At 49.9% G+C, this 64,771-nt stretch overlaps 2 protein-coding genes across 7 annotated transcripts; both read left to right on the forward strand.

The window, feature by feature from the left end:
* Window positions 1-6,284: 6,284 nt before the first annotated feature.
* PPARD (peroxisome proliferator activated receptor delta) lies at window positions 6,285-53,844 on the forward strand. 6 transcript variants are annotated; one of them, XR_004374843.2, is made up of 8 exons: window positions 6,285-6,354; window positions 32,368-32,598; window positions 33,646-33,797; window positions 35,484-35,622; window positions 37,170-37,372; window positions 40,602-41,052; window positions 41,542-43,283; window positions 53,622-53,844. XR_004374843.2 is itself a non-coding variant. In XM_032789083.2 (8 exons), the coding sequence occupies exons 3-8, from the start codon at window positions 32,469-32,471 to the stop codon at window positions 41,787-41,789; spliced, it is 1,323 nt and encodes a 440-aa protein (XP_032644974.1). In that variant the 5' UTR covers window positions 6,293-6,354; window positions 11,030-11,143; window positions 32,368-32,468; the 3' UTR covers window positions 41,790-45,040. The 6 variants fall into 6 exon arrangements, 5 of the variants coding, with proteins under 5 accessions (XP_032644970.1, XP_032644974.1, XP_032644972.1 ...); XM_032789083.2 differs by lacking the exon at window positions 53,622-53,844 and adding an exon at window positions 11,030-11,143 and having other exon boundaries at window positions 6,293-6,354; window positions 41,542-45,040; XM_032789081.2 differs by lacking the exon at window positions 53,622-53,844 and adding an exon at window positions 13,457-13,545 and having other exon boundaries at window positions 6,299-6,354; window positions 41,542-45,040.
* A 50-nt stretch (window positions 53,845-53,894) lies between these two features.
* LOC116829951 (uncharacterized) lies at window positions 53,895-60,730 on the forward strand. The gene is made up of 8 exons (XM_032789087.2): window positions 53,895-54,136; window positions 56,157-56,276; window positions 57,223-57,527; window positions 57,834-57,928; window positions 58,561-58,769; window positions 59,436-59,546; window positions 59,747-59,879; window positions 60,509-60,730. The coding sequence occupies exons 1-8, from the start codon at window positions 54,063-54,065 to the stop codon at window positions 60,662-60,664; spliced, it is 1,203 nt and encodes a 400-aa protein (XP_032644978.1). The 5' UTR covers window positions 53,895-54,062; the 3' UTR covers window positions 60,665-60,730.
* The last annotated feature ends 4,041 nt before the right edge of the window (window positions 60,731-64,771 follow it).

A 64,771-nucleotide genomic window follows, 5' to 3' on the forward strand; every position in this document is an offset into this window, starting at 1 on the left:
AGTCCCCCAGTGATTTTTGTCCCTCTGGGTTTCATTCTGAGATGTGGTTCATAGCCAGGGTAGCTAAGCTGGGCCTCCTAAAACGCATCTCCTTCAGGGCAGCTTTTAGAAATAAACCCCCTTTAAAATGAATATTAAATAGAAAAGTTCTGCCCATTTAAGAAAAGTCTTGTTGTTGGGAATTCCTGGGCATCTGCAGTGTATTGGTCCGTCTTCTGCTTCTTGCATAGAGCCCTGGCTTCTCCTGGTGTGATCCTTTCCGGGGTGTCTTCCTTCCACAAGGGCCTTAACTGTGCTCAGAACAGAGTCAAGAAACTGTAACCAGCCCACATCGCCTCTGGCATTCCCAGCCATCAGCTACTTAGCATACCATGGCTTGTGATACTGACCTCCTTTTGTAAAGCGCTTGGAGATGTAAAGCTATATAAGAGCTGGGTATCATTATTCCACAACCACTGTGCTTTGAAAATACCGACCCCTCTCTTTCGAGCTCAAGGAGAACCCCCATTCACTGCAGCAGGAGGGTTTATGGCCTCTAGACAAGAAGCTCTTAGAGCGTGCAGAGAAAGACACGCAAGTCTACCAGTCCATCTGGAGCAGGGTAACAGCCACATGTACTGAATGGGTCATGGGGGCTGAATTCCCCTCTCTGCCCTGTGGGGGAATTCCCCTCTGGGTTTGGATGGCGGGCATGGTGGTGGGCCCCGCTCAGGGAAGCCTGACCTGCCACTGCCTGTGGTGTACCTGATTTAAAGATAGAGGCGGGAAGGATAGCCCAGTGGTTTGGATGTTAGCCAGAGACCTGGCTTCAAGTCCCTATCGTGACCCATACTGTGTGATCATGGAGGGTAAGTCTCTTAGTCCCAGATCCAATTAGGCTCTTGACTGAAAACAATGAAAGTTAGGAGCCAAAATACCTTTGTGGATCTGGGCCTTAGCTTCTCTGTGCTTTAGTGCCCTATCTGTACCATGGGGCTAACTGCCCTGCCTGCCTCTCAGGAGTGCCACGCGAATAAACACATTAATGATTGAGGTGCTCAGATACTACAGTAATGGAGGCATCTACATAGCTTCAATATCTGCCTAGCTTTATAGGTCCTCAGTCTCCAGGACTGTCCAGCCATCCTCATTTCAGGGCTGGGCTCTGTCTATTTAGGGGGCGAGTCAATGCTCACTGAAGGCAAGGAAAAGCCTCCCATTGACTTCAGTGGGTGTCTGTGTTGCAAGCTCAGGAGCAGGTGCACCTGCTGACTCTTTGAAAGCTTTTGCCCACATGTCTATATCATCTCATTTCCTCCCTGGAAGATTAAGAACACAAGCCAAAGTAATGAAAGTGCCAATGCCAGCATTACTTTTTCCAAGCACCTCTGTTTAAATATAGTTCTACTAGCCTGTGGCTTGGGGCACTTTATTGCATTGGGCACAGGGCGTCCGCTCCAATAAAGAACATTTTGAAAGCTGGTGCGGATAGAAAATCATGCTGTAAAAGGCTAGGTTGGAGTGAGCGCTGAGGAGCTCTGCACAGCTTGGCAATAAAACTCCAATCTCTTTCCAACCTTGAGCTGCTGTGGGCAGCTCCCCACAGAACTATGTATTTTAATGCTGTTCCTTTACTATGATGTTTTAATTAAACCGAGCGCGAGGGAAGCCATTGGCTGCGGCAGGTTTGTTTATGCTAGTTTGGGGCCGCACAGCTGTTCTTGAATAAAGAGACTGTGTGTGTCAGCGTCAGTGCTGATTTTTGCTGAGTGGCCCCTCTGTAAAAACACCACAGACCCACACTTGATACAAAAGCACCACAGATGGAAGAGGGTTTGTCTGCCCTGCATTTCTCCTGACCGCACAAAATAACCACGCTCATGTGATGTCAAGGGGCTGTCCACCTTTTCCAAACCTGGAGTCCTCTCCCATCCAGCAGCCCAGAGCCCACCTGCTCCTGTTTAGAAAGGACAGGGTGGTCATGACCCACCCCCTGGCTCATGACTACCAGCTTGAGAACCCCAAGGAGGATGAGAACTGACCACCAACGGGCTGTGGAGTAGTGGATGTACATCAGCTGATAAGCCAGAGACACTGAAGCAGGCCATGCTGAATCCCTTGAGTCTTTCACACAGAAGGTGCGGAGGAGAGAAGAATGCTCTGTAAAGAAACATCCCTGTCACAGAGGAGCACTGGGGCCTGGTGATTGGACTTGGCTCGCTGACAGGAGACTGGATTTTGTTCAAATGCCTTCTGGAGACAAGAGGCAACCGCTCTTTGTGGTGGCTGGTCTCTTGCAAAGGGAAATGCCCAGCAGTGCCGTAATGGGAGGTTACTTTTTCTGACCTGGCCGATGAGCTGATGGCCTCAGTTAGGAGGCCAGTGGGAGTGAATGGTTCTCAAGCAGGGACTTATCTTTGCACCCAGGGAGGATCTCCTCTGTTGGAGGATGGGTTTCTTAACCCTGGAAAGTGACAGGCCATTGACTCTGGGAAATCTTTACACAAAGGGCTTTCCTGGATAAGCCGCACTCTGACTGAAAACAACAGGGAAGGACACAGGTTTCAACCTCAACTGGAAATTCAGCCACTGGAGCCACAAGCCTTCTCCATCAGCCGCATTACGCGCTATCTATGCACTGATCTGCATTTTCCAGGCCTCCATCATCGGGGTAAGTAGGGGCCGTACCCCACCACACCCGTGCTCTAAATTCCTGGGAGTCCTCCCCAGTGCAGGAGGAAAAGGTAGCTGTCAGCCCACATAGGGATTCACCTCCCTATTAGTTGGGAGCAGTAGCCATGATGCAACTGACTAGCTCGTGATTTACACCCTCCAAAAGCGAGCCCTAAAAACCCGGGTGGAATATCCGCCTCAAACCCCTTTTCTTTCCCCAGCAGAGGGGCTGCCCCCTGGATAATTTTAAAATAGGTGTCATTTTTCACTTAATTCCTCTCCCATGCAGCACAAGAGGTTGGCATGTTAATTACTTCAAGTGAGAACAGGCATTGAGTAAATAGACAGCTCTTGTGTCAGCACTTTCCTTTGATCAGTGGCTGACTTCAGATGCGTCTTGGTTGTGCTGCCTCCAACACAGAGCGGAAAGAACTTTGACTGCTGGCCGAGTCAGCAATTTTGGGGCCCTGATCAGCTACTGCAGAGACTTGAACTAAGAATAGTGTAGAATGCAAGGATCACAAGTGAGAAATCAGGTGAAAAACCATGGGTCTTCTGCATTTAAACATACCCTGCTGTTTCAACACACACACAGATCAGTTATTTTGCTGGGTCTTATCCTGTCTTAGTTGGATCCAAGTGTCCCAAGCTGTGGTCCCTAGTCCACTTTCTGGTGGGTTGCAGAATGCTGGCGGCCAGCCACGTGGGTGCTCGCCCCACTCCTTGCTTCTACCTGCTTGGATTGCATCACTGATAGTATTGTCCTAATGTTATTTTGCCAAGTCAGCAGTTACTGTCGCTGCTATGAGGCAGATCATCCTGTTGTCCCCACTGGGAGAGGCAGCATTCAGAGGCTCATCGCAGTATGGAGACATGGGCTACGCTGTGGGAAAATACAAGAGCTGCTGAAGTCAGCCCTGATCCTGGAAGCTCTTAGGGATCTGAGTAACTTTATGCCCATGTGGGCTCCTGTGTGAAACACCCTTTGTGTTCAAAGGAGGGGAAGTTGCTTCTGTGCATAAGGGTTTGCAGACTCAGAGCCTTAGGACAGTGTTGAATTTGAAATCTGTGGAAGGGGTGAGCGCACAGCTGAGTAGCTCCTAGGATCCAGCCCAGAGTCAGGAATGGGCCTAGGAGTCAAAGGGGCGTGCTCGGGAGAGGAGGAGTGTCAGGAGAGAGAGGGAGGCACGGGGTGACAGAGGTAGAGGCAGGAGCAATGCAGAGGCTCTGGAGTGGAGGCGGAGAAGCTGGAATTACAGAAGCAGGGAAATGAATGCAGTGATCTGAGACCACACTGAGGTAAGGACAGAAGAGGCATCTGCATTGCATGCTAAGGCTCCATCTTTCATTGTCTTGGGCAGGTAATTGTCTCACTATTAAGTATATTCCAAGTGCCAGCACAGAGGGGCATGGAGCATGTATCTGACTGGTCAGAGCAGGGACTTGGTAACCAGGACTCCCAGCTTCTATTTCTTCTTCTGGTGGGAATGTGGTCCAGGGATTAGAGCAGGAGATGGGATGCCAGGACCCCTGGCTTCAGTTCCTGGTTCTGCCACTGATGCACTGCATGACCTTCGACAAGTCACTTTCTTTTCTCCCTCATTAGAGGGGGAAAATACCTGTCTTATGGGGCTTATATAGACACTGGTTGAAAAGTGGTTTGAGATCCTCCACTGCAAGCTGCTGGCCAGGCACGAAGTAGTAGTTTTAACAATACAATCAGCACAGCCCAAAAGCAAATTCACAAAGCAGGAGTCCTGCTGCAGGATCCTATAAAGATAGATAAGAAGCAGTACACAGCAGGGTCAGTTCAGAAGCAAGGGGCTACCCTTAGGACTAAGCAGTTCAGGAGCCTTTGTAACACTTATCGGGGTTAGTGCTGATTGTTGAGCCTGTAAATTTCTTGAGACAAGGTCTGTTTGTCCTCTTTGTTCTACCTAATCTACAGCGTATTTACAGGGCTCCCAGCACCACAGTCCATCAGCACTAAACCTTCCAGTGCCCAGAATGCTGCTACTGCTCAGTAAATAATTTGTCGCCATTAATAATTTCATGGCCTAAGATCAGCAGTAGCTTGTATCATTTGGTCATATTCTTATCCTCATTCTCAGACCAGCGCTGGTTGTGAGTGTGACCAACTCGCCCAGTAACCCCACTGGCCAGTCGCCAGTCTGTTGTGAGTGAACCCAGTAGTGCCAGAATTTCTTAATCACAGTGACTTTACAGGTCAAATGCTCGCCGTTACAGATCTCGGAACAAACAACGAAAGTCCAGAGCTGCCCCATGCCCTCATCTGAGCTCGCCTTGTCTGGAGGCCGCGGTTTCTCAGCGTTTCAGGCTGGTCTGAGTCCCTCCTGCCCCCTCTGCCCTGCACATCCTCCTTACATGTCTGAGGGCTGGCTCCCCTCCACACAGCAATCCCTGACTCTGAGGAGCTCTAGCCCTTACTGGTCTTGTGGGTCTCCCCCTGTGTAGAGACTAGGTTCAGGTGGCTGGGCCAGCAGCTGAGACCATATCAAAGTGGCTGGCCCCAGATCACTCTGTGAAGGCACAGGGACCGTCCATTTCTGAACTCCCTGCAATGCTCTTGGGCAGGTCCAGGCTTATGCATCACAGCACCCTGCATTTCCCCATTTAGTATAAGAACAAGACAGCGTTCGGAGCTTGACACAGCCCCATCCCATGCTGTCACCATGGGCTCAGGCCCTGATCCTGCATTGCTCACTGTCCCACAAACCCCTCTGCCTGCTCAGCCAGCACTCCCTGCAGAAGCTGGGGCATAGACTTCCCTCAGAGAACCCACAGCGCACACGCTCTCTTTAGTCACCCACACTAGCCCTTTTAAAGAGCCAGTCTGCCCATGTGCGGCTGGCTCAAGCAAGAAATTCACAGGTTAGCACACAATGGACTAGATCCCTCACTTGAGCCACTGCTGCAGACTCAGGTTTGCCAGACATCCAGGGGGCGGGGCTGTCATCTGCTTAAAAGCATCGAAAGCTCATGCTCCAATATGTTTGTTAGTCTATAAGGTGCCATGGGACTCTTTGCCACTTTGACTTTCTCATGTTTCCCATATAATTATAAAATAAATCGATTGGAATATAAGTATTGTACTTATATTTCAGTGTGTGGTACACAGAGCAGTATAAACAAGTCACCGTCTGTACGACGTTAGTCTGTACTGACTTTGTGAGTGCTTTTTCTGTAGCCTGTTGTAAAACTAGGTAACTACCTCAATGAGCTGGGGTCCCCCCTGGAAGATCTCTGCACACCCCAGGGGTACACGTACCCTGGCTGAGAGTGAGAACTGCTGCTCTAACAGACTCATTGCACACCCACCCCAGCAGGCCTTGCTAACAGCCTACAAGTCCCGTGATCCTCCTGGCAGAGTTTCCCCGCCCTCTCCCTCCCGCTGGCTTTTCTGGTTTCGCATTGTCCTGAGCGCCCGCCAGGGGGCGCCGGACCCTGCTGAGGGCTGTGCCTTCTCCTGCGAGGGGGAGGGAGGGAATGGGCTTGGGCCGTTGCTGTAGAGATATGCTAATATAGTCCGGGAGCTGCTGATTGGCGAGTTGGGAATGGGCACGCGGTGGCGTCAGGGCGGATGCGTATGACGTATTGGCGGGGGGGGTGTGGTTAGGGGGAAAAGTTCTGGGCTGAGCTGGAGCTTGAGGGGGGGGTTGGAGCCTCCGCGTCCGGCAGCAGGTGAGGGGGGAAGGGCCCCCAGCCCCCCCGGGACTCCTCTCTCCTGAGCCCCACTTCGGGGAGGGGTACCCCTCTGCCCGGCACCCCCACACCCCTCTCCGCATCCCCCAGCCCCTTCCGGGGGGGGACCCCTCTGCCCGACACCCCCACACCCCTCTCCGCATCCCCCAGCCCCTTCCGGGGGGGGACCCCTCTGCCCGGCACCCCCACACCCCTCTCCGCATCCCCCAGCCCCTTCCGGGGGGGGACCCCTCTGCCCGGCACCCCCACACCCCTCTCCGCATCCCCCAGCCCCTTCCGGGGGGGGACCCCTCTGCCCGGCACCCCCACACCCCTCTCCGCATCCCCCAGCCCCTTCCGGGGGGGGACCCCTCTGCCCGACACCCCCACACCCCTCTCCGCATCCCCCAGCCCCTTCCGGGGGGGGACCCCTCTGCCCGGCACCCCCACACCCCTCTCCGCATCCCCCAGCCCCTTCAGGGGGGGGACCCCTCTGCCCAAACCCCAGCCCTGTCTGCAGGGGATCCCTTCCCGGCAGGGGACCCCTCTGCCTGACACCCCCAAACCCCTTTCCACATCCCCCAGCCTCTTCCAGGGGAGGACTCCTCTGCCCAAACCCCAGCCCTGTCTGCAGGGAACGCCTTCCCGGCGGGGGACTCCTCTGCCCAAACCCCAGCCCTTCTGCGGGGGACCCCTTCCCGGTGGGGGACCCCTCTGCCTGACACCCCCAAACCCCCTCCGCATCCCCTAGCCCCTCTGCCCAAACCCAGCCCTGTCTGCGGGGGACCCCTCTGCCCGTCACCCCAAATCCCTCTCTGCATCCCCTAGCCTCTTCCGGGGGGGGGACCCCTCTGCCCAAACCCCAGCCCTGTCGGCGGGGGACCTCTCTGCCTGACACCCCCAAATCCCCCTCCGCATTCCCTAGCCCTTCTGCCCAAACCCCAGCCCTGTCTGCGGGGAACCCCTCTGCCTGACACCCCCAAACCTCCCTCTGCATCCCCCAGCCCCTTCTGGGGGGACCCCTCTGCCCAACCCCCCAGCCCTGTCTGTGGGGGGGGGCTCTTCTCAGCGGGGGACCCCTCTGCCTGACACCCCAAACCCCCTCTGCATCCCCTAGACCCTCTGCCTGGCACCCCAAACCCCTCTCCGCATCCCCCAGCCCCTTCCGGGCGGGGGACCCCTCTGCCTGGCACCCCAAACCCCTCTTTGCATCCCCCAGCCCTTTCCGGGGGGACTCCTCTGCCCAAACCCCCAGCCCTGTCTGCGAGGGACCCCTCTGCCTGACACCCTCAAACCTTCCTCCGCATCCCCCAGCCCCTTCCGGGGGGACCCCGCTGCCCAAACCCCCAGTGCTGTCTGTGGGGGGCCCCTTCCCGGCGGGGGACACCTCTGCCTGACACCCTCAAACCTCCCTCCTCATCCCCCAGCCCCTTCTAGGGGGATCCCTCTGCCCAGCCTGTCTGCGGGGGGGGGGGGGGGCTCTTCCCGGTGGGGACCTCTCTGCCTGACACCCCCAACCCTCCTCCGCATCCCCTTGCCCCTCTGCCCAAACCCCTAGCCCTCTCTGCGGGGGGGCTCTTCCCAGCGGGGGACACCTCTGCCTAACACCCCCAAATCCCCTAGTCCCTCTGCCCAAACCGCCAGCTCTCTCTGCGGGGGGACCCTTCCTGCCGGGGGACACCTGCCTGACACCCCCAAACCCTCTCTGCATCCCCTAGCCTTTCTGCCCAAGCCTTCAGCCCCATCTGTGGGGGAGGGGCCCTTCCCGGCGGGGGATCCCTCTGCCTGACACCCCCAAACCCCCCTCTGCATTCCCCAACCCCTTCCCGGTGGGGGGGGCACCCTTCTGCCAGCTGCCCCCAGTCCTCTCTCCTGGGGGGACCCTTCTGCCACTAGCCCTCTCTCTGGGAGATCCCTCAGCCCAACCCCCTCTGTGGGGGGACTCCTCTGTCACCAGCCCCTATCTGGGGGGGACCCCTCTGCCTGACACCCCCAGCCCTCTCTGTGGGGGGACTCTTCTGCCAGCTGCCCCCAGTCCTCTCTCCTGGGGGGACCCTTCTGTCCCTTGCCCTCTCTCTGGGGAATCCCTCAGCCCAAGCCCCTCTGCCCCCAACTCTCTCTGTGGGAGGACCCCTCTGCCCCCAGCCTCTACCGGGGGGGGACCCCTCTGCTTACACCCCCAGCTCTCTCTAGGGGGACACTTCCTGGCAGGGGACCCCTGTGCCTGACACCCTCAGCCCTCTCTGTGGCGGAACCCAGCTGCCCACAGTCCTATCTCCCAGGGGGACCCTTCTGCCCGTAGCCCTCTTTCTGGGGGATCTTTCAGCCCAAGCCCCTCTGCCCCCAGCTCTCTCTGTGGGGGGACCCCTCTATCCCCAGCCCTCTCTCTGAGGGGGGGACCCCTGTTCCAGCTGCCTCAAGTCCTCCTTCTGGGAAGACCCCTGTGCCAGCGGCCCCCAGTTTCCTCTGGGGGGAACCCCTGTGCCTGCAACCGTCTCCCCTGGAGTAGTGGGAGAGGGGGAACCCCTCTGCCTGCAGCTGACCTCCCCCTGCGAGTATGGGGGAGGGGGAACCCCTCTGCCTGCAGCTGCCCACCCCAGAGTAGGGGGGAGGGGGAACCTCTCTGCCCACAGCTCCCAGCATTCTCCTCCTGCTCTGTCTGAAGGAGGAGTGTGAGAGAAGTGGGACTGGCTCTGGTAATGGGGTGTTGAAAGGCAGGTGGGGGGTCTGAAGCAAGTGTCATCAGGTGCAAGATTCTAGGAGGAGAGGTGTAACCATGGAGGGATTAGTGGCCAGAGCAGGGCATGAGAGAGAGAGGGTGCCTGAGTTCTATCCCAGCTCTGGGGCAAGGGTGTGATCTTGTGGCTTGAGCAGTCGACTGTGGACATAGGACCGGTAGGTTCCCCTGTCTCTCTCAGTGACCTACCATGAATCTTATTTCCTCTCTGTGCCTTGGTTTTCCTGTCTATAATATGACGGTGACTCTTCCTTGTCTCTCTAGTGTAGTCTCAACACCCTTTAGAACTATATATAGAGATCACACCGCCCACCTAGGAAGTACAGCCATGTCTGGCGTGGGATCCAGTAGAAATAGAACAACCGTGCATCAGTGCTACACAGATGTTTAGGACAGCAAGTAAAGAAACTGGTATCTAGACAAAACTGCTTGTAGGTGAGGGCAGAAAAACAGCTCTTGGTTACTTCACAGTTAGGCTGCAAGTTTTAATTAATTGATTAATTATATGTATAAGTTGGAGATTCTTGGATGGAAGGCAAAGGAATGTAAAGACACAAGACAGCCACCCAGTGTCCTAGGTTAGAGACTAGTTGCTTTCACCCCTCACCTCCTTACTCATGTATTGACTTAGTCTTGTTGCGTCTTTTTTATTCCACACTGATCAGCTCCCGACTCCTTGCTGCAACAGCTGAGGCCAGGTCTACACTACGAGATCAAATCGATTTTAGATACGCAATTTCAGCTACGAGAATAGCGTAGCTGAAATCGAATATCTAAAATCGATTTACTCACCCGTCTTCACCGCGCGGGATCGATCCGCGCGGCTCGCTGTGTCGAATCCGGAAGTCCGGTCGTCTAGCTGGAGTTCCGGAATCGATCTAAGCACGCTCTGGGATCGAGATATCGCGTCCAGACCAGACGCGATATTTCGATCCCCGAGCAATCGATTTTAATGCGCCGATCTGGCATGTAGTCTAGACGTGGCCTCACTCCTTTGTATTACAGTGTTTGGCTCTACCTCAGAACTAGAGAGCTTTCCCCATCCAAGTGTACTGTAATAGCCACTTTCCCTAGCAGGATTCCTCCTGCCTATCTGCAGTGGAAAGGGGTGGTCAGTCTGCCTTCCTGACCTTGCTGCTCTTTCGATAGCTGGTGCTGAGTGATTGTGCCTCAGATCATACAAAACTGCCCTCCTCACTTTCAATGTGAGGATCTCAAAGCACTTCAGACAGTAGAGAATTAAGCCTTGTAACCTTGATGTAGGTGTGTGGTACCATCTATTTTATAGATGGAGAAACTGGGACATAGAGAGGTGAAACGGTCGGCGTCACTGTTAGTAGTAGAGCAGGGGCTAAAACCTGCATCTCTTGATTCCAATCCTGTGCTTTAAGTGCACAACTGTTTTTCCTTATTTTTATTATTAATAAAGCCTGTCTTATTATTTTGTACGACTGTAGTTTAGTAGCTGAATTGCCTGCATTGACTTAGTCTACCATGGCAGACTAAAAGAACGTAGAGTGACCCTTTAACAGCCCATGCTGTCTGATCAGACAGGCACATATCTTCCCCTCCAACTGCCGTGTCATGGGCAGAGCCCTTGTGAAAGGGGCTAGCTAGATAGCCATGGATGCTGAAGAGCTCTACTGTACTATAGAGTAGGTACAGGAGGGGCAGTGGCACAGCAGACTCTCCCCCCACTCCCAGGTTACTGTCAACGTACATCAGCACTGACCTGGAGGGATTGTCTTAGCATGGAAAGGGAATTCAAGTGTATCTTAGTCCCTTGTTGGTAGGGAGGCCACTGGTGATGGTTCTTGTCACCAGACCCCTGTCCTTTAGAGGCTGATCTGAGACCAGCCAGTTTCATTTCCCATTGGCCTCTGGACAACTGTCAGATAGGAATGATTTCTGGCCATTCCCCACCTGGATTTTGAACAGGTGACCCTAATGCGACCCTCCATATCCTGTTTCCAATTGCTGGAACCGACTCATCCTCATCCTCCTCTCAACATCTGGTTGAAGGCCTCCAGATGCAAATGTACTGAAAGCTAGGTGAGTTTCTTCCTTAACAGAGCCTGTCAACCTGGAAGAATAGAGGAAGCTTTAGGGAGGAGCTGGGATGTTTGTTGGGCTTTCTTTCATGGTCTGTTGAGTTGGTGCAAGTATCGCCTTGTACCAAGTGCCAACGAGGCATGTCTTGACATTTGGCTGAGAGCAGAGCAAGGTGAATTAATGACTTAATATTGGTTTTCACATTTGTCTGTCTCTGTTGGCAGTTGGAGCTTGGACGGTGTCATAAGGTGTGTGCAGTCAGAGTGTGACTTGCATTCTGATTGGCACTGTCTGTGCTGGGTTTCCTGTAGAGCTTTGTGTTACAGGGTCTGGGAAGGTTTTTACTGGTAGTGGAGATGAAGGAAGTGTGCTTGGGTTCAAGGCACCTGGGTGTGTGTTATTTATCTGACTACCCAGGAATAATAAAATGTGCAGACTTGGACTTATGGTACAATAGTTTTCTCTTTTAGGAGGAAGCAGGAGGAATATTCTGCAACCCTAACGTCCTGTTTACAAAGGCAATTCATTTTACTTAATTTTTAGAATACTTGCTACAGCAGAGGATTGAGAATCAAGAATCCTGGATTCTCTTCATTGTTCTGCCACTGACTCACTCAGCGACCAAAGGGCAAATGATAAGACTACAGAAATGTAGATCTGGCAGGGACCTTGAGGTCACCTTGAAAAGTGAAATGATTCACAGAACGTTCATTTCACCTCTGTGCCTCAGTTTCCCCACCTGTAAAATGGGGATAATACTTACAGGGAGACTTTGAGTCTTAATTACTAAGTGTGAAGTACCTTGAGATCCTTGCCTGGAGTCAGAACTACTGAACTGCCTATTTAATGCCCTGTGCTGCTAATACTTAATAGCGATTCTCCTTTAGGAGTCTATACTTTAGGAAGACCTGAGGATTGTCCCTGCTGTTGTTATGCAGTTTCAAGTGGTCATAAACTGCAGCATAGTGACAGCCATGAAGCTGTAGGTGGCTACAGATTCGTGACCGTATTAGGTATCATTCAAAGGTCTTTCAGACCTGACTAAGCAATTGCTACTTTTCCTCTGAAAGCCAGGTCTCTCTCTAGGGCCTAGTCTACCCTGGGGGGGCGGGGGGGGTATCGATCTAAGATATGCAACTTCAGCTATGATAATAGCATAGCTGCAGGTGACATATCTTAGATCGACTTACCTCCCGTCCTCAAGGTGCGGGATCAACAGCCACAGCTCCTCCTTTGACTCTGCTTCCGCCTCTCGCCCTGGTGGAGTTCCAGAGTCAATCGGGAGCGCGTTCGGGGATCAATTTATTGTGTCTAGACAAGATGCGATAAATCGATCCCTGATAGATCGATCATTACCCACCAATTCGGCGGGTAGTGTGGACGTACCCTTGATAACTGAACTGGTTTATTTGCAGGTACTCAGCTAACTTGCGACTCTTCTAATACTGAAAGATGTATTACTCTGAAATGGAGGCTTTCTTATTGGCGCAGAGGAGCAGCTGAGCCCATATAATACTGGGAAGGGAACAAAGGTTCAAGATGCATCTGTGTTCTCAGCATCTTTGTTTAATCTCAGTGTTGGTTATGAAACCCAGTTATTCTGGTGTGTTTAAAAATACGCCCTATTTTCTCTAAGTCCCCTAGTTCTGAATTGTTTATTAGCTGTTTTCTCCAGAACCTGGTAGCTTGTTGCTCCACTCTGCTATGCTTGGAGTGGTTTCCCTATGTTATGATGCTATTTTCGTGGTCATCAGAGAAGCCCCTAGGTGCTGTTTCTCTATTGAATCTGTGAGTTTTAGCAACTTGGTTGCTCCAAATCGTCACTGGTAAGTGTAAATAGTCACCTGAAGAGTAAGATTAAGTATCGGTCTAATGCCTAACATTTCTAAAAAGCATCAGTATCTTTAATACCAACTCTCTGTTTTTGTCAAGTTCCAGTGTATTCAGCCTGTAGTTTCTTATGGTGTAAGTCAGTGATGAGGATCTTCTAACATTACACTTGATCTCGGACCAATGACCTGTTGATATTTCAGCTATGATCTATGACTTCCGTTGATGGCAGCTATAGTACGGTCCATAAAAACCATGAAAGAGTCTTTAATAAACATCTGCAACTGCTGAACAGTTCTGTTCCTCTCAGGCTTTTGCCTTCCACAAGACCGGGGGCATTACCCTAGAGTACAGTCTGAGCATGCAATAAGGGTCAATATAAACTTCAGAGTTGTAGTTCGTTCTGCTCCTGTTTTTCCTGTAGCACAGAAATATCTGGACTTCATGCACGTCAATGGTGATTTGTGTTGTGTTCTCTTGCAGTTTTCTTCAATTTGCAGCTCTTTGTGCTGGTATGGTAACTACATGGTAGCTTTCACCAACAGGCAAACAGGGACAGCTGTTCCAAAGAGGTAACCCTTCCCTTTGTGTGCATGTGGTTTACAAAAACTTTTGCCCTATCATGTTTTTAAGAAAACTCAGTGTGGGGTAAGTGTGTGAATTATCTTTAAGATCTGTTCCATGCTTTTTGGAGGTGGTCTTAGTGTCCGCAGAATTTAAGCTTTCCCTGTTTCTTGAAGTCAGCTTCCATCCTTATGTTTATATAATTTTCTGACTGTTAACTTTATGGAACTGCATAGACAGAATGACGTGCTCTGAGTGACATAGCCTGTTCCCATTCATCTCTGATATATAATGAAGACAGACTGAAAATCATTGTTAGCTGTTTCCAGTGACTGGAAGTTAAAACTAGACAAATTCAGACTGGAAATGAGATGAACATTTTAAACATGAGAGTAATTAACCATTGGAACTGTTTGCCTAGGCTTGTGTTAAGTTCTCCATCATTTGCCATTTTTAAATAAAGGTTGGATGCTTTTCTAAAAGATGTGCTCTAGTTAAGCAGTAATTATTTAGAGGAAGTTCTCTGGCCTGTATTATGCAGAAGAGTAGACTCGCTAATCACAATGGGCCTGTTTGTCCTTAGAATCTATGAATTTCACTGCATTTTAACAGAAACATCAGCTGCTCTGAGATTGTGGGTGGGGCCTGGGGTTGTAGAAAGAGCTTAGATAAACTGCTGTGACTATTTTTCCACCACTCTGACTACTGCATCTACAGCATGTGTTCTTATGTAACTGCCTCCTTTACATGAGACAAAAACAACTGAGTTAACTGCAGAGATGAAATGAGGTTTGTTAGGACATCATGGGGCATGTGCTCTGAGAACTGTTGTTTTTCCCCCCCCAGGCTTTTGAGTTGGCTCACAAGGTACAATGCAGTCACATGGCAACCAAAACATTGTGTGTAGGCTTGATTTCTTTCTGCCACAGCACACATCATGGTAACTTTGTTGAACGGGCCGCACTTTGCTCGTGTAAAACAAAATGTGAGTTTTCCTAAAGCATGTGCATCTGTTTCTGCTGGTTTTTTTTTAAGTATTCAAGACATGAGCCTCTAAAAATGTTTATAGCACGTGGAAAGGATTTTGTAATGATCCTGTATGAGGCTTTGATCATAAAACCATTGTTATACAAAATAGCTTACTGCTGTTCACTGGTATCCTTTTTCTAGGATGCTGCTTGGGATTTCTTGTTGACAAAACTGTGTTTATACAGTACATCTGTTGTGCTATGGGAAGTGTATATTCTGTGGCTTTTGAATTATGGATTGGAAATCTGCATTCTTAGAAACCAAGTGACTAGCAGTAAAGGAGATAAGGGGAGGCCTTTACTCAGTAGATCCAATTCCAGTTAGCTTCTCTATGAAATCCTTTAAATTAGGAAGGAGGAGGTCCCCACATTCAGGACTGAGAGATCATTCTGCTGCCGGTGAAACTCTGCCTTGCTCTGAATGCAGAGCTGTGGGGCTTGGTTTGATTTGTGATTTGGATTGTTGTCTACCCAGGTCACAGCAGAGACAAGCTTGCTAAAATTCAAGCCGCAGGTTGGAGAGATTCTTGACTAGGTATATAGCCAATTCATTGTAAGGTACTTAGCAGCAGTGTGCTTTTCTACAAATTAAATGTTCAAAAATTACTTGCCCTTCTTGCAATAAGCTCTTAAAATCTTTAAAGTCATGGAAGAGCAGTAACGACTTCCAGAGTTAAGGATTTATTTATTTATTTATTTTCCCAAAAAAAGCTCTAAAATGCACGGTAGATTACTTTGAAAATCCCTGTGCCACATCAGGATTCTGGGTAGAGTTAGTGATGCAAATTTGGAGTCTTTTGGGTCAAGGGACTATGAAATACACCTCCCTCAATGACTTGATTGTAATGTGGGTCTGTGCAGCACTGCTGAGGGCATGAAACAGATTGAGGCAGAGATGGGGGAGGCTGGAAGAGCATGTCAGTTTCAAGACCACTTTTCAAGATGCTGTAAAACTTATAGGTGCATGAAAAGTGGCTGGGAATGTGGTATCCCACTTGAGGGCCTGTAGAACAGTTTGTGGGATGAACTTGAGGCTGTTTGGTCAGGCATGTTCTTGAGGTACAGCATCTCCCAACCCCCTCCAAATCGTTTCGTCAGTGAGATACTGAACCACATGCTGTACCAGTAACAGATATCTGGAAGTTAATTGCTGGTGGCACAGTAAGGGAAGGGCAAGAGGCCTGCCGTGTATCATAATGTGTCTTTAGATACCGCGTTGTGCCCGTGTGTCACGTTTCCTGGGTGGTGATAACTGAGTGGGGTGGCTGTATTATGTGGAAAGTATCACCTCAGTTCTGTGTGTTCTCGCTTGCCAATGTTTGTGTTTTGGCAACTCTCACATTCTTGAGGAGACCAGGGCAATGCTGGAACTCCATGTTAACAAAGCTTTTCTAGGTGTGATGGGGATGGTTTGTGGAGATTTTCGCCTCTTGTCTGTTCTGTGCATTTGGCTCAGGTTGTGAGAGCATGAAAGCTGTTACCATGTGGTGACTGACATGTGATGCAAGTCAGATGAGTATGTGGATTTACTGTCGTTCTAGTGGATGCCGACAGAACAGTTGGCATTAATTGATATCCTTGTTGGCATTAGCGTCTTTGAGGGAGATTTATTGTCTGATCGTTTGAACTCTGAGCCATGCCACTGAATCACTGTATGACCTTGGGCAGGGCACTTAACAGCTCTGTGCCTCCATTTCCCCATCTCCAGAATGGGAATAATACCTAAATTGCAAGGATGTTGTGTGAGGTTTTACCAAGTGTTCTGTGCTTCTGGAAGGTGTTATAGAAATCCAAACTGTCAGGAATGTACACAGCTGTGAGAATGATGTTATGCGACTGTTCTGATTGCCAAAGCTGCTTTCACAGGAACAAGTTAACAGAAGAGTCTGAAACTGGTCAAACGAAACTTCCTTCCCTGTTTGAAAACAGGGGAAGATCCCACTCCCCCAGACAGTGTTTGGAGAGAGACAGCAAGAAAACTGCCTTACCTTCAAGCTCCCTGAGAGGGGTTTTACACTAGTGCATATAACAAAGTAGTTAAAAACCCTCTCAGGAAGTTTTGTAATTGACTATGTCCATATCCTTATGGCAAACATTAATGTGCTTTTTCTCTCCTGTGGTTTGAATGGAGACTAAGTGAACACTGTGGTTTTGTTCTAACAATTTCAGTCTGTACATTCCCTGGCCCCACTAAATCATCTTTCTTTGAGTACAGGCATAATCAATCCCCGTCAGCAGAGCCCTGAGAATGGGGTTTAACTGCTGCTGCACAGAATATTTTGGTAGGATCTACAAAATCAGCAGCCTTTTTTTTGGTGAGATGTGTAATCTCAATAAAATCTACAGTCTTATTTCCTCATTTGCTAATGAGTGCCTTGGACCTAAAATGGGGACTGTTAGGTTAGCTGCTGCAGCAGAGGCCATGAGGGAGGGGCATATATGGAGGAAGAGAAAAGAAGTCGCCTTACGTTACAGGATTTTGTTGGGTCACACAACAATGGTGACTGTTAGGGCAAATGTCTTTGGGACTTGCTGACGAGTGAATAAAATTGCCTGGTTTGCTCGTGTACCTGATGGAACCAGTTCAACAAGGTCAAAAATATACAGTCTCAAAGCTCTTAAAATGGTGACTGTCTTGGGCTTGTGAACTAGTTTTTATTGGGCTGTTATGGGGCCTGATCCTGAGAGTCACTGTCCGTCTACAGGCCTAGAGAAATGCCAGTACTCAACCCCCTCAGGATGAAGCGTATGTTTAGAGAGGAAGAATGAGAGTCAGGACTCCTACTGTGTTCTATTCCCAGCTCTGCTGCTTTGGCCTAGTCTCTTGTCTGCAGCGCAGTTTCCCCATCTGCAAAATGGGGATAATGTGGAGCTAAGACTTAAGAGGCTCTTTGAGATGCTTGGATGAGAGGGTCCGGAAATGCAGTGTGTGATTGCTATTGCCCAGCACTTGCTGTGGATGAGTTAGCAAGGGCAGTGCTCTAAGTCCGACCCTAACTGTGGTATCTCGCATGGCAGTTTTTCACTCGTCATTCCCCAGCTTTTCCATTCAACTTTCTGCGCTCGTCATGCTCTGAATCCCCTGTTTGCCTCAAGAAATGTTGCGGCTTTGCTTACTAACGCCTTTCTGTCTTGTTCTGTAATTACTGATCTTGAAACCAGATCCTTCCGCGGGGTCCGTTCAGCTCTGTGAGGACAAGAGGATTGTAAGCAAGCCAGTGCCTCGGAATAACACATGAGGGGCGTGCAGGAACTTCAGAAAGTTTGTGTGGTTCAAAATACCAGTTTTGTTGAATCCCGGGGGGCCCCTTAGCACCCCCTCTTCCTTTCACCTCTCCCAAGACTTTAGGAAGAGGCAGGCATATGGTCCTCAACAGGTCTCATTGTTGCCCTCTCAAAGAGGACTATATCTTAAAATATGGCTGCTAAAATTTGTAAAGCACTTCAAATACGTGAAACACACCATAAATGTGAAATATGATTATAATTGGGGCTGGTGGGTTATGTGGATAGGTGAGGGAGAGGCAGAGGGTTGCCTTTGTCTAGTGGTCTAAGCAGAGGGCTGGGAACCAGGAACCCGTGAATTCAATCCCATTGCTCACACTAACATCTTCTGTAGCCTCTACAGGCAAATCACTGAAGGTTTGTGTCATGCTCCCCCTCGCCCCCTCTTAGAAGTGAGGGGAGGGCTCATTTACGTTTGCAAAGTGCTACGTATAAAGTTGTGAATGTCTTATTCTTGAGGGTGTTGTAAAACTCCTGTCACTGGGAGCTCTGTGGGATGCTAGCCCTGTGAGAGTGAGCTCAGTTCCGTATTGCCTAAGTCGTCATCGAGTCCAGGGGGGAGGGCATGTTGCTTTTTCTGACTCGCTGACTAACACTGTTGGTCATAGGCAGTGTGGGGTGTACGTCAGTTTGTCAACAGAGGCTGTAGAGAAGTTCTCTGCCTCGCTGCTAGCGCTGTAGTTGGTCGAACGAATAGGAAGCACTGGAGAGACTGTGCAACCGGCTGGATCACTTGGCTGCCTATGCATTCCGGCACCTCTGACTAGACAGGAGCTGCCTGACCATGCCATGGAATTACTAGGGGACTGTGCCATCAGCACAGTTAATTAAGATCTTCTACAATGTTGATATTTCTCTTTATTTTCAAACACTGTTAAGAACCTTGGTGCCGCTAGTCCAGGGGTTCTCGACCCTTTTCTCTCTGATGCCCCCCTCAACATGCTGTAAAAACCCCAGGGCCCAGTGGGGCCTCGGGGTAGGGGCCTTGGACGTAGGCGTAGTTTGACTTCTATTGGGGTGGGGGGGTGAGGACAGGGGCCAGCGGGGCTTGAGCCACCTCTGGGTGGCGGGGTCCAGGGAGGGAGTGCCACCTCCACCCCGGCTCACCTCAGCAAGCCACCCAGTCTGTCTGTCTTGGGGCGGGGAGGAGAGGAGGCGCACAACCAAAAACTATAACTCAAAGGTGCTTAGCTCAGAGAGTTTGAAAACAGTTTAGGGTGCAGGGAATGGGTAGTTAGGGGCTGTGCGCAGTCACGGGGGTAGCTCAGGGTGTAGGGAGAGGGTTATTAAGGGCTGTGCACTGGGAGGATTCCCCTGTGGTCCCCGTTCCCAGAGGGGCCTGCCAGCCACAGAGCTGGATCTCCCAACCCAAAGGGATTCTTACCGGTTGCCTCTGTGGGAGCACAGGGGGCCGGGAGCTGAGGAGCAGCTTTAACCTTGAGCACCAGCAGGGGAGGAGGCCACACTGCTGCTGTCTGCTCCATGACACCAGCCAGAGCAACAGCTTCCCCGTGCTGCCCAGCTCCTGCTTCAACCTCCGACCTGGCCAGGGGACGGGGAGATGGCGGGGTGGAGCTCTCCCTGGGACTACCGTGATCTTGCGCTGGCATTTTGGTAGGAGGAGAGGGATGCCCTCCATGTCCCCGACACTGCCCATGGGCTCAGGGCTTCTGCCCCACAAGGTGTACCAGGTCTTGGGGCTTCAGCCCTGTGGGGGGCGCCGGAGATTACGATTTCAGTGGCGGGGCCCTGTGGCCCCCTTGAAAGGGCCATGGGTCCCCAGTTGAGAACCGCTGCTCTAGTCAAACACCTCTACTTGGCAATGCCTCTCTTATTCTGGATATTCAGTCTCTGTTCCACCAAGACAGAACTGCCCAAACTTTCGCTCCCACCCCTTTCGCGCTGACTGCTCATGTGGTCACGCTCCTCATTGTGAGCAATGTTGTCGAGCACAAATACAAGAAGCAGCGAGGCTACTATTGAAACTGTATAACTGGTAACAGTGGCCCAAGAAACACTCTACTCTGTGTTTATAAAGAGGGAGGAGACTGTGTTGCTGGCGTTGCTGTCTAGAACGATTTGGAAATGATTTACCTGCTTGCACTTTCAAAACTATGCCACTATTAACTAACCCTCCCCTCTCCACAGCGGAGCAGCATTATCCTCACTCTTCACACACACAAGTGAAGTGAATTGACTTGCTTTTGAGCCCAGGCAGCAAGAAGTTGGATAAGAATTTGGAAGTGCTGGATTTCTCACTTTTTGCTTGCTTCGTTCACCCACAATGCCCCTCTGATACCACTCTTTGTAACAGGGGTGTTGTGAAGCTCAGTTTGTTATTGACTGGAAAGGGTTTAGAGATGGACAAGGGGAAATAGTAGACTTTTCTAGTAACCGCTGCCTCAGGCTGTCACAGTACTTTATACTCCTACATTACCTCCCTAGGGTTAATTTATTATGATTTCACAATTGCAGTGGGGACTTCTAGCCTTGGCTGTACCGAGGGAATGCTTGGACTGCCAAGGCTCTTCTAACCACAAGGCAAAAAAGTAATTTCTGGCAAGCAGTGCAGTGGAATGTGTTTCTCGTGTCTGGGATCGTGGGTCCAAGAAATCTTCTCTGTCCTCCTGCCAGCCCAGGAAACTCATTCAAGAGCAAAGAACCCTTTCAGGAACCTGTCCACTAGCTTCTCTCAGCCTGGAGGGAAATGCGGTGTCAGGGCCTTGGTGCCCACATCAGTACCACTGTGAAGGAGGAGAGGGTCCAGTGTGTTTCACAACTTTTCAAAGTCTTTCAGGAAGTGGGTGAATTTAAATAAAATAAAGCAAAACATACATCAGATCTGTGACTCATTCTGGGTAGTATCTGCTCTGAATGAGTGAGGAAAGCTGCGCCTGCCCCATCGTCAAATGTGTCTGAATAATTGACAGTAACATGAGCATTGCAGTGTAGGCAGCTTCCTGCTTCTTCCTGTCTGGGCTCGTGCTTCACGGCAACCAGATATAAACGTATCATAAAGCTGTACTGGGGAGAAGGTCAAAGAACTCGAGTGCACTTGTGGGTGGAGAAGTGACTTTGCAGTTACTTTGACCCCTCCCCAGTCTGTATGCGCTCTTGGCAGATTGCACCGGTGATCGCCCTCTGCACAGGAACAGATTTGAACACAAACTCACGTGCTCTTCTGAAACCCCTTCAACATCTGGGCGTAAGTGTAGCGAGTTAAGGGCAGAGTGAGAGCTCTGCTGCTGATTCTCCTCATTAGCTGAGCATGTGACAAATGCTGCATGTATTTGGGATTTGTTTGGGGTTTTTTCCTTTTTACAGTAACATTAAAGGGAGATGGGTGTGGAGATTTCTGGCATGAATCTCTCTTGTACACATAGTTGGATATCTGCAGAGGTGGTGTTGTCTGGTAATTGGAACAGGTGACTGAGTGTTGCGGGCTGGGGCTCAAATATCAAATGTTAGCCCATGGTGTAAACTCCAGAAAAAGCTTGGAGCAGGGAGTTGGGAATTTCCTGAGTTCTAGCTCTGCCAACTTACTCAGACTTGTGTGAGTCACGTGCAGGGATTTCTTTGGAAAGGCACTGAGCACCCGTGGCACTCATTGAAATCAGTGAGAGTTATCGATACTTGGGGCTTCTGAACAATAGACCATTAACCTTTCTGTGCACCGATCTGCCCATCTATCAGATGGGGATAATGCTGACCTACTTCCCAGAGGTCTGGTGAAACTCACTTCCGTAATGTTTGTAGCTTGCTTTGAGATTCCCTCAAGAAAAAACACCATATGAATGTAAAGAATTATTTTTCTTGATGGGCTTCATTTGGATGGGGGGAGATGCCAGCAACCTCCTAGTATGTTATGCTGCCATTGGTAGGGTGGAGATGTCAGCAGTTTACAATGTTTGTGCTTGATGTGCAACAAAGTTCATTGCAGATTTTCAGCCGCTTGTCATGTCCGATCCCTTCTTTTTAAATATCAATGGTGTTATGAGCAAGAGAAAACACCCAAAACTAGAATAACGTGGCGCTTACAACTTAAAATGTCCTAACCGATTCTTTTAAGGACTGAAAACTTGTAAAAGCCAAGTAAGCTTCGTCTCTAGAGAGGGCTGTATAATGGAAATGCTGATGGAAGGAACAGTTCTAGTGACTGTTACTCGAGTGCCCTCTGTTGCAATGTACAGCTTGCATGCCAGTGACTTCCAAGCAGGTGAAAGGGGTGACACATGCTAGACTCTGCTGAGAATTCGTTAGATAATGAAGGTGGTGTTCTGGGCTTTCAGGACTGAAAGCCAACATACAGCAGTTTTGTGTTTGCACCTTAGTTACCTCTCCTGAGTCACCCTGTTAGCTTAAGGGAGTTTGTTTGTTTGGCTTTTACAACTCTGTGTGCAGAGAGGCAGGACATGTTAGCATGGTGTAAAGGTTTTATCAGCCTGGGATAGGCACCTTATTCAGTGGACTTCAAATCATTATTAACGAGTGCCAGCCAAACCCTTTTTATTCCACCACACGCCATTATGGACTCAGTACGTGCCATGTGTTGCAGAAACAGCTGTCTTATAGATGTTTCAGAAAAACCAAATGACACACACTACGTGTGTTGTTATTGTCTTATCCTAGCACCTCGGAGCCCCAGTCCTGGACCAAGGCCCCACTGTGCTTGGTTGTGTGCAGACAGAGGTGGCCTCTGCCCCCAGAGAGCTTACGATCTAAGTACACATGAGCTCCTTATGACCCTGTGTGGGATCTTGCTAGCGGGTTTTGTTTGATTCAGATGAACAAAATTGCCCAGCACTGGTTGGCTTCCATTTTAAACACAGATTCATCATATAACTCCTGGGTTGCTCCTTAGTGTCGCGGAAGGAAATCTCTGCTAGAGAAGGGGAGCTTTCCTGCTGGCTCTGCTACCCTGCAGGAGGAGGCTTGGGTCTGACATTGTCACCGGGCTGTGACTGGAGCCCCACATCTGTGGGGAATGGGGATAAGGAGGGACTTGGCTCTGACATGAAAAGGAGCAACAGAGTGACTTGCCAGGCATTGCATCTAACTTAGGTATGCATTCTGTAAATGTCTGAATTTAAAATAAATGCACACACCTTTAGGCTTGTCCTCCTGGATGGAAACTTGGTTGTGTTGGGGTCTGCCTCAGTGAGTGCAGAAAAATTGCCTGTTGGTCGAGTTCAACAGCAACAAAATGGTATTGGGAGGACTTGAGTCATTAATTGTCTTTTAAATTTTCAGATGACGTTGTCATTATTAGTAGCCTTTCCTTGCCCCCATCGCTATGTCCATCGATGCTCTGGCTTCCAACGCTTTGTATGTAGGTGCCTGTATGCATGTACCTTTCTCATGATGACTTGCAGCTGATGTATTGGTTTAATGTTGGAAAGAAACTTGGACGTCACTCAATTCTTCCTCCTACACTAGGACACAAGTGACAGGGACACTTCCTCATTGAACTTCCAGTTACTGTGAACCTAGCCACAAGATCTGGATGCTAGTGAACTGGGACCAGCCTTAAGCCCACGTTTGTGAGCTGCAATTACTAACTACCAAGGTGAGAGCTTAATCCAGTTTCAAGTCAGTGACAGTTTTGCTGTTCACTACAGCGGGGTCAGGATTTCACTCTGGGTGTTGGAAACTGCTTGCTCTATGTTGGAGCCCCCTCAGACCTTTCTGGATAGCTTATTACTCTTTGGGGGTGGAGCCCCCCTTTGATAAGTGGCCAACTGTGCATCAGCGTCTGTTCCCTGTGTCCCATGCCGTGGGCACAGCTGCGTCAGGCTGTCTTTCTGCACGTTTACTCTCCCATTACCTGGCTCTGTTCCCTGTTCGTATGTTTGTTTCTTTGCTCGGTTTGCCCTCTGATTTACCCTTTTGTCTTGTGCCGCCCTTTCCTTGCCCTGTACTGTTTGCAGTGTCATGGGGGGTCCATGGGTGAGTTTGCATGCGCTATTGCAGCTTAGTTGAGAGCTGCAAGAGCACAGGAGAGACGCGTGGGTCAGCAGGCTTGTACTTGAGCCCGCAGCCTTGTACAAATAGGAGGTGATCCTGTAGCTGACTGCTTCAGGGGCTGCTGTGAAAACAGGGAGAGAGGGTGGGTGGCTTTTGAGGATCCACGTGCTGCTTTAACTACAGCTATAGGAGCATATTTGAATTTGTGGGGTGGGGGAGAAAGGCATGGCAGATCAGGAGTCATGTGACTTTCTCACCCTTTGCTATTTTAACTGTGGGTTTATGCCCCCCCCCCCCCACCTCATCCCACAGGCTAAGAAACAGCTTTAAGAGGAGTCTGATTTCCCAGAGAGGCTCAGGGAAGATTAAGGAGGAGTCTGTGTGACCTTCTCATAACCCCCGCCCCCTTTTTAGTACCGTGCCCTTGTGTAGTTGTTTATGTAAAATGGGTTTGTTCTCATGGAGGGGAATCTTCCCCCGACTATACCATACCCACCTCCCAGGCCTAGAATCCCCATCTGCTGGTCGTGATACTGCAATGGGAGCATATTAGGGCCCCGCCTTGTCACCTCCCACCCCCAAGTTCTTTCTGGTTGTGCTCTGCGTGCTCAGACGCTAGACAGACACTAGCTTGACTGGGTGTCCGTTGTATGTAACTTTCTCCCTGGCTTTAATCCTTCCCCCCTGGGAATAAACAAACCCAAGGGGTCTGGTCAGGGGATGACCGGGCTGTTACAGGTTCCCTACTTAGCCTGGGTGGTGAAAAGCATGATAAAGTATCAGTATTGCAGAAGTGAGCTGTTGATGTGGCACTCGTCTCTATCCAGGCAGGGAAGTGGAAGAGAGCTCCGGTTTCTGTGTTGCACTGAGCCAGGTAAAACTTCCTCAAAGCCTGAACCTAAACTACAGTTCTTGGAGAGAGTAACTTGTGCTGGAAAGAATCTGGAAGATGTGGGGGACTAACTAGACTTTATTTGTCTATAATCTTTGTAATCCTAAACCAACAGTCCTATCAGCCAACACCATCCTTTGTGCTTTGAAGGGATTTGTGGATTAGGATTTCATTCTGATTGTCCTACTGCCTTGGGACCGTCTACATAAAGCATCTTTGGAGATGGAGACAATTGTCATCAGCTTGCTGGGTATTAAGGCTGTAAATTAACTTTTGGTGTGCGGTGGAAGATTCCAGTGCTCTGAGAAATCGAGAAGCTTGCTACTTTTCTCAATTCATTTAAGCAGACTTTGGCATTTTTTGCATGGCACTTCAAACCTTGTGTCTGAACCTTTCAAACATGAGTGCCTAAAGTTAGGCATCTAAATCTGTAGGTAGGTACCTAAATAAAAGTGACCTGAGTCTTCAGAGATGCCAAGCACCTGCATTGGGACTCATGGCTGCTCAGCACCTCTGAAAATTAGGTGACTTATTTGGGTGTTCTATGTAAGGTACCTGCGTCTAGGAAAAAATTGGGCTGTGATTCTGTAAAGCTGGATGGAGAGGCAATTGAAAGGGGATTTGTGGTTTGTGTAGTTATCATAGCTTTCCCACTCAGATTTGAACCTTAGCGTTCATAACCTGAGAAGCTAGCATGAACCCCTCTAAGCTTAATTACCAGCTTAGATTTGATATCGCTGCCACCAGCCAAGAATTTCAGGTCTTGGCTCACTCTGTCTCCCCAAAGACGCGGTCGCTGGGGAACCCAGACTCGATGCCCGAGTCGACGACAAAGGGAGAATAACACACTTCCCCACCTCTCTCACCCTACGAATTTCTCTTGGCTAACATGAGAGTTACTTGATTGCACCTTGTTTAATAGTCCATAAAAACAGTCAACTCTCTTTTACCAAGGACTCTAAATCACAAGCGACAACCAGAATCATCTCCTTCCCCCTCCACCAATCCTGGTGCTGCAAGATCACCACCGTAGATCTACAGAAATTTCCTCCCGTTCATCCTAGCCTGCCAGAGAGAATAACAAACAGAGTCTTAAAAAGAAAACTAATAAAAAAAGAAAAAATAGATAACAGTTTCTCTGTAATCTAGATGGTTAGTAAGGCTGTCCAACTTATAGAAATGAATAAACAATAAAAAGGATATAACCGCTTTACTCAAAACCAATACAATTTAAAGTCTTCATAGCCAAATACACGTAAAATCCAAGCAGATACACAGATGCCAAATACAGCAAACAATTTAAAAAGACTATCCTTTGCTAACTTTGTACTTACAACTGAAACAGGAAGATCTGAGAAGGACTGAAATAGACCTCTCAAGCTGAGAGAGCCAGAACAGACAAAGACCTAAGACCAAGAAACACTCCCAAATCCCTCCCTTAAGCTTTGAAAAATCCGGTTTCCTGATTGGTCCTCTTGTCAGGTGTTTGGTTCCCTTTGTTAACCCTTTACAGGTAAAAGAAACATTAACCCTTAGCTATCTGTTTATGACAGTAGTAGTGCTTAGGGACCTTGATTGGGATTGGGGCCCCATTGTGTTAGGGGCTGTACAAATGTAGAAAATGACTGTCTCTGCTCCAAAGAATTTACCTCAAGTTTTCTGTTGCTCAAATAAGTGAGAACTCTGTGGATTTTACCCCCTCCCTTGGGAGGTTATTCCATGGAAGGAGTAAAAGATTATTAAGATTAGGCCCTGTGTAATCAACACCACATACCGAATGTGAATCGTCTGAGCAGGGCAAGCTCTGGGCACCTGTGCAGTGTGGAGGCAGCTTTTGAAGCATCATCACGTTTGTTTTTTAAGCCACTTGTGACGAACACTCTTAAATATTTTAATGAAGCAACCTCTTCCTTAACGGATTGGATGCTGTGGCTTCTACTTAGTGTTGGGGAATGTATCCCACTGATGGCACTCTGACCATGGGACAGGTACAGTATAGGCAGCAGCACAGCAAGCTGCCCACGCTAACACATGACCTCTGGTTTTTGTTGCACCATCTCTAGAGACGAAAAGGGACTTTCAGCATCTTGATGGTTAGTTAGCCATCTAAGCTGTGTGACGTGGACACAATCCCCTGGGAACTATGTAATCCAAGTCTTTCTTTATCCTCATCACCCCCCTGTGAGGCAGGACAGTGCTATTATCCCTGTCGTACAGATGGGGAACTGAGGCACAAAGACACTAAGGGTATGTCTACACTGCAGCAAAACACCCAGGGCTGGCCAATGTCAGCTGACTTGGGCTCAGGCTGCAGAGGTATAAAATTGCAGCGTAGATGTTTGGGTTGGAGCTTGAGCCCTGGGACCCCACCATGGAGGAGGGTCAGCCTGAGTCAGCTGGCATTGGCCAGCCACAGCTGTGTTGTTGCAGTGTAGATGTATACCCTAAGAGGGACTTGCCCAAGGTCACAAAGGGAATCTGTAGTGGAGCAGAGAACTAAACCAGGGTTCCCGGAGTCCCAGGGTAGCATCCCAACCAGTTGGCCAACCTTCTCTATCACTAGCCTGAGCCTCACCAGCTCATTTCATAGAGGCCACCAAGCAGCCAGTCCCCCACTAACCGCACAGCCATATAGAAGTCGGTTTTTCTACATTGTTGTGCTCTGCGCGCCGATCATTCAAAACGTTTCACAGCTCTCTCTACCTTTGTGCTCCTGCTCCTCTCCACTTCCGTCACTCTGTATTGATTGCTTCTCTGTTAACAGCTGCTTTCCTACTTACTGCGTTAGCTTTCCTTTGGATGCTGTTTGGCTTTACTTTCAGCCAGTGAAATTGCTGAGGTTCTTAAGTGCGTCCTCCTTCCAGTAAGAAATTAATCCCTATTTTTATCTCCCTCGGTAATTGTTTAGAATGCAGGGAAAGGACAACAAGAAAATACAGGAGTATAAATAATTCTGTGGCACTTCCACTGATTAGGTTAAAGAGCTCCTGGCTTTTGCTGATGGGCTATAATAATACCATAATATTACATAACACTCATTTAGGCATTCTCAGTCTATATGAATGTCAAAGCACTCTTCAGGGGTGGGGGCAGGAACGTTGGACCCATTTTACAGATTGAGGACATGAGGCATAGAGAAGAGAAGTGACATCCCAAGGTCACACAGCAGGTTATTGGCAGAGCGGGGCCTAGAAACCAGGTTGTCTTAGATCACTAAACACATTACTGGGAATAATTTACAACTTCCCCATATGTTTCACCTCTAGACTGGGCGTTCATATCCAGCCCTGACTTATAATGACCAAAAATTATTCTCAGCTCATCCGTGGCCTTTATGAAAATAGTTTCATGGGTCTCAGGGCCTGGGTCCGTATTACAAAAACTGCCATTGCAACTGGCATTAATTGGCGGCAGAGAGACCAAGAACAGCATGGGCTGTGGAGCCTGATCTGTCTTCAAACCTAAAGAGATGGTGTCCCTCCCAGATGCAAAGTCCTGTAGAGAAGCAATGTGGGGTGAAGCTTGTAATATCGTTCTCTCTGCGTTTCCTGTGCTATGGTTAAATAGTGGACTTCAGGCTTGTCAGTTCAACCCCTTTCACTATCCTAACATTCACCCCCCAAAACCTCCAGGAACTGAGCCTGGCCTGTGTTGCTCTAGGCAAAACTGGCCCACTTAAAGCAATGGGTGAAGACGATGCTGTCCCTGATTCAGAGTCTGGGCAATGCCTACCCAGAGCAGCCAGCTGTCAGTCATGTACAATATTATTTTACAGCCTGCCAGAAGGTGTGAATTACTGCACGCCTAAAATCCATCTGGAGGAATGTGGCAGTGTTATTCCAATGGCAGTGTACTGTGAAGATGATGAAGCTAATGGGAACTACATAGACACTCGGTTTAAAATAAGTCCTCTATGCTTGCCCTCCCATATGGATCCCAGAGACAAAAGGTAGCTAATCAGAGGCTGAACAATGTGCTTGGGTGTGGGTTCCACTGTACACTATTTGCTTCTCCTACACAGACTTTTCCTCCCAGCCCCTCACCAGATGTTCCAGGCAACAGGATTTTCCTGAAGCTTGTGCATTCATTTATAGATGAATAGATTTTTGGGGGGAGGTGTGTGTGTATATACATATATAATGTGTGTGGAGAGAGAGAGAGAGAGGTATTTTAATAAAAAAAAATTCAGCTCCTTACACACAAACTACGGTGAATAGTTTTCCCTCCGCGTATACCACATCCTACCAGGCGGGTGTGCCAACAATAACACCACATGTGAATGGTCCCTCAGTATTCTTGAGGAGGCACTGAAAGGGAGCTCTCTGCACTTGTTTAAGACTGTACAGTACTCTGCCTCTCTGCCTGGCTCCACTGGAAATGAACACGGGGTAGTTATGTTCACCAGGAGCCTGGAATGTACCTTGCCCAGAGGCTTGAAATGTATCAGTGCATAGTACTAAATCCCTGGGGAGAGAGAGTTCAGACTTTGCAATCAAAGCACTCCTGCCTTCAGCATCTTGCAATTCGTAGATATGGGGAACTCACTGAACAGGCACTGTAGGGTCTGGGACTTGTGCTCCAAGTGCTGGCTCTCTACGTGATTCGGACATAGAGCTTGATGTGCATTTGCCTTCATGCTGTAATTTGACATGTGATCTTTCAACACCATCTTGGGCTTTCTCTGTCTCGCAGAACTTTCTCCTTGCACATGAACTGTGACCTCCCCTGTGCTGCAAGCTCCCATGTAAATAAAAGGACCTGGATGCAATCTAAGTGCTCCAGCAATGGAAGAAGGGTAGTGTTCATGGACATAGGCACATCTCCCAGGAAAGTGGGATGCGGTGAGCTAAGAGGACTAGCAGAAGCGGGGTGAGGACAGGACTGTCTTGTTTCCTTACTCCAAATGAATAATATGCCCAAGGCAATGACAGCATGGACCATATATAGCATAGGCAGCATCAGGGCAAGTTTTGCTTCTACTGCCCTGCCAGTGTGTCTGATTCTGCTCCGGGAGGGTCACCGCTGCAGGGAAGGGGAGGTTCAGGCTCAGTGGTCTGTCTAGTGAAGTGCTTGGCTTCTCTACCAAAGCTCTCGGCAAGAGGGGCTGATTAGTGCCAATTCCAGTGATGGGCCTTTGTGGTATGGCCATCTAGGACTTGGGCTGAGATCCACCAGCTCACTTCCTGCAGGCCACCCTGCTGCCAGCAGATGACAGCCCACTTTCAGGGCTTGTCTGTGCACCAGAGTAGCACTGGTTTACTTGAATGGGTTTAAAAACCAATGTAGTTCAAGTGATGCGAAGCCGCCTGGGGACACTTTAATGGATGTAAATGGTGCTATGGTTTAACTTACGCGTGTAAAGTTACCCATTCAGGCCAACCTGAGGTAAGGTTTCAATTGACTTGGGAGAGCCTACATCCTGAGTCGCACCCGTGTAACAGTCGGTTTGAAAAGGACACCTTAGTTGAACGGTGCAACTTTTCAGGTAGACCAGGCCTTTGTGGGTGCGCCTACGCTGCAATAAGAAAATGGTGACACTGAGTCTCTGAATCTGGGTCCATTGACTCACTGTGTAGCCGCTCGGGCTAGAGCCCGGGCTCTGGGACCCTACCCCCTCATTGGATCTCCAAGCCTGAGCTCCAGCCCCACAGCCCAAGTCAGTCGTTCCAGGCTAGCCATGGCCCTTGCATGGAGCTTTGATTGCAACGTAGACGTACCCTGTCAATGCTGACCTGGGCTGGAGGATGAATGCGTTTGGGATACGGAGCCTATGTCCTGAACCGTCAGGGCTCGAGTCGGTTTTGACTTTGAAATCTAGCACTTGACAAGAGATGGGGAGTGGTGTTTGTGCACAGCTGTTAAAAACCTGCCTAGCCAAGGGGGCAAAGTATCCACACCTTAGCTACTGGGCTGGCGATGGAAGAGGTACCTGACTTTGAGGCATCTCTGTACGGAAGATGGATGACTTACTCTTTGTATAACTTTTGTGACTATGAGGTTCATGTAACTAAAGGAAATCTTAGCCCTTGCCCTTGGGGAGGAGATGGTGGCGTCAGAGGGAAGGGGAGGCAAGAGGCTAGTTTGCTAATCCTCCCAAAGGAAGACTGCGATTAAGACGCTAGCCGGACTTTACAGCAGATTTTGTCACTATTAGACTTTGTGGTGGAATGCGGCTCGGCAGCTGCATGGAGCAATAGGAAACTATTTAAATGACTGATTTTTGGCAGAGCGAGGGGGGCTAGTTACAACATAAAGGAATAAAAAGAAACATGCAGCCATAGCAATGCTGTAACTTCTCGCAGCATGATTGAAACCAATGTGATCCCAGAGGCCCACAGGAGGCTGTCACCCAAGCAAGTAGTCAGCGGAGAGACCTGCGGTATCTAGCCAGCCACTGGGTTTTGTGCTATTGCGTTCAGCCTTTGTCTGGCAGTGTCTGTTGCATGGGGCGCTACATTTGTTTCCCTGTTCCTCTCCTAGTAACATCATTAAAGCTGTCAGTGTAGTGGGTGTGGAAAGATCAGGCCTAATGAGTGGAATATAATATGTTCAGACAGACCTTGTGGTTCAGTGGACAGGGCATGGGATTCCCAGCCCTGCCACAAGCTCCCTGGGCAAGTCGCTGCATTTCTCCATGCCTCAGTTTCACTCTCTGTTAAATGGGATTCGTGAGCCTGACCTTCCCCTGTGAAGTGTTTTGAGAGACTTGGAAGGAATGTGCAATATAATCCAGAGTAGTGGTGACCTATTGTACGCCTTCCTATTCTCCTCCGGCCTCATCTGTGTTTGTGTCTGCCTGTAAATATTAACAAACTAGGCAGTAGCTCCGGTGTAATTCCTCCATCTTGGCTGCTGTCTGTCCCCAGCTTCCACAATGTTGTTCTGGAAAGACCCAACGTGATGATATGCCTAGCTTCAGCCCTACAGCTTTGGATAGGATTCTGCAGAAACGTGGATTGCTCTGGCCTATTCTCATGCCTGATTTGGGCAGATGTACAGACCAACAAATGTATCATTACGCTGAAGGATTCTGGTTTACTTTCCCCTTTCTTCTCTCACTCTCATCACACTATCGTTTTTCCAATGGAAAGTGATTAGCTGCAGCTCCTTAGCCACCAACAGTGGTAGCTTCCTTGTGACATCAGACCCTCCGACTTTGAATTATAGTAGGACATTCCTAGTACCTGCAGCTCTGCAAATGGAGGGACGGGGCCAGCATCTTGGGCTCCGGTTCCCTCTGCTGTATTGCAGTATGAGTTACCTCTGGGTCGGCATGCAGTCTGGATCCATGCATCTATTGGGCTCTAAATGGGGACTGACCTAGATGACTTTGTGTGGATTTTAGAGTGGAAAAAATCAGCGCTTTCTGAATGAACTACATGAAAATGGACTGTTTGCACTGGAAGCTGGTAAAAATCAGGGTATGGAGAGAGAGAGAAGCATCTTTCCAAGGAGGAAGTAGGTGTCTTGGCCACAGCAATAACCTGCCAAAAGCCTTGCTTCCTTTTCTGGATAGACATGGAAGCCAAAGTGGGACTAGCAGGGTTATAGTCCCCCTCTCTCCTTCTCGGCTGCTGTGTGATAAAGTGCCAGTGGTGTACAAGCTCAGCACAAAAGCTGTTCTGCTGATAACCTCTGATATTTCCCCATCTTTCCCATAGGCTAGCAGGAACAGCCCAGTAGGGGTCCATCTCCGGACAGACGCAGATGATGCCAGAGCTATGACAGGGGCTGCAGTCTTGGCACTGAGGGGTGATCAGTTATGGAACAGCTACAGAAGGAAGTACTTGAGGTCAAGACGGAGGAAAAGGAAGAGGCAGTGATAGCAGCAGGTGAAATCTCAGATCCAAGCGAAGGACCAGATTGTTCGCAGCCTTCTAGCAGCTATACAGGTAAGTGGGAAGGGCGCAGCTGGGCATCAAGCAGGTGTATCCAATGAACAATGGATGCTGGCTTAACAGGATGGAAACCATTTTTCCAAAGGAAAATGCCTGCATAAAGAAACCAATTTTGCAGCGTGCAGGGGAGCCAGAGTGGTACAGTCCTGTCAGGAGTAAGTTCCATAGCTCCAGGCTTTCAGCCGAGAGTGCTCAAAGAGGCTGAAAGTGACCAGATGTTTGTATAACTAAGAATAGAATTTCTAGCTTAAAGTGAGAGGAATCTTGCCCTGTGCCACAGCTTGTCTCAGGTAAGGATGGAATTTTCTGCCCCATGGACAGTGATGTGAATGAAGTGCTGCAGGAAGCTTGCCTCCCTCTGAAGCAGCAGCTGTTGGCTCCTGCCAGATGTTCCGGACACTGGTCTGTTCCTATGTGCTGAGCTGCACAGGGACTTACGTGTGAATGGAGTCTGGCTTGTTTTAATCGTTTCTTCTGAACTGATTCATTGGCAGCCAAGCTCCTGAAAGGCTTAATCATTTCACTAAAAGGAAGGTGATTCGCTCTGCTCAGCCATTCACTGAGAGTCAGAAGACAAAAATTAAAGGGACACTCAAGTAATTTTAGGCCCAGAATTTAGTGTGTGGGTTTTAGTGGGGGGAGGGAAAGCTTGCTGTGAAGCAAATATTTTGTTGTTGCTTAAATCTTTCCCCTGCAGTCCTGAGGAGCCCAGCACAACAGGATCGGGCTAGTGCCTAAGAACTGGGAATATGGAATTTACCCATTGGGGTTCATTGTCCAGCCTGAATCCAAATGCCAAAAGGAAGAAAACAATGTAAATAAATGAAATTGTTACAATATGAAAACTCTTGTTTCCCATCAATAATGTGCAGAAGCCAGTAGCTTGACCCGTAGAGTGCTTCTGTCCTGGCTTCTGATGACCTGGAGAAGAGGTGCGATCTTCTCTGTTCGATCACTCTTCTGCAGGACTGTTAAATGCCCACGTGCATGCTGCATCAGCCTAGAAACACCTTTTTCCGTTTCCTCTTTGTATCCCTTTAGACCTCTCCCAGAGCTCTTCTCCATCCCTGTCGGACCAACTCCAGATGGGCTGCGAGGAGACATCCGCTGCAAGCCTAAATGTGGAATGCAGAGTCTGTGGGGATATAGCATCAGGATTTCATTACGGAGTGCATGCATGCGAGGGCTGCAAGGTACGGAGTGCATGCAATAGACGCTGTCCATTGCAAAGGCATCAGAGCCAGGCTTTGGGCCCTTCTCTGATACCCTGGAGAACTAAAACTGAAGCCCACCTAGTTCCTAATAGCCTGGGCATCTGATCTTGCCCTTAACTCTGTGGGTCTGTGGTGTTAATGGATCATGATTGTGGGGAAGTGGAACAACAGACAGTAACAGAAAGGGCAGAGGCTCTGTCTTGGGAGAGGCAGGAGCTGCCAGGGGGCAGGCGGGGTCCTACGTCGTGCAGGAGTTGAGCTCCGCAGGGCAAGTGCTTTCCCCAGCTGTGCAGCAACATAGCTCTGTTCTCCCCTCACTGCGTTTCACATAGCAAAACTCCGGGACCACCGGGCTTCTAAAAAGGCTCCTTGGCTGATCTCTGCCACAGGCCAGCAGTGGACCTGTGTTCTTATCGCCCTGTGAGCATGCGGCCCTTGCTTGAATGAGGCTATAAAATTCCTTCCCCCACAGCAGATGCTGGAGGGGATGCGTTAGCCATCTCCTGGGTCCTGCCAAACATTCCTCAGGGCTAGCAAATGCTGGAGTCGACAGCCAGGGAGTTGGGAAGTTAGAACTTGTTTTTTCGTCTCTCCCTGCTGGCCCAGTGTGGTATTGCAACTGCCTGGTTTCTCAACTTGTATACATAACAGCAAGGCCTTCCCTGGCCCTCAGACAGGGCCCGTGCAAGGATGTTTCATGCCCTAGGCAAAACTTTCACCTTGCGCCCTCCCCTGCCCACACGTCCCTGCCCTGAGGCGCCCCCTCCCCACAGCAGCTCCCCCCCTCCGCCCTGAAGCGCCCCCCTCCCGCGGCAGCTTCCCACCCTCTGCCCTGAGGTGCCCCTCTTGTGGCAGCTTCCCACCCTCTCGCCTGAGGCACTCCCCCTGCCCCAGCTCACCCCTGCTCTGCGCATGATCACCCCGAGCATGCTGTGGCTGCTTCTCTTCTGCCTCTCAGGCTGGCGGCGCATAAGCTAATTGGCGCTGCCAGCCTGGGAGGTGGGAGAAGTGAAGCAGTTCACCCTTGCCCCGCCTCCACCCCGAGCACACTGTGACTGCTTCGCTTCTCCTGCCTCCCAGGCTTGCGGCGCCATTCAGCTTAGGCACCGCAAGCCTGGGAGGCGGGAGAAGTGAAGCAGCCAAGGTATGCTCAGGGAAGAGGTGGGGCAGGGGTGAGCTGGGGCGGGGAGTTCCCCTGCGCGCCGCCCCCACCTCTCACTTGCTGCAGGCGGCCCTCCCCGTGCTCCCCTGCCCCAGCTCTCTCTGCCTAAATGCCAGCAACGACCAGGGCGGCCGAAGATCCGGCTGCTGTGGTCACTGCCGAAGAAAATGGCGCCCCCCAAATCCTAGTGCGATCGCCTAAATCGTTGCACCGCCCGTGCCCTCAGCAATGCCTTCTGCATCATCACCCTTGTGATAGAGGCTCTGTTCATTCCAAGAGGAACGAGTGGAAAGTGGTCTCTTTGTTTGGCAGCTTTTCTGCTTGCTGCCGGTACCTCCTCTCCACCCAGAGTGAATGTTTAAGAGGGTCAGAGCAGCACGAAGCCTGGAGCACCGCAGGCAGTTTTTTTGCAGGCATCAGCTGATGCTGTTCTGAGGCACTGTTAGTAATGCTGTTTTTTTTTCTCTCCTGGCTCCCTCTGCCGCCACCCCCACCGGCCGCAGGGTTTCTTCCGTCGGACGATCCGCATGAAGCTGGAATATGAGAAGTGTGACCGGAACTGTAAAATCCAGAGGAAGAACCGGAACAAGTGCCAGTATTGTCGCTTCCAGAAATGCCTCTTGCTGGGCATGTCGCACAATGGTGAGGGACGTGAGTGGCACTGAGAAGCCTTGGCGATTGTGCATGCGGTACCCCATGTTGTCAGAAAGGATTGGGGGCACCCAATTGAGACACCGCAGGGGGGCCTGGTTTCAAGAGGCCAGGTGCCTGGCACATTCTGACAATTGGTCCCCCTTTAAGACATCTCAAGCTGAGTGCTCAAAATCACTAGACCCTTGTGCAAACAGAAATTGTCCTGCCTGGCCAGACCTCAGCCAGGTCTGCACAGTGGTGCAGGCAGAGGCAGTCTCATTCCTGAATGAAGCCACGCAGCTACGATGGTGCCTTCAAGTGACAACAGAGCAAAAGGGCATCCAGAGGAAAAACAGCAAACAGTATTTTACCTTCCTGAAGCGCCTTTCACCACAAAGGCTGTGTATGCACAGTGCTGCAATGCAGCATCTTCTAGGGGGGAGTAGCAACTGGGTGCACAGAACACTGCACGAGGGGGCAGGGTGTGAGGTAGAAGGAGTCAGGGAAACTTTGAAGGGGGGGGAAAAACCACCAGAGCAAATCCTCTGCTCTCTCAAAGTTCCCTGGGACACAAAGGGCCAGATCCTTGTTTGCCTCAGCGATGCTGGATGTACTGGGAAGGAGCGTGAGTGGGTGTAAGTGCTTTTCTGCCATATTTCTATCCTGAGATGGGCTGCAGGCCAGTTCAGGCCCAGAAGCAAATCAGAGCAGCTTCAAAGTTGCCCCAACCACACCCCTAGCAGGTCCACCATGTCAGAGGGGACCAGGAGTGGGGGGCAAAGAACTGACTCTGCCCCCTTTACACCACTCAGGGTTCTTCACATCTCTGGAGCGGCACAAAGGGAATGGTGCAGAGGCCAGCATGTGGTTCAGAGTTGACTCACAGCAGAGAGGACCCACACAGTGTGCTGTATGCGACTCACTTTATCCTGAGGGCTGAATTGTCTCTGGATTCAGGCCTGTAGCTCTGGGCGTCTAGTTTGTTCCAGACTCAGTGCTTGGCCTCAACTTTCCCATTGGTCTCATTCGTCCATAGCAGAATGGGCTGTGGGCCGAGTGCCAAGCAACTACTTATTGCTGTATGTTCCTGGAATGTGTAGTGTGCATAGGAACGGACAGCGCACGGCTCTTGCGCTTTTATCCAAAACACAGTAGTTTAAAGCCTAACAATCCTCTTATTGAACAAAGAGCGGTGCCTGTCTGAGGAGTGGGTCTCTGTCTCTTGAAGGCCCAAATTACCACAGTGGAGAGCTCACACTGGTGACCTAAACTGAATCTTCATTGGAACATGAGGTTATAATGACCTCACACTGATGCACTAGGGCAGTGCTTAGCCCGGAGGAGCTCTGCACCATGGTGCCTTGGTGGTTCTGTCTCACTGAAGGCTTTAAACCAGAGGTTCCCATGGGAGCCAGAGTTCTGTACGCGCAGAGTGCTTGCTGTCAGGAGCTGGTCATTGATGCCAGTGCAGATGTGTGTGTCTTCTCAGGAGCATCCCTAGCCCCTTGTGGTTTCTCCCAGGACTTGTTGATCATGCCCGCTTTGTTATGTAACAGCAATTCGTTTTGGCCGCATGCCAGAAGCAGAGAAGAGGAAGCTGGTAGCGGGTCTGACAGCGAATGAGATCAGCTGCCAGAATCCACAGGTGGCTGACCTGAAAGCTTTCTCCAAGCACATCTACGACGCCTACCTGAAAAACTTCAACATGACCAAAACGAAGGCAAGAGGCATCCTCACTGGGAAGACCGGCAGCACCCCGGTGAGTGCTCCTCGTAGATGGGCAGACCAGAGGGCTAATAACAGCGCTGAGCACTGGCGTTTATTTCCAGGGCAGGGCATGTTGCTAGGGAAAGAACAGGTTAAAGAATATTTAGATAAGTTACATGTATTCACGTCAGCAGGATCTGAACTTCATACTACGGTACTTGAAGCAATCTCAGAACCATTAGCAATTGTCTTTGAACTCATGAAGGATGGGTGTGGACTGCAGGTGGGCAAATATATCATTAAAAAGGGGAACAGAGAGGACCCTGGAAACTATAGAGCAGTCAGCCTAACTTTGATATTTGGAACAAATTATGAAACAATCAGTTTGTAAGCACTTAGTGGTTATAGGGTTATAAGTAATAGCCAGCAGAGATTTGTCAAGAACGAATCATGCGAAATCAGCTCATTTTCTTCTTTGACGGGGTTTTTGGCCTAGTAGATGGGGGAAATCTGTAAACATGTGATATCTTGATTTTTAGTAAGGCTTTTGATGCAGTCCTGTGTCATTCTCATAAAGGAACAAGAGAAACCTGGTCTAGATCAGTGGTTCTCAACCAAGGGTATGCAGAGGTCTTCCAGAGGGTATGTGTAGCCCAGTGAGCAGCTTACCTGTATTATATTCATTACTTTATCCTCCTGCTTTATTATATTTAGTAGTAATGCAAGGAACCTACAGGCTTTTATCCTGTAAGATTTGGCTTTAGTAGACTATAGACCTCAAGCCTCCTACTACCTTTGGCACAGATGAACTTAACTCATATGTTATAGGGAACTGAAAGTGGTATGCTAGAGGCGGGATTTTGTCTAGAATCCTGACATCAGCCACCCACAGAACATTGCTGACACCAGCATGCGGAAGGTTCCACACAGAGCCTCCAATCACAAAGGTGCCATGACAACAAATACATATACTAACCTATAGAAAACAGACACCTTAAGGGGAGGAAATACAAATAAGGACCTCTGTTGAATAGGCATTGGTCATGGCAGCGTCAGCATAACCGACTATAAAAGTAACATCCCAGGGGCAGCAGATAGGTTGGAGAGATGTAGACCTTGGGAGAGGCCAGAATGATGGTCACTGGGATGACGACAGTGATGAGAAAGAGAGAAGGGTGTAAGTGTGGACGTCCAAATGTACTTTCTGTATTATCTCTATTTGCCTTGTTGCGTTTGTGTGTGTGTATTTGCTAAATTATTAATAAATATATATATTTGTGTGTGTGTGTAGCGAGAGAGAGAGAGAGTTCCTACGGTGTGAGTGTTGCACCTGTGCACATCGGGGGTTCCCAAATTATATGATGATTTTACAATAATCTTACTGGGCTAGATCTTGGGACAAGAACCTGTTAATCCTCAATTTACAATTATATATACCCAGGCTGCATATGTCAACTCATCTAGATATTTGCCTAGTCTTGCAACAGGCTACATGAGAAGCACTAGCAAGTCAGTACAGACTAAAATTTCATACAGACAATGACTTGTTTATACTGCTTTATATACCATATCAGTGTTTCTCAATCGGGGGTTACAATTTGTTTTATAATTATATGGTTAAAAATGAGAAAGTCAGCAATTTTTCAGTACTAGTGGCTGTGACAGTTTCTTGTGTTTGTCTGACTTTGTAAGCTGGTAGTTTTTAAGTGAGGTGAAACCTGGGGGTCCACAAGACACATCAGCCTCCTGAAAGGGGGACAGGAGTCTGGAAAGGTTGAGAGCCACTGGTCTAGATAAAATTGCTAAAAGGGGTCCACACCTGGTTGAAAGACTACTCAGAGTAGTTATCAGTGGTTTATTGACAAGATGGGGTGACTTACTTAGACTGATAAGTCTTCAGATATGTTAAAGGGTGTTATAAAGAGGATGGGGATCAGTTGTTCCCTGTCCACTGAAGGTAAGACAAGCAGTAATCTGCAGCAGTGGAATTTCAGGTTATGTAGTAGGAAAAACTCACTAACAATATGAGTAGTTAAGCTCTGGGACAGGCTTCCAAAGGAGGTTGTGGATCCCTGTCACTGGAGGTTTTTAAGAACAGGTTAACCAGTGGTAAATTAATAACACTGATTATATCAAGTGCATTCACACTAGTGATTTCTAGCACGTCCATTGCTGGCAATTGACGTCTTTCGGCAAATCCGAATTCTGGTGCCAAGGAGTTAATGGTTTGCATGTGCCCAAAAGGAATGTCTTTCTGAAATAGACGGTAACTATCAGGAATCATCTCGCTATACTTCTTCCTGCCTCAGTGCAGGGGCCTGGTCTAGGTGACCTCTCCAGGTCCCTCCCAGCGCCACATTTCTAAGATCCTATCAAGTATTTGACACTGTTGATGGATTTCTTCATTACTTTTTCTTTTTGGGGGGTGGGGGATAGGGGGGTGTATTGGGGAAACGTCTTTCTAGATAGATCCCCCAGCCTTGTTCATTGGGCTGCAGTGGGGTTCCCTGTGGGGAAGCCCCCAGTTTAGAAGTGCTTTGCCATTCAGAGATGTAGTTATATCCCTGCACCAACACTCTCTACCTTCTGTTGCGAAGAACTGCAGCAGTTCCATTTTAAACCAGCTGGGAAATTCACTCTCTTCTCCTCCTTTCCCTGCTGACTTGACTCATGTACAGCACCATGCTCCCACTGTTCAAGGTTCCTGACACGCTGCAAAGGTTTCTCCAACAGCCAGGGCTAAAAGTAACTTAGACAGAGAAGTGATAGTTGCACTCAGTTTCCTGACGTGCTGCAGACCTCCTCTCACTGTTGCAGTTCAACAGGCTTCTGGTGGCAGCAGCCCAGTGCAGCATAAAATGCAAACGTGCCGGGTGGAAGCTTGCCACAGCAGTCAACTGATGTACTGTTAATGTCTCTGATCTGGTGAGCTTTACTGCACTCAGCCTTGCTGCTGATGAAATAGGAGTGGAGGTGGCTTCAGGATCAGAAATGGAGGCCTTGATGCTTCCAGGCTTCCCATGACCTGCTAGTAAGCACACAACCTTGGTTGCTCTCCAGTGCTTGCTGCTGGATTTTCAGGGCATAGTTACAGACTCCTTGCAGTTGGGAGGCCCAGAGCTGCATCCGCCACAAAATGGAAGGGAAGGTTGGGGACACATAGAGGGTTTTGAATGATCTTCTTCCACACCAGGGACAGGTAAAAGCGCAGTCACTCAGTACAGCCAGCAGCTTGAGTCCCCATTGCAGAGATCCTGACTGTTCACTTCTCTTCTATGCAGCCGTTCGTGATCCATGACATGGACACCCTGTGGCAGGCAGAAAAGGGGCTGGTCTGGAAGCAGCTTGTGAACGGGATCCCTCCATACAAGGAGATTGGGGTCCACGTCTTCTACCGCTGTCAGTGCACCACGGTGGAGACAGTGCGGGAGCTCACCGAGTTCGCCAAGAGCATTCCCAGCTTCCTCGGCCTCTACTTGAACGACCAGGTGACTCTGCTGAAGTACGGGGTTCATGAAGCCATCTTCGCCATGCTGGCCTCCATCATGAACAAGGATGGGCTTCTGGTGGCCAATGGGAATGGATTTGTCACACGTGAGTTTCTGCGCAGCCTGCGCAAGCCCTTCAGCGAGATCATGGAGCCTAAGTTTGAGTTTGCCATAAAGTTCAATGCCCTGGAGCTGGATGACAGCGACCTCTCTCTCTTCGTGGCTGCCATTATCCTGTGCGGGGGTGAGTTGGGGCCCACCAACTATGCGCACGTTAAGAAGGCTGGGCGTGGGGTGTGGATTGGAGAGAGTTGGTCTGAGGTCATTTCTGCTGGGGAACAGGGGCAGTGCACTCCAGAGTGGGTGCCCTGCTTCCTGGGGCTAGCAACCAGTGGATTAATAGGGGGAAGAATAACGTACATCTGAAACCGAAGCCTTCCAGTGACTCCCAAGATCTGTGTGTTCCCTGGCATCGCTGTGTGGTTGGGCCATAACAAACACAGACAACAGACAGGGAGGATGGAAGTGAACGTCCCCCCCCCCCCCCCAAAAAAAAAAAAAATGTCCAGTGAAGGGAGTTACCTGAACACAGGGCTAGGAACCATGAACTTCTGATTCACTGCATGGCCTGGGACAAGTTGCTCAGAAGCAGTGGTCTGTTTCCCTCTGGGTAGCACGCAACAGGGGAGTGGTGTAGATAGTGCTCTGACTCATGTTAATCCTCTCCCTGCAGACCGCCCTGGCCTGATGGACGTGAAGCAGGTGGAGGGGATACAGGACAATATCCTCCAGGCCCTGGAGTTCCACCTGCAGGCCAACCACCCAGATGCTCAGTACCTCTTCCCCAAGCTGCTCCAGAAGATGGCTGACCTACGGCAGCTGGTGACCGAGCACGCGCAGCTGGTGCAGAAGATTAAAAAGACAGAGACAGAGACCTCGTTGCACCCACTCCTGCAGGAAATCTACAAGGACATGTACTGAGGAGCTTTAAAGCCATGGATCCTGAGCAAAACACTTTGTATGATGACCGAGAAGCCTCCCCTGCCCTCCCGCCATAACGTCTTCCATTTCTTCTACTTGGAACGATTTTCTAGATGATCTCTACCTATGGTACATAGGCCTATCTGCCATGAGATTTCGTGGCTACTGCGTGCTAAGCCCGGGCTTCCGTTAACGCACACTTATGAACCTCAAAGGCAAAACGAGCGAAGTTTCTGTTGCCGCAGCCCAGCTGTCATGTCGCTCCCTTCTGCCTTCCAAGCGACCCACGTGTTTACGTGCATTGCAGAGAAGGTGGGATTACGGCACCAGCAGAGTAACAAGGGTATGGTCTGATGTAACGAGACCACTCAGTACCTGGATTGTCCGGCAGGTCCAGGAACAGCACTTAAATCACTTTTGTTCATTGTGCATTGGTTTTGTATTGCACTTGGAAGACTCTTAGGCCTGAGCTGTAAAGCCTAGGATGTTAGAACAAAAGGAAGTGTCTCTCTCTCTCGATGGATGGATGTCTCCCCCAAAGAAAGGCCTGACTGTGTGATGAAGGGTACTGATGCTTCATTGAGGGAGAGACCGTTGGTTAGTCCCCTGGATTCACAAGACAGGCATGCCTTCCTCGAGAGATGTGCATTCTCCTCTGCATTGCGAAACACTCCTGTGGGTTGTAACATGGAATCCTGTGTCTGACCCCCTGCCGGAGCGGAGCTGGTCCTTCTTAGCCCCTAGATTTCAAAGGGGAGGGCTTCTTTTCCTCTCTCTCCTATATTAGCTTAAAAAATGGAGTAGGGAGATGGGCAGCAGTGGGCAGTAACTCTTTAAAAACCAACTTAGTCTTCAGAGCAGATGCTAAAACCGCAGTTGCTCGCAGTCTTTGATCCAGGGTGTCCAGAGGAGACTTGAACTGTCGGAATGACTCAAGTTTCTGCTGATCTAGGAGGATGAAGGGTCGGCTGTGCTGTGAAGGGGACAGTAGTGGGCAGAGCAGAGTGAGGCAAGGGTGTCACAGAAAACAGTAATAGTAATTTCTCTGTCTTGCTGTTTCCTTTCCCACCTCATTGGTCAACCCGCTGCAGCCTGTGGCATAGCCAGAGGAGGCCTCTCAGTGTGAGGCCAACAATGGTGCCTTCCCCATCAACACAGACACTATAATATGCTGGTGTTCTCCGATCCCTGGGGTCCCTCCTCTTTCTGCTGTGGCTGGTTGCATCTGCAAGTTGGCGTCAGCAATGGCCGGAGCCATCACTAAGCTACATTGCAACATCTCTCCATCAAACTCTCCCGGCATGGGCTTCTGGGGTGACCCAGAGCCAAGTGTGACCTGTGACTTACTCGTTTTGGGGGCTTTTAATTCATCAGACTATCCAGATCGGCCCAGCTGAGGGGCTGCTTTGGTAATTTGCCAAAAGCCTAAGGCCTACAGCTGCAGATCCCACTATGCCACACTCCAGCTTGGTCAGAACAGCTGTTGAAGGACGGGTAAGTGGCCTTTGGCCCCCACGTCAGCTGCTCAGATCCAGCCACAGTCTGTAGCGAGCAGGAAATCCGAAGGCTTTTGAGTGGCCTGTGTGCAATGAGTTGGTGGTTCTCAATCCAGTTCCTAGCAGACAAGTGTCCACCTCACTACTCTCCCTGGCACTAATTAGCACTTTCGTCGGCAGTCTCAGCAGGGATGCCACAGCTTGACTGGGCTGTGGAGACAGAACTCACCTAGTGGGACGAAGGGCATGACCCCTCCCTGCTCAGAGCTGAGGCATGTTAGTGAAGCAGTACCGGGGAAGCTTGCCCAGCCACCACCTGGGCTGTCCCTGCTCTGTGGACACGACTTCAGTCTCTGGTGCAGCCTAGACTCTTGCCAGCACTAAATTCACTTTGACTCTAGCTTCAGGTGCTGGTGGCGTGTATAAAGCTCTCCACTTGCACCAGTCTACTGAGATGGGATGGGTGTGCGCAGGGGCGGATCTCTCTTGGCAGGTGAGATCTTTGGAGGGATTAGGGCAGGTGGGTCATGAGGAGATCCTTTGCTTATCAAGTGGTCTGCAGAATTAAACTGCTGGGGAGTCACTGGCATAGGGCAAAATGTAGCACCCTGCAGCTGTGCCATTCACTGAGCTCCGGCCCTGCAAGGCCTGTTCTCTTTGCAAAGTAAAGGGCTGATGGGGAATGGGAAAAGCCTTAGTGAATGCACAGCTTGAAGCATGACTCCTGCTCTGCAGATCATAGAGTGCCTCCAGTCTGTGGGAAGGGACTAGAGCAGCTTGGGGAGCAGTCCTGTGGCAGCCAGGCCGATGCACAAGATGTGTGACCTGTTAGGTCTCTTCCGTGTCAGATTTCTAGGAGAGCAGCAGGCACTGAAACTGCAGCGTTAGGGAAACCTGCTGCTGAAGAGTGACTAGTGCTGGTCTGAGATGCCTGAACCCTTTGATCCTAATCCTGGCTATGCCACGGTCTTTTTGTGGCCTTAGGCGAGTCAAACTGCTCTGCCTCAATTTCCCCATCTGTAAAATGGGACTAATAGTTGACTCTCCGTTGCAGGGGGGCTGTGAAGGTTAACTAGTTAGCATTTGTAAAAAGCATTGAAGCTGTAAAGTGTGATATAAATACCAAGTATTATTTATTTTGGGAGATGGGGAGCAAAAACGCCACATTTATCATGGTGACAAACTGGGGTTTATGATGGGGTGGAGAGAGAAGCCTGTTCGAAGAGCCCAGGCAAGGCACAAAGCAGCTGGACCCAACCTAATGCTACCTAGCAGTTCTCTGTTCATTGATGCTACGTTGGCAGCTGCAAGTACCAGTTTAGCTTTCAGGCTTTGTGGTCTGACAGAAAGGCCGGGCACCCTAATGAACCTAGAGCAATCTCACATCATGACTTCCTCGCAGCTTGGGGTTCTGTCTCCCTCTCCAAAATGGAAGTCTCATGTTCCCTCACTTTGTATCCCCAGCGGATCGGGGCTGAGTCAGGTTTTCTGGCTGGGACGGTAGCAGCTGATCCAAGGTCCCGTCTGCATGCAGCACTTAACACTCCATCTGTGGCTTTTGGAGTCTGTCTAGTCTCAACATGAGACAGTTGGACCGAAGCCACTGAGCTCCAACTCGGGAACAGTAAAGGGAAGGACGAAAGGAAGAACACTGCCTGCCCAGGAGTGGGGGAGGAGATTGTGCTGGTGCTTGTAGAGCTCCCATGTGACCATGGCACTGAGGCTGCCTTGTAGCGGTGCTATTAGCACACACCGATGGCTGCAGGGCATCATCCCATGATCACTCTGAGATGAACAGGTGGCTGTCTGGGTAGCACCGTATAAGCAATGCGAGAGCCACTGTCTGACAGTTCTTAAGTCTTTGGTGCTCCTCTCCACCTTTCTCTGTATCGGGGGCAGAGGGAGGCCTGGAAGCTCAGATGGCAGCCTGGATCTCTATATTTGTGTCTCACGGATCCCAGAAAAAATAGGCTCAACTTGACAAGTGAAAACCAGGTGGCTGTGAAAGGACTGGACGGGGCACATATGGTGTCCTGAGCAGGCTCGCTAACGGACCTGGATTACACTCCTTCCCTGCCCCTTTGGGGTAATGGGTTACTCTGGTGCAATAATGTCATACAAATCTGAGGCAGAGAAATAATCTGCTTCCCTTGCATAACTGCTTGGCAATCCCACTGCTTCTGTCCAGGGCCGGCGCTTCCATTTAGGCGGCCTAGGCAATTGCCTAGGGCGCCAGGATTATTGGGGGGCAGCATTTTGCCGGCGGGGGACGGCAGGCGGCTCCGGTGGACCTGCCGCAGTCGTGCCTGCGGAGGGTCCCCTGGTCCCGCGGCTCCGGTGGACCTCCCACAGGCATGGCTGCGATAGCTCCACCAGAGCCGCGGACCAGCGGACCCTCTCCGCAGGAATTGCTTGCAGCAGCACCACCAGAGCCGCAGACCAGCGCACGGGGCAGCGAAATGGCCGTGTGCCTAGGGCGCTAAAAACACTAGTGCTGGTCCTGCTTCTGTCCTTCCTAGTAAGCACCCATATCAGAAGTTGGGACTGGTACAGACCCCCACCCGTCATCTACACCAAAACTGCAGCCTATCCCACCCTTATGCTCGTTGTCTTCCCCCACGCACGGGCAAACACTCCCCGCAGGGGCGATACCCCTCCTAGGTATGGTTCATGGCTGCACACACTAGTACTAAGCAATGTACATTTAATTGAAGGAGGGTTGTGTAGTGCAGCAATTCCCAGACTTTACTGGTTCCCTTAGCACCACCTGTAAAGATCACGGTGAAGTGAACAAATAGTTCTTCAAGCTCACAATGTGCTGTTTGAAAATCCCTGGTCTAGTGGCTAGTGCATGAGGAGGCTCCAAGTTGAGACCTTTGTGGCCTGGTTCCAGCTCTTTGCCAGCTTGCTGCACTCCTTTGGCAAGTCACGCCTCCCCTCTTGCCTCAGTTTCCCCACCTGTCTCATCCGCCTAGTCCTTTTCCTTACCTGTGTCACAGGGGTGTTGAGGCCCATTTGTAAAGCACTTTGAAGTCCTCTTGTGAAAGGAGCCAGAGAAGTGTGAATGACGGACTGATGAGTTTGTGATTGGTACCTTTCCAAAGTGTCTATACTGACCCTGTGGCCCCCTGCTCTGGAGTGCTCCGAGGCTGTGAACGGAGAGGCTGCTGTGACTCCCGGCCAGCCCTGGCCCCCAGGAGATGCTGGGCTCATGTTCTCTTCATCACTTGAGGAACTTTTGCTCGTTGTCAATGTTGTAACAAGACTCAAACTGAAATGTATATTTTTGCTAGAAGTACAAACCTCCAAGTGTTTTTAATATAAACAGTGTCGCAGACTGACTTACCTTAAAATAAATCTGACCTAACTATTTAAGAAATTTTTAGCGCATTGCCCTGCTTTCTTCAACGCTTTGTAGTGTCTCCCAGCCCTGCCTGGGGGCAAAGTTTAAACAGCTCTTTCATTAGATGAGTCTCAGGGACTTGCCATTTTTGGGGGAGCTTTGCGGGGGTCTCTCAGATCTGGATCCTTCCATTTGCAATGCATGGAGGGGTCCTTGCACCCACATCAGTAGGAACCCTGTGCAGGGGCAGTAGTCCATCCACGCAAAGCTTGTCACAGGACTGGGGCTTTGGGCACCTATCATGTGAACACTTACTCGCTCAAGTAACTTTACTCCCACGGCTAGTCCCATTTCAATAGGTCTGTTTGCATGTATAAAGTTCAGCGGCTGGCCTGAGTGTGTGTTTCATAGAATCATAGACTATCAGGGTTGGAAGGGACCTCAGGAGGTCACCAGTCCCACCCTCTGCTCAAAGCAGGACCAGTCTCCAACTAAATCATCCCAGCCAGGGCTTTGTCAAGCCTGACCTTAAAAACCTCTAAGGAGATTCCACCACGTCCCTAGGTAACCCATTCCAGTGCTTCACCACCCTCCTAGTGAAATAGTTTTCCCTAATATCCAACCTAGATCTTCCCCACTGCAACTTGAGACCATTACTACTTGTTCTGTATCTGCCACCACTGAGAACAGCCTAGATCCATCCTCTTTGGAACCTCCCTTCAGGTAGTTGAAGGCTGCTATCAAAACTCCCCTCACTCTTCTCTTCTGCAGACTAAATAAGTCCAATTCCCTCAGCCTCTCCTCTGGAGGAGCAGGGATCTGATTTATTTTACCGTAGCATGTAGGAGCCCAAGTCATGGACTAGGACCCCATTGTGCTAGGAGCTGTAGGGAATTACTTTGTAATAAATATTTTTCAAGCCTGTCCCTTGGTAGTTGCGGGACCCCAGTTGTGCTGAGGGCAGTGCTCAGGAAAACCGGCCACCTGTCAAGAGGGATATAGAATATGTGCCAAAGAACTGTGTGCAAATAAAATCTATCTCCACCCTGGGGAAGTTGGGTAGGAGCAAATTTGCTGTGTTGGTGTAAATTGTGCCAACATGAGAGGCTTCCTGCACTACTCTCCTTCTTCCAACCATGCACAAATACAGGGTTATGATGTTCCATTTTGTGTTGGGTTTTGATGGTTTAGTGACCAGCTATTTTGTGGAATTTTTTTAAAACCCTCTTTTTAAGAGAGAACTTGGAGCATCGCCACGCACTCCACCCTAGGCGTTCCCTGAAAGAGCTGTGCCAATCTAAAATAACCTTAACTCGTCTTGTCAGTGTAGCACCTCCATCTGTTTGGATCACAGGCTCCTTGAAGAAGAGAGTTCCTGAGCAAAAGGAAAATCCTCTGCTGTATTTTCTTCTCATAGGCAGATACCTCACGTGAGCAACATTCATCTGCTTTCAAAAATATTTTTTATGGCAAGAATTCTTTCCATTCTGCACATAGAAGAGGCCCTTAAAACTAACTCTGCTGGAGTCCCAAACACTCCCCTTTGCACAAGCCTAGTCCTATTCACTGAAGCTAATAACAAAGCTCCTGTTGACTTAAGAGCCTGATCCTGAGCCTGTTGTGAGTGCTCCAGTCTCCCATTGAGGTAATGGGAATGAAGGGTGCACAGCAGTGTGCAGAACTTGGCCCTTAACTACGCAGCTGGAAGAGCCCACGGGGAAATGCCCATTCAAACAAAGGTTGCTAATGGCCAGAGCTGTTGTAATAAACCAACAATAGCGTGTCTGTGTCTCTTTTGAATGGAATTAGAGCTGGCTGCTCTGCTGTGTTACATGCCCCTGTGCTGCTGCTATCAGCGATTCTTTGTTACAGTGGTTACGGAGGCCTCTCTTTTGGAGCAAGAAGAACTGCGATCCGTGTGCGGCCCTGGTACGTACGTACATTGATGGCGAGGAAGGCCAAGGGCACCATGGGTTTGTTACTGTGCTGTGTAAACTTCTTACTTTAAGCAAGAGCATAGCAAAAACCCTCCCACTTTCCACGTTTGCTCTTCCACTCAGCACAACTAGACCCAGTGCTAGTTGTGCTGTAAGGAGCAGGGCACTTGCACAGCTCACAAGGCTTTTAGCCAAAGGGGGGGAGTGGGTGTAAGCAACCCCATAAATATTCAGCCAGGGCCCAATCCTGCTCCTGTCAATAATTCCTCTCTCTCTGGGCTCAGTTGTGCCCTGTGGACGTTTTACTGTTGATTAAACTAGGACCAGGGCCAAGTTCGTGTTTGGAGCAGATCATCTGATTTCACCAAATAGTTTTGTCATTGAAACCAAGGAGGGAGAGAACGAGGCACCTTAGAGACTAACAAATTTATCCGAGCATAAGCGTCTGTGGGCTAGAACCCACTTCATTGGAAGCATGCAGTGGAAAATACACCAGGAAGAGAGAGATGCGCAGAGAACATGAAAAAATGGGTGTTGCCATACCAACTCTAACGAGACTAATCAATTAAGGTGGGCTGTTATCAGCAGGAGAAAAAAGAAACTTCTGTAGTGATAATCAGGATGGCCCATTTCCAACAGTTGACAAGAAGGTGTGAGTAACAGTAGGGGAAAAATTAGCATAGGGAAATAGTTTTTGGTGCCGCAGACTTGAGCGTGACCTATGCAGATATCTGCCTGAGGCTGCAAAGAGCCTGAAACAATAGCTCTGTGTGAACTGCCCCATTCGTTCCAGTGGGTGCTAATGCTAATGTCACCCAGGAGTCTGAATGGCAACCTTTTTTCACTGCTCGTCAGGGCATGTGGGAAAGGGGAGGAAGTGTACCTCGATGATCTGAAAATACAGGTAAGCCTCTAGGGGCTAAAAAGGGCACAATTGGCTTCATTTTCCTGAAGTTGAATTTTACATAGCACAGTAACAAACCTGTGGTGCCCTTGGCCTAAATGAAAGTCAGGGCTTGTCTACAGTGTGAGTTATTGCAGGGTAAGCCAAGGGCTGAAAACTGCAGCATACTGGTGTGCCATGCAGTAACGTCCCATGTGGTCACTGCTACGGCTAGTGAAAGTCCAACATGTGAAAATCCAGAGACAGGTACTGTGCACTATGAAGAGGAGCTCTCAGCTTTGAAAAGTTTGGGAAGGGCTAACTGAAGGGATCTGTCTGTGTCTCTTCTACGGTGTTCCAGGGGAATGGGCTGTCTATGTCTGTAGTAGTGGGGTACATGAGCTGATGGCAACAGGCTTGTTCCAGCACCACCCCATCTGCAAAAAAAAAAAAAAGCCCTGGGCAGTGTTTTATGTTGCTAAAGGTAACTTAGGTAACTTTAAATCATTATGTAGCACTTGGCATTCATATAGGTTTTGCAAATGCAAACTAATGAATCCTCCCAACAACCCTGTGCACTGGGGAACTTCTTAGACCCATTATAGAGTGTGGGGAAACTCAGGTAAAATGACTTGCCCAAAGTCACCCGGGGAGAGTCGGTGGCAGGGGTGTTGCACCTCTAGGCTCATTTCACTAGCTCGTGCTGCCTCACTGAAGTTTTAGAAACCTGCACAACACTGTCAAAAGACAAGCCTGGGAACTTAAATTCATAACTTTGCTAGGCACTAAAAATCAAGGACTGAATAAAGACACTGGATTTATGGCCTAGTGTAACAATCTGTAATCCACTAAAAACACATTTCACTCTTTTGTTTTCTTTTCTTCTTCCATTTCTTCTTCCCCATGACTGGAGAGGTGTTAACAGGCCACTCCGCTTCCCCCTGCACCCTTCCTTGAAAGGTGCTAACTACGGATGTTAATCTATTCCACCTTGTATTTAGCTTAGATCTGAAGAAGAGCTCTGTGTAAGCTCAAAAGCTCGTCTCATCCCTGCAGAAGTTGGTCCAACAAATGGTATTTATTCCCTTGTCTCCCTAAAGTTTTTAGAACTAAATTTTTAGAACCCAGATCCTCAAAGTTATTTCTATTAATTTTAATGGGCATTTGGTACCTAAATCCCTTTCAGGATCTAGGACGCTGTGAATGGTTTAATGTATGTCCCCACTGGAGATTGAGTGCCAGTTAACTTGAATTAAAGTGAGCCTGTTTGTAGGTGCTAGTGACGCTCCACGCAGCTTTCTGTTCTGGAATGCTAAGCAAATGAATACAGTACCGTGCCTGGGCAAAAACATAACACGGCATTTAGCTAGGGCGCGGTACATTCAAAGTGCTTACAATCAAGGCCCTGCTTTTGCAAACACTTCCAGGGCATGCTTCAGTGTAAGCAGATGACTAGTACCATCAAAGTCAGTGAAGGGGGCTTGTAGGCACCTAACTCCCTTAGGCCCTTTGGCACTACTTATGTGCTAAGGTTAAGCAAATGCCTAAGGCTCAGATCCTTAAGGTATTTAAGGGCCTAACACTCACTGAAATCAATGAGCGTTAGGCACCTAACCACCTTGGAGGATCTGGGCCTAAGGGTTTGCTGAACTAGTGGCCTGGCTAATTTTCAGTAGTAGCAAACAGGCAGGAATAAAGATGATGGGTCCTAGCAGGCTGCAGCTTCAGGGATGCACATGCAATGTGCCCAGTTTCGTTTTAATACACACAGTCATGCCTGTGATACGATGCAAGAATCTGAGGGCATTGCTGAGCATGCACAGATTGTAATGCAAGGTGGTGTGTCATGTTTTGCTTTGTGCCAGACCTGGGCTACTCCCTTCACAGACTACTAGCCACCCTCCTCCCCCTGCCCCTCAAGCCACAGAGTTTTACGCCTACGTAAATAAATGGGGACAAATAGCAAGTCTGATCTGAAAGGGTTTGGGGAGATAGAACTATAATGGTCAGAACAGCTGGGGCCCAAGGGCAGCTGTTAACAGATTACAGAGCAGAGCAGAGCAAAGGACAGAGCTGAGTGTTCTTCACTGGTCCCTCCCTGGAAGCCATTATCCCATTTCCTTGCATTTACTCTGTGTGCAGAAAAGGTGTGAAGCAGGAAGTGGCAGGGGCTAGAACTCTGCTCTATGTAGCCCCTTCCTTTGTGCTGTTGAAAATTCCAGGTTTCAGAGTGGTAACCGTGTTAGTCTGTATCAGCAAAAAGACCGAGGAGTACTTGTGGCACCTTAGAGACTAACACATTTATTTGGGCATAAGCTTTTGTGGACTAAAACCCACTTCATTGGATGCATGCAGGGGAAAATACTTCAAGAAAAAAACTTCAGAAACACACTCCAACGAGAAACTGCTGAATTGGAATTAATTTGCAAACTGGACACCATTAAATTAGGCTTGAATAAAGACTGGGAGTGGATGGGTCATTGCACAAAGTAACACTATTTCCCCATGCTAATTTTTCCCCTGCTGTTACTAGGGTGACCAGACAGCAAATGTGAAAAATTGGGAGGGGGGGTAATAGGAGCCTACATAAGAAAAAGACCCCAAAATCAGGACTGTCTCTATAAAATCGGGACATTTGGCACCCTGTTACTCACACCTCCTTGTCAGCTGTTGGAAATGAGCCATCCTGATTATCACTCCAAAGGTTTTTTTTCTCCTGCTGATAATAGCCCACCTTAACTGATTAGTCTCGTTATAGCTGGTATTGCAACAACCATTTTTTTTCATGTTCTCTGTGTGTATATATTTTCCTATTGTATTTTCCATTGCATGCATCCCATGAAGTGGGTTTTAGTCCATGAAAGCTTATGCTCAAATAAATTTGTTAGTCTCTAAGGTGCTACAAGTACTCTTCTGTCTTTTTGAAAATTCCAGGGCATCACATCAGTGAAACTGAAACTCAAGCTCTGTCTACATGTGAAAAAGCCCCCCTGAGTGACGCAAGTTACACCGACCTAAGCAAAGCGCCGGTGTGAACAGCGCTGTGTTGGCAGGAGAGCTTCTGGGGCTGGAGTAGTTAAGCCAACGGGAGAGCTCTTTGCCGGTTTACAGTCGTTACGTTAGAGAGCGTACAGTGGTGCAGATGCAGTTCCTCCACTGTAAACTCTCTTCTGTAGCCGTAGCCCCACTGAGGAAATGCTTTCAGTTTATTTCAATCCAACCTGCCTCTCTCCCCACCCAATAGACACCCTCATGGAGGCCCTGCCCAGATTAGGCAGCAAAGAATTGCAGGCCAGTTCAAGAACAGCATCCAGCCAAAATTGGGGGGAGGGACAGGTCAGTGGTTTGAGCATTAGCCTGCTAAACCCAGGGTTGTGAGTTCAATCCTTGAGGGGCCATTTAGGGAACTGGGGTAAAAATCTGTCTGGGGATTGGTCCTACTTTGAGCAGGGGGTTGGACTAGGTGACCTCCTGAGGTCTCTTCCAACCTTGATATTCTGTATTCTGTGAAACCATTGTAAGACACTTGGTGTATGCACCACCTCACTCCTACCCAGCCCTGGGGTTTTATTACTATATAGAGGCCCAGAGTGCTAGGTGCTGTAGGGTGTTCCTGCCCCAATGAGCTTACTGCCTAAACAGACAAAGAAAATGTGAGAGATTAAGACCCAGCTCCTCAAATGTATTTAGGTTCCCACTGATGGATTTCACTGGAAGTTAGGAACCTAAATTCCTATGAGGAGCTGGGCCCAGGTGATTTGCCCTCAGTTAGAGTAAGGTATCTGTGGTCAAGGCAGAAATGGAACTCAGAGCTCCTGACTCCTAGCCCAGTGCTTTAGCCACAAGACCACTCTGTGATGATGCCTCAGGATCAGCATCCCCTGCCAGGATGGGGACACCCATGGTTGCTCAGCAGAAGATTCTGTCTTCGTTCCATTCTGTCCAACTTTTTGGTTTGATGCTGTTCTTGGACCGGCCCGGACTCCTCACTCTGTTTATGTCTATTTCACACGCACCCCCCGGGACATCAATTTTTTTTTCAGTCCTTTTTTGTCTCCCTTTAATGCAAGTGTCAAGAGGACCAGACATCCATGGCCCTGGTCTCGGTCTCAGTTGCAGTTTGAGGTATCTATAGGCTCTGCAGACTTTGGTTTTACAAGGTTGTTTTTACAGGGACATCAATAACATGTTGGATGGGGCGTGGGGGAGACCATCCTGCTTTCTGCAAGCACTGATTGTATGTCCCAGCTGTCTGCAATGCCTGAGATGAGGCGGTCTTTCCCTCTGGGCTGGCTCTGGCTGCACTAGTCTGAATCAACATAAACCAAGTTCCAACCTCTCCAAGCACAGCAACGAAGGGGTTAAGCCTTGTGCGCTCGCCCATTGGCTCCGTCCTGTGCACCTACCGCAGGTAGCTGATCAGTGGAGGGTAGGTGGGTGGGGAACATTCTTTACTCCAAACTAATGGGCAGCTGGGTGTGTGCTAACCTCTCTGTCTTGCCAGTGGGCTAGGCCTTGGGGAAGGCTGGTTTAAACCCCTCCCCTTCCATAAAGAGCTCTGGAGGGGGGTGTGGGGGAGGGGAAGAGGCATTTTGATTCTGTGTTTGGGCGAGGATGGAGCCTGGCTCGCTGGTTGCAGCTGGAGGGGGTCAGCCCAACAGGGGCCCCTGCTCCAGGGTCCTGTGCAGGTAGGGTTTGGGGAAGGGGGTGGCCGCAGATCAGCTCTGCAGGGGCAGAGAGCGATCCCTGAGCTGGGTTTCTGGGGTGGGCTTAGGGCCCAGGAAGGTTTGCGATACTGCCCCTGCAGCCCCACCCAGACAAAAGCCAGGGTGTGGAGGGAGGGCTGCAAACTGCTCTCCCCGATCCCCTTTTTGTGCTATGGGGTGGGAGTGGGCAGCAGGCGATTCTCCTGGATGGCTGCCCTGAAATGGCCCCCATACAGGCTCTGAAGGTAACACCTCGTGGGGGGAGATGAAAGGGGCCTGTGGGCAGAGCCACCATTGTCTGGCTGGGGCAGGCTCTTTGCAGCGCTGGAGGGATCCTCTGGTTGCCTGGAGTGGCAAAGGCCAGGACCTTGGATTTTACAAGCTGATTCTGCAGAGGCAGCAAAACCTACAGCAACTGCTGCGTCTGCTTTTTCTTCCCTTTGGGTTTCCCCACTGACCTGACTTCCCTTTGTAGTGAAACTTCTTGTGCTAATTTCAGGCACAACCTAGCTTTGCATCAGGCTCTCTGGATGGTGTGGTAAATAGCTCCATCTTTAAGCCAACCAGGGGTAAAAAAAAAAAAAAAAAGAAAAACAACAACTACCACCTTGTTTCCTGAACTTGTTTAACAGCCAAACTTCCTGGAGTGCTTCTCTGAAACTTCAGGCGTTCCTTGCTCCCCACCTGAGAGGGGCTCATGCCTGGGGGAGGTCTGACTGGCTGCTGATTTTTTGAAATGATCAGAGCTCCATGTTAAGCATTTGGGGAAGCTGTATCATGTGCATTCCCAGCTCTCCTGATCCTTAATGCTCTTGTTAATGGAGTAAGCATGTGTGAGACTGGGACTCTCCATGGGAAAATGCTCCTGTGGGGTTCCCCTGCTGCCTCACTCAGCCTTAGGGTGACCAGATGTACCGATTTCATAGGGACAGTTCTGATTTTGGGGTCTTTTTCTTATATTGGATCTGATTACTCCCCCAGCCTGATTTTTCACACTTGCTGTCTGGTTGCCCTACCCAGCCTGGCCATGCTTCTGCTCCCTGAATCAGATCTGCTAGGCAGTGGCCTTTCTCCAGCGCCCCTGCAGGTTTCCACCTGTCCCCTGCTCTTCCTCTGGGGGCTCTCTGACTCCCTAGCCGTCTTCCTCTACCCAGGTTCAGTTTGCAGTGGGGCCTCAGCACACACAGTGCTCTCTGTGTGCCTTGAGATGGGCTGTAGGCTGGGGAACGCCCCTGCTAGCTGTCAGTCATGGGATGTAACCTCACACCCAGATCAGTCAGGCTGCTGTACCATAGCTCTTTTCCCCAGGCTATGTGATGTGCACTGTGCCCTCCCTATGGGATGTGTCCACCCCCTGGGTTTCCAGTGCTCCTGAGCTGAGCTGCTGTCCCAGCCTTCTGCATCTAACTAGTAGTGGCTGGTGGCCCTGTTCTCTCACCCCTGCTGGGCCCTCACCCATGGGCTTCTCCTCAATGCACCCCGACTGTGCAGCAGGCTCCGAGGCTGGGCGTCTCATGGGAGCCCAGGGGAGTTAAGTGCTCAAATTCTACTGAATTTCAATGGGAATTGGGTGCTCAGTCCCTGTCGGCTCCCTTACAAATCCCAGCACCATGTTCAGGCTTCGCTGATGTGTGCAGAACGCAAGGGAGCCGCTCTGCTCCCCCATGGCATGAGAGCCTGGCATTTGCTGCCCAACACTAGGGCATCTCACAAGGCTGAAATGAAGACCTACAGAGTCAATCTTGCTGCCAGTGTGGCCTCTGCTGAGCAATCATTTACCCCCCCTGGTAGGAAACGACTTATAGTTTCTGCAGCCTCCCTGGTTAGTGGGCTGAGGCTGGGGAAAGGCACTGAACTCCTGGGAAGTAAGGGAGTGTCAGGATGAGTGGATGGACTAGTGGGAACTATATCCATTGAGGTCCATAAGAAGCTGGTGTGCAGCTGGAGAGACGGTGGAGGGGCGGCAGCCTATGAGTTAGTATGGATTCTGTTCTTCCTGCAGGAACTTTGCCCGTGGAGCCTGCAGATGGGGTCAGAATTGCTGGTTCTCACACGACCGGAAGTCAGCTCAGATCTGCAGGTATTTCCAGAATGGGTTCTGCGGCTATGGAGACCGTTGCAGGTAAGGACGTTGCCTGGGATGCTGCAGATCTGGGCTAGAGACCAAGGTGATGGACCCCTTAGAAATACCCTGGACCAGGGGCAGTCAATTACTATTTTTTTTTTTTGTCATGGTCCAGACTCTATGGCCCGTGGGCTGCATCAGGCCCTAGTTTGCCCAGCCCTGATCTAAAGCAGTGGGGTGGGAGAGGTAGGGATGGAATCTCTAGAGCCTAGTCTAAAATGGAAACCATAATTCTCCGATAGGCTGGAGATTTGGTTAGGTAAGATGGGGAGAAAACTCCTGAACCCTTTTTTCCCCAGGGGAGCTGCATGGGCAGAGGAATACAGGGTCCACTCCCACTGCCTTAGGCGTAGAAACATTTGCAGCCAAGAGGTGCAAGACCGCTGTAGTGAGCCAGAGCTTGGAGATTGTAGCTTGTTCAACTGCTAGAAGTCCTAGCTTGAGGTGCTTAGCCGTGCCAGTCTAGGTTTTTACCAAGCCGGGACATGGGGGAAACAAACACTTCCTGGTGCTGAAGCTGTGCTGATACCCCCCCCCCCCCCCCCCAAAAGTGCTAATGTGGTTCGGGGAGGCGGTGTGCCTACACAGGGAAAAAGATCTCCTGCTGGCATATGTGGCGTCTACACTAAGGCTGTGCGAGCATAGGCTTTGTAGGGTAGATGTAGCCGGAGATTTCCAAAGCAGTGGAGGGGCTTTAGACACCGCTGCCATGAACTTTAATGGAAGAGGTGTCTAAATCCTTTAGACTTGTTCTGAAAATCTCCATCATCATGGCTATAGCTGAGATGAGCTGTTCCCTGGTGTGTCTTTGTCCTGGTGAAGCTTCAGACACTGCGGTGGCATGAAATTCTGAATGGAAAGGGGCAATCCAGTGACCTAACCGTTAGGAATGTTTCTCACCCCTGGGCCTCCCAGTGTAGCCTGTAACCTTTGACTCCTTCAGCTACCAGCACATCCAAGACCCTCCAGCCCCTGCTTGGAGCAGATGCGGCTCGCAGCCTGCCTTATCGCTGAGCCGTCGGGGCTCGGAGCCAGCTGTCCGGCCAGAAGCAGCAGCTGGGAGCAGGGGAGGAGCCAGGCGTGGGTCGGAGCCCTCTGTCCCTAGTGTGACACAGCTGCAACTGAACTTCAGGCAGCTGAGCACAGAGTTTGAGGAGGAAGAGGAAGATAAAGAGATGGTCCCCATCCCCACGTATCCCCCAAACGGGGTCGTTGGCAGAGAGTTTGTCCCCAGGCAGGTTCAGCGTGGTAAGTGCTGCTGGTGTGTTAACAGTGTTGGGAGGGAGGCTGGGACTGGCTGGGTGGGCGTGCCATACGGAGCTCTAGCATGGATGGGGAGTGCTTCTGTCCAATGCACCTTACGTTTCTTCCATCTGACTAGTCCTCCTACCTGGAGAAGGTTGCATTTGCTCAGGCAGCTCTTGATGGGTCCCATTGGGGAGGTGATATATGGAGCCAGGATCCTGCCCCAAGGGGCAGGTCGGCTGTGCTTTTGTGGAAGGCCCTTTGTCCTGTGAAAATGCATCTCATACTAACTGTTGTGTTGCTGGTCAGGGTCCCGACCATGGGATCTGAGTTTGCAGAGAACTTCCTTGGCACCAGAGGCTGCATCTAACAAGACGATTGTCCCGGCACCTCGAACCCTAGAGGTGGGTGAGACTCTGGGGGTGGGGGAGAATATATTGCCATTCAGACATTCTCAACGGGATGCTCTTCCAGTGTCTGTCTATTGTGCTTACCTGGCCCCCGTCACCATGGCATCTGAGCACCTCTCCATCCTTAATGCATTTATCCTCCCAATCCCTGTCAGGCTGGGCACCGCTATTGTCCCCATTTCACAGATGGAGAACTGAGGCACTGAGTGGCTAAGTGTCTTGCCCCAAGGTCACCTGGGGATTCTGTGGCAGAGCAGGGAATTGATCCCAGGTCTCTTGAATAGGCTAATGCCCTAGGATCATCCTTCCTGTGAGTCCTCCCCCAGACACCCTACAGTAGATGGCTGCGAGCAGTTGTTTCTGTAAAGCAAAGCTGGTGCGATCTTCCCCCTCCTCTGTCTACGGGCCTGTTTGTTGCCTGGCAGGGGTCTGCAGAACACCTGCTCTTCCCATGTCCAGAGCTGAGATGCTGGCCCTCTGCAAAGCAGGGTGGCTATTCAGCCAGCCCAGAGCTGAGCACTGGGTTTTACTGAGGAGCCCAGCCTGGGGAAGATGAGGCAGCACAGCTCTGTGGAAGGAAGAGGGCTCTGTCTCTGAGTGCTAGCTGACTGTATTGCTCCATGCAGGCAGCTGGTGGGCTGGGAGCAGCTGCTGCTTCGGTGGGGGAGCTGCGGAGCGAGGACGTGGTGTGCGGCATCTGTATGGACAAGGTCTATGAGAAGGCCTTGCCTGAGGAGCGCATATTCGGCATCCTCCCCAACTGCAGCCACGCCTACTGCGTCGGCTGCATCCGCAAGTGGCGCAAGAGCCGGGAGTTCCAGAACGCAGTGATCAAGTACGATTACGGTATCTTTATTACATTGTGAAAATGGCAACACTCTTCCAAGATCTTCGTAGCTTCTATCAATTAGAATAAGCCTGTTATAAGACAAGATACTCCTATGTTTCATCAAGGAGTATCAGATGTGAAACCGCAGGAAGGCATTTAAGAAGCCAACTCAAAGAGTTCCTCCTACACAAGCATTCGGGTCTTGAGCAGTCCAAGCAAACAACACACGTTACAACAAAGCTTAAACTTGTTCTTCATAATTTAAAAACAGCAAAAAAAAATAAAAGAAAATCCACCTCCCTTTCCATTTCTTATAAGGAGTCTTGACATTTCCATCTCCTCAGTGTGATAGACATGCTTGCTTTGATCTGCTTAGCTCTTGGAAGTCCAGGGGCTCCTGGCCCTGTGCTGCCCAGGGTCCCTAGGTACAGCTCTGTCTGCCATTAGGGAATCTCTTTCCCAAGAACCCCCTGTAACATTTCACAAACCCCAGTTTGGGAACCACTGGTCTAGAAGGAGGTAGCAGTATTAGCTGCTGAGGGGTGGTCTGGAGTTGCTGATCCCTGGAGCCGGTGCTCTGCCAGACTGGCCGGAACCCCCTCCTCTCCCCCACCCTCTCATTCACTCCTGTTGGCCGCAAATGGCCCATGCGCACCGTGTCTCTGCCCACAGGGCCTGCCCCGAGTGCCGGGTCACATCCAGCTACTTCATCCCCCACAAATACTGGGTCTCCGACACGGACGAAAAGGAGAAACTGATAGAAACCTTCAAGGCGCGGACAGGGTAGGTGGCTGGCTCTTCTGCTTTGCTGGGATGGGGTTTGTGTGATGGGCTTTGCTGTTCAAAGTGCTCCCATACAGGGATGGCCCTTCCTAGAAGGGTGAGAGGCTGGGTCTCTGGGTCTAGTGTTGGCAGGTACCTGCAGGAAGAATTCACCCCTGAATTTCCATCTGAGTTTAACACAACTCTTCTAACTCTCCTAGGAAAATAAGATGCAAGTTCTTTGCCCGTGGCCGTGGCCGCTGTCCCTTTAAATCGGAGTGCATCTACCTTCATGAGCTCCCGGCCAGGGTGCGGCCCCCTCGACAGAGACGTCCATGTGGGACAGGCCCGGTGGTAAGCAAAAACAGCTTGAATCTCTCCTAAGTTGACAGCTATTGGCACTAGCCAGCATGGCATTGGGGGGAGACTCTGAATCCCACCAGGCTAGCATTGTGTTCTAGTTAAAACATAAACCAATGGTGCTACCAAGGTTTTGCTCTGGGGCCCTGATTCAGCAAGATCCTTAGGCATGTGCCCAACTTCCAGCACCAGATGACTTCCACTGAAGTCAGTGCGACTCAGTGCTCGGCTGGATTAGGGGATCCAGCTGTGACTGTCCAGCCACTGAGCGCTTGGAGGCCAGTCCTGCATGCAGCAAAGCACCTGCTGCACATCCCCTGAGGAAGCTGCAGCCTCCTTACTAGGGGGATGGGTGGATGAGCAGCTCTTGGCTGTTAATCTTTCCTGGCTGGTCCTCCCTCAACACCACGATGTCTGTCTCCTGCTAGTGGCTGTCAGGACACCCTAGTTCCCCAGGGCAGATCTGTGGGAGAGAAAACCTCTGTCCAAGTCCTGGCTGGTGAATAGGAAATACCACAGGTGTGGCCATGCCTTGCAGGGGGTGGAGTCAGTTCTCATCTTCCCCAGCTGGGCTAAGGGATAAGCATGTTGTTGTTGTTGTTGTTGTTGTTGTCCTGTTGCAGGCATTCAATCCCTCTCCCTCTGAGAGCTCTGAGGAGGAGGACGATGACGTGTGCTTGTTCCAATGGGCTCTCACCTTTGCGCTGCTGCGGGGAGACATCGATGATCCAGACTACTGCCATGAGATTTTCCTTTTGGATTCCAGTGACTCAGACTAGAAATTCCACTGGTCCGGGCTTGACTCAGTGGAATCGGGGTCACTCCATGGCTTGTGAACCTATATCTTTGGGCGGGGGGAGGGGGGATGATGGGGGAAGACAATTGACTTTTTTTTAATCTGTCTAGTTGTGTGTCTGGCAGGACTTCTAGTGATCCGAAACCACTCTGCACAAGCTGGGAGAATGAAGCGCCGACAATGGGAAGCTCTCCCTTTCCACAGGGTGGTGGGATGCAATTACCTTTGCCATGCTGCTCTTTCATCCATTCTGGGGCTGATGAGACTGACAGCTGACACATCGCGTCACGTTTCCACTTCCTTCCCTCCCTCCCCTCCGAAACGGCACCTTTCCCTCTCTCCACGGGTTCCTCACCACCATGGCTTCCCAGCCTGGGATCTGGTGGTGTCCCCAGTCCTATGGTCTCCCAGCTGTCTTGTTGTAGGAGTAGGCTGTACGCCAGGTTTCATGGTGGTCCTGCAGTCTGTGTTGTGGTCAGAGGCAGAGCGTGCGTGCTGCTGAGGCTGCTTTGTCGTGAAGGAGAGTCGGTTGAGCAGTGCTATTGGCCACAGCAGCAGGCAGTGTCTGCGTCTTGGCAGGTTGCTCTAGTATTGATTGCAGTGCTGCCAGGCATCCATAGCAGGCTTAAAAGGGGGAGCAGTCTGGGATTAGTGGGTGGGGGTGTTTGGCTTTTTTTATCGATACAGGCATCTGTCTCGGAGGTTTCATAGTGTAAGCAGGGAGCCCCAGCTCTGTGGGAGCTGGAAGGGTTGCTGCCTGGTTGTGAAGCTGCCTGTGCACATACTTAGCAAACCTTTTAACTCTTTCAGAAGATGGAGACCATGAAATAAAAATCAACTTTAAAAACTAATAAGCCAAGTCTCTTCTTCACAAACCGACAATGCTGGCTCTTCATTCCCTCCTCTGTCTCCCTCCTACCAAGAACCAGGCTGTTGCTAGCACCCATGGCAAGTAATGAGCTAGAGTAAGTGGCCCCTATCTACCCTGGAGCCCAGCACTTGAGGAGAGTGGCAGGGCTGCCGTCAAAGGGGGATGTAAGGCGGAGGGAGGGGGTGGAGAGAGTAGTCTCTGCTGTCCCTTCTGCTTTACCCACCTTCCAAGGTAATACACATTGGAAAACATAATGCCAGGGATACACATAAAACGATGGGGTCTAAATTAGTTGTTACCACTCAAGAAAGGTCATGGAGGTGTTGTGTATAGTTCTCTGCTCAATGTGCAGCGGCAGTCAAAAAGGAATGTTGGGAATCATTAGGAATGGGATTGTGTGTGTGTGTGTGTACACACAATCCATAGTATGCTCAGATCTGGAATACTGTGTACAGATGTGGATGCCCCATCTCAAAAAAGATATATTGGAAAAGGTACAGAGAAGGGCAACAAAAATTCTGAGGGGTATAGAACAGCTTCCATATAAGGAGAGATTAATAAAAAGGGGATTTCTCAGCTTGGAAAAGAGTTGACTAAGGGAGGATATGATGGTCTGTACAATTATGACTGTTCTGGAGAAAGTAAATAAGGAAGTGTTATTTATTCCTCAGACACAAGAACCAGGAGTCACCAAAGGAAATTAATAGGCCGGAGATTTAAAACAAACAAAAGGAAGTGTTTCTTCACACAACGGGCTGTCAACCTGTGGAACTCTTTGCCATGGATGTTGTGAAGACCAAGACACCGAAGGGTTCAAAAAAGAACTAGATACATTCCTGGGGGATAGGTCTATCAATGGCTGTTAGCCAGGATGAGAGGGAGGGTGTTTCTAGCCTCTGTTTTCCAGAGGCTGGGAGTGGATGACGGGGGATGGATCACTTGATGATTCCCTGTTCTGTTCATTTCTTCTAGGGCACCTGGCATTGGCCACTGCTGGAAGACAGGACACTGGGCTAGATGGACCTTTGGTCTGACCCAGTATGGCTGTTCTTATGTCTGTTCACACTTCACTTGGGAGCATGCTTCCCAGGCTCAGGAGACATGGGCTAGTTCTGCTTGTGCAAGTGCACCAGACATCTGCCTGAATGTACGCAGTGGGCCTGGCTGGGTTTGTGCTGGGGGGCTAGGCCAAGCTGCCGGCCGTGTGACTGCTGGTTACACTGCTAGTTTTAGCATGCCAGCTTGAGCAGAACTAGCTCTTGTCTTATCAAGCTGGGAAGCCCTCTCCCCTCAACCTCCACCTGGAAGGCCTGTATGTGTCCAGGCATCACTCCACTCACATATACTTAAGGAGCCCAGCCTGGCCTGAATTTCTGATGGTGGGACATCTAAGGCTGGTGTCTCACCACTGAAAGTTACTAGGATCCAGGACAGACTCTCTTGTCCCTCTCATGCCATGAGAAAAAGGTTATTAAAACAACCCCTGCTCTTGCCAGGAGGTCTGATGAGAAGTCTGTGCACAAGGCAATTCATTGTGAGCATGAACTGAATTTGCTTGTCCCGTGCAGCCCATTTCATCCCCTAGGGGGCAGGATCAACAGTGGCTGTGTCCCAGCCTCCAGTAAAGTATGAAATGATCTGCCTTGCCCGTCTTCACTGGAGCAGTTGGCAGAGCCATAAACACGTATCTATATGGCACAGAGTCCAGGTCCAGAGCCTCTGTAAAGGCAAAGGGAGTGGAAAGATAATGCTGCAAATCACAAGTTGCTTCCAGCCCTTCAGCAAGGGAGCCTATGCCAGCGTGGCAGGGGAAACGGGCAGGCCAGGCTGCCTCTCCTTTCTGGGAGGCTGCACCTTTAATCAATTCCTTCCACACTGTTTTGTGGGCCAGGAAACAGGGGACTCAGTATGCTGGGGTCTTGCTGGGTGTGTGTGTGTGTGAAGAGGAGAGAAGTGGTAAATTACCTCCCATCCCCTTAAAACAGCATGCTGAAGTAAGGCATGTTTCACTACTGTACTTCGTGGGTTGGGCCATTGTATCCTACCAGGGCTGCTGTACCTATAAATACTAACTGCAGGGGTGAGCTACTCACTCATGACTAGAAAATGCACACGCTTCATCTGCAGCTGGCTTTGAAATGCCACAGGGGAGCCATTCTTCCTTCAGGGCGTGGGCCTGTGCTCTGCTCTCCTGTTTGAACTGCAAACATGCCTCTCCCAGCACAGCTTGCAGGGAGCACTGGGCTAAACTTACCGCTGCTCTACGAAGAAGTAGCAGATGCTGCCCTAGCAGCTCTGAACCCAGCGAGGGCAGGCAAGGTAAAAACCATCTGCCCCCTAAGCACTACACAGACCAGGCCCTTCAGAGTTAAGGTTAAATATAAAAGCGATCAAAAGCTGGCACCAAATCATTGTAACATCCTCATGGTGCTGTTATATGGGTGTTTTGGGCCCTGCTTACATAAAACCAATTTCTGAGGTGTGTCACTACAGGCCGGTGTTACAGTATTTCGCTGGGGAGGCCCATGTAGCCTTTGGAGGGAGGCATTCAGGGGATGGATCTTTCCTCCCTGCTCTGGGGGAACCAGAGTCTTTGGTATGTTTGGAGGTTACAGGGATGGGCTGGATCCCACTGATTCGTGTGTGGGTTGAGGGGAGGCTGCTGAGTCTAATGTTTGTGGCACTTCAGTGTAGAGGGGGGGAGGTGTGCATAGAAATTATGAAAAATGGGCTGAAACACACAACCTTTAAAATAAGGTCTCCCCTGTGCCAAGCAGTACCAGATGTCAGGTCAACTTCCTACTGGAGGATGAATTGGTGAGGCAGAACCTGAGTATATTTTGAGTGCAATTTATTTACCCTCTGTACTCCAGCCTTAGCCCAGAGGTGCCCACAAACAGCACCCCAGCAATCCTCTCTGCCAGAACTCAGCCAACCTCCCAAGACCTGTTAGCAGGCCCCTACTCCATTCTGGGAGATGACGTCAGAGCGCAAACGTTCTTGTTGCTTGCCACAGCTCCTGCTGAAAAAATAAGTCCACCTCTACACCCCCAAACAAACTACACCACAGCACTATCTTCCAAACCAAAATCCTTCTCATGCAAAGAAAAAGAACTGAGCGCATGTAACAGTGCCACCTGGTGACTTCTGTTCTATCAGCAATCACGTTCAGCGCATCTGTTAAGTAATATAGCAGAGAAAGCAAGCCTGTCATTTAGA

Source organism: Chelonoidis abingdonii, chromosome 4 (genome assembly GCF_003597395.2).
Source record: "Chelonoidis abingdonii isolate Lonesome George chromosome 4, CheloAbing_2.0, whole genome shotgun sequence".
Taxonomy (NCBI): domain Eukaryota; kingdom Metazoa; phylum Chordata; order Testudines; family Testudinidae; genus Chelonoidis; species Chelonoidis abingdonii.

Bases quoted from the DNA above. Each gene is read 5' to 3' on its own strand.
- PPARD (XM_032789079.2), top strand. From the start codon at position 32,469: ATGGAACAGCTACAGAAGGAAGTACTTGAGGTCAAGACGGAGGAAAAG. The intron at 32,599-33,645 runs GTAAGTGGGAAG...GTATCCCTTTAG, and splicing joins GCCTTCTAGCAGCTATACAG to ACCTCTCCCAGAGCTCTTCT. The intron at 33,798-35,483 runs GTACGGAGTGCA...CACCGGCCGCAG, and splicing joins ATGCATGCGAGGGCTGCAAG to GGTTTCTTCCGTCGGACGAT.
- LOC116829951 (XM_032789087.2), top strand. From the start codon at position 54,063: ATGGAGCCTGGCTCGCTGGTTGCAGCTGGAGGGGGTCAGCCCAACAGG. The intron at 56,277-57,222 runs GTAAGGACGTTG...TGACTCCTTCAG, and splicing joins GGCTATGGAGACCGTTGCAG to CTACCAGCACATCCAAGACC. The intron at 59,880-60,508 runs GTAAGCAAAAAC...GTCCTGTTGCAG, and splicing joins CATGTGGGACAGGCCCGGTG to GCATTCAATCCCTCTCCCTC.